Raw genomic sequence first — 72,089 nt, 5'->3', positions numbered from 1 at the left:
CAGCATTTTCTAGCATATTCATTTCTCTAGAAAAATTTAAACTGCACATACCTCATAGCAGAAAACCCTGCACGCCATTCCCCCAGCTGAAGTTACCTCTCTCTTCAGTTATATGTGAGAACAGCAATGGATCTTGGTTACAACCTGCTAAGATCATCAAAGACCACAGGCAGACTCTTCTTCAACTTTCTGCCTGAGGCTAAAATAGTACAACTCCGGTACCATTTGAAAATAACAGACTTTTGATTGAAGATAAACTAAATAAATTCACCACATCTCTCTAGCTACTTCCTTTCTTGTCGAGAGCTTCAAGAGAATGACTGGGAGAGGCAGTTAGAGGAGGAGCTATATAGACAGCTCTGCTGTGGGTGATCCTCTTGCAGCTTCCTGTTGGGAAGGAGAATATCCAACAAGTAATGGATGATCCGTTGACTGGATACACCTTACAAGAGAAAACATTTTCTTAAAAGTAGGAGGGGGAGCGAACGGAATACCTGGTCTATCCCACTCCTTAGTAACAATTTCCGAAATCATCTTAGGAACCGGAAAAACATCAGTGTAGGCAGTAACCTCTAGGAATCTGTCCATTTTACACAATTTCTCTGGAAATACATTAGGGTCACAATCATCCAGAGTCGCTAAATCCTCCCTGAGCAATAAGCGGAGGTGTTCTAGTTTAAATTTAAAACCGTCATATCTGAATCTGTCTGAGGGAACATTTTTCCTGAATCAGAAATCTCTCCCTCAGCCAGCAAATCCCTCACTTCAGAACATTGTGAGGGTACATCGGAAATGGCTAATAAAGCGTCAGAGGGCACATTTGTTCTCACACCAGGCCTACTGCGCTTCCCCTGCAACCCCGGCAGCTTAGATAAAACCTCTGTGAGGGTAGTATTCATAACTGCGGCCATATCTTGCAGGGTGAAAGAATTAGACGCACTAGAAGTACTTGGCGTCTCTTGTGCGGGCGTTAACGGTTGTGACACTTGGGGAGAATTAGATGGCCAAACCTGATCCTCTTCTGACTGAGAATCATCCTGCGACATACTTTTAGTAGCTAAAATATGTTCTTTACAATTTATTGACCTTTCAGTGCATGAGGGACACATTCTAAGTGGAGGTTCCACAATGGCTTCTAAACATGTTGAACACTGACTTTCCTCAATGTCAGACATGTTGAACAGGCTAGCAATGACTACAAACAAGCATGAAAACACTTTATTTAGTGAAAAAAATAACAATCTTAAAAAACGGCACTACGCCTTTAAGAGAAAAAAAGCTGTTCTGCAAAACAGCTTAAACATGCACCAAAGTTTTCAAAATTTTGTATGTAGACACAATATAGGTAGTTAAGATTACACCACAAATTTCTTTAACAATTAACCCCTTAATTTTCAAACCAGATCGAAAATAGGCCCAGATCTGGAAAAAAAAACACTCTCAGCACCTTGCCACAACCCTGCTGTGGCCCTACCTGCCCTCAGGGATCGAAAATGTGGGGTAAAAGCTTCGATTTGGCCCAAAACATACACCAGGGCCCTCAGGAGTTAGAGCTTGCTGATAAAACTAACTGCGCACCTGAGGCATAAAAATAGACCCCGCCCATCTCACTCGATGTCTCCTCAGCCTTAAGAACCGCACCAGAGCGGTTATAACTAGCCATGTGGGTTCTGAGACCCAAAAGTTAAGCCATGTGTGCCCTTAATAAAGTTTGCCCAAAACGTTATTGCCCACAAAAACGTTAAAGCACTCCCAAATCAAAAAACGTTTGCTCACAAACATTTGCAATTCAGTGTCAACCATATTTGTAATTGGCACCATATGCAAGCTAAGTAATGCCCTTCTTTTAGCTCTAGGATTACTGCTTACCCTCCTGGGTATAATGTCAGCCTTTCTGAAATACACAGTCTCTCCAGAAAAATATGACTGAACATACCTCATTGCTGCATAGCATGAAACCTTTCCTCACACTGAAGTTTCCTGTACTCATCAGCCTCTGTGGGAACAGCAATGGACCTTAGTTACAAATGCTAAGATCATCATCCTCCAGGCAGCAGTCTTCATACATCTGCTGCCTGAGAGTAAATAGTACACACCGGTACCATTTAAAATAACAAACTCTTGCTTGAAGAAATTAAAAACTAATATTTTATCAACTCTTTCACTTTACCCTTCCTAGTACTTAGATAGGCAAAGGGGGGTGGAGCTAAGGGAGGAGCTATATAGACAGCTCTGCTGTGGTGCTCTTTGACACTTCCTGTTAGCAGGAGGATAATATCCCACAAGTAAAGGATGAATCCGTGGACTCGTCTTACCTTTATAGAAGAAATGGCATCACAAATAAAATGATTAGCATGTTGCAGTAAGCGAACAATGCTAGATATGTCAGATACCAATTCTTGTTGCGCTAAATTCTCCAACCAAAAAGTTGATGCAGCCGCAACATCAGCCAAATAAATTGCAGCCCTGAGAAGATGACCTGAATATAAATAGGCTTTCCTTAGATAGGATTCAAGTTTCCTATCTAAAGGATCTTTAAAAGAAGTACTATCTTCCATAGGACTAGTGGTACGTTTAGCAAGAGTAGAAATAGCCCCAACTTTGGGGATCTTTTCCCAAAACTCTAGAAATTGCTGGTAAAGGATACCATTTTATAAACCTTGAAGAAGGAATAAAAGGAGTACCTGGCTTATTCCATTCCTTAGAAATCATATCAGAAATAGCATCAGGAATAGGAAAAACCTCTGGAGTAACCACAGGAGGTTTAAAAACAGCATTTAAACGTTTACTAGTCTTAACGTCAAGAGGACTAGCTTCCTCAATATCCAAAGTAATTAACACTTCTTTTAACAAATAACGAATATACTCTATTTTAAACAAAATAAGTAGATTTGTCAGTGTCAATATCTGAGGAGGGATCTTCTGAATCAGATAGATCCTCATCAGAGGAGGATAAATCATGATGTTGTCGGTCACTTGAAATTTCATCAACTTTATGAGAAGTTTTAAAAACATAATTTATGTAAGAACTTACCTGATAAATTCATTTCTTTCATATTGGCAAGAGTCCATGAGTTAGTAACATATGGGATATACAATCCTAACAGAAGGGGCAAAGTTTCCCAAACCTCAAAATGCCTATAAATACACCCCTCACCACACCCACAATTCAGTTTTAACAAATAGCCAAGGAGTAAAAAGCATCAACAAAGGAATTTGAAAATAATTGTGCTTTATACAAAAAAATTCATAACCACCATAAAAAGGGTGGGCCTCATGGATTCTTGCCAATGTGAAAGAAATGAATTTGTCAGGTAAGTTCTTACATAAATTATGTTTTCTTTCATGTAATTGGCAAGAGTCCATGAGCTAGTGACGTATGGGATATCAATACCCAAGATGTGGAACTCCACTAGAGTCACTAGAGAGGGAGCCTTGAATCACTTAGACATTTCCGAACGCCGAAGGAAACTTAAAAGCTTCAACCACACTCAAGAAGAGTAAGGTACCTTACTATACAAGCTTTCAATGACTTTTTATCCCACAGTATATTGACATTTATGCCATATGTGCTTTTTATCCAACAGCATTTTTATTCTGATCCTAAAGGCCACAAGAATACACCATCCTAAGGGAGACGTCCCATTATTTTACTATTAATTTGTGTTGATCCTATCACTGATTTTTTATAGAGATTAAACTATTTTATATATAACATTCATTCAACCAGGTTTTATTGTTGTCCTCTGTTATATTGTTATATTTTATTGATTACACATTCATTATCTATAAAGTGGTTTCATTAAGTTCACCTAACACTAACTGTATTGGGACACTCACTATTCAATTATTTTGACACTGGTTCACCCACTTTTTATTTCACAAAACATTAAGACAACACATCCTCACTCACGAAATATTATTGCACATTACACGAATTAATCTATTGAAAGATTTCAAGTAAAACACTGATCGCTATTGTCTTTCTTTATAGCGGTCTCAATAAGAATACATAGGGGGGTAGTTATCAAGCCGTCAACCTCAAATACGCTGGAATTCCGCAGCGTATTTGTGGCGAGGCTGATTTGCCTTAGTTATCAAAGGTTAGAGACCGGCAAAAGTAGAATTTTGTGACGTAAACTTCGATCCGCCGGACTCAGTCCGACACAGATCGATTCTTACATCACTCCAGATGTTCCGCACACAAGTTCGGCACAATCTGACTACTTTTGCTAGTTATCAAAAAACTAGCAGGTACGCTCTGCACTTTTCCGGTTTTCAAACCGCCGCACTGGAGGTGGCGGATCCCATAGGAATCAATGGGAGTCTAACCATAGCGAAAGTTCATGTTCGCTGCTGCCAGACATCCCATTGATTCCTATGGGAGATGTCTACACCTAACACCCTAACATGTACCCCGAGTCTAAACACCCCTAATCTGTCCCCCCTACCCCGCCGCAACTAAATAAATGTATTACCCCCTAAACTGCCGCTCCCTGACCCCGCCGCAACTATAATATATGTATTAACCCCTAAACCGCCGCTCCCAGACCTCGCCGCCACCTACATGACACCTATTAACCCCTATCCTGCCCCCCCTATACCATCGCCCTCTATAATAAAGTTATTAACCCCTATCCTGCCGATCCCGGACCTTGCCGCAACTAAATAAATAGTTTAAGCCCTAAACCACCGCTCCCGGACCCCGCCGCAACCTATATTAAACTTATTAACCCCTATCCTGCCCCCCTACACCGCCGCCACTGTAATAAAATTATTAACCCCTAAACCTAAGTCTAACCCTAACCCTAACACCCCCCAACTTAAATATTAATTAAATAAATCTAAATAATATTTATATTATTAACTAAATTAATCCTATTTAAAACTAAATACTTGCCTTTAAAATAAACCCTAATATAGCTACAATATAAATAATAATTATATTGTAGCTATCTTAGGATTTATATTTATTTTACAGGCAAATTTCAATTTATATTAACTAGGTACAATAGCTATTAAATAGTTATTAACTATTTAATAGCTTACCTAGCTAAAATAAAGAGAAATTTACCTGTAAAATAAATCCTAACCTAAGTTACAATTACACCTAACACTACACTATACTTTAATAAATTATTTCTATTTAAAACTAAATACTTACCTATAAAATAAACCCTAAGATAGCTACAATATAATTAATAATTACATTGTAGCTATTTTAGGATTTATATTTATTTTACAGGTCACTTTGTATTTATTTTAGCTAGTTAGAATAGTTATTAAATAGTTATTAACTATTTAATAACTACCTAGCTAAAAGAAATACAAAATTACCTGTAAAATAAATCCTAACCTAAGTTACAATTAAATCTAACACTACGCTATCATTAAATTAATTAAATAAATTACCTACAAATAACTACAATTAAATACAATTACATAAACTAAGTTACAAAAAATAAAAAAAATAAGTTACAAACATTTAAAAAATATTACAAAAATTTTAAGCTAATTACACCTAATCTAAGCCCCCTAATAAAATAACAAAGCCTCCCAAAATAAAAAAATGCCCTACCCTATTCTAAATTACAAAAGTTCAAAGCTCTTTTACCTTACCAGCCCTTAAAAGGGCCTTTTGCGGGGCATGCCCCAAAGAATTCAGCTCTTTTGCCTGTAAAAGAAAAATACAACCCCCCCCCAACATTAAAACCCACCACCCACATACCCCTAATCTAACCCAAACCCCCTTAAATAAACCTAACACTACCCCCCTGAAGATCATCCTACCTTGAGTTGTCTTCAGCCAGCCGACCCACCAATGGAACCGAAGAGGAGATCCGGAGCGGCAGAAGTGATCCTCCAAGGGGCGCTGAAGAAGTCTTCCATCCGATGAAGTCATCATCCAGGCGGCGCTGAAGAAGTCCTCCATCCGGGCGATTTCATCTTCCAAGCGGCGCTGAAGAAGTCTTCCATCCGGGCGATGTCATCTTCCAAGCGGGGTCTTCAATCTTCTTTCTTCAGGATCCATCTTCATCCCGCCGACGCGGAACATCCTTCTTCCCCGATGGACTAACGACGAATGAAGGCTCCTTCAAGGGACGTCATCCAAGATGGCGTCCCTTCAATTCCGATTGGCTGATAGGATTCTATCAGCCAATCGGAATTAAGGTAGGAGGAAAAATCTGATTGGCTGATTGAATCAGCCAATCAGATTGAAGTTCAATCCGATTGGCTGATCCAATCAGCCAATCAGATTGAGCTCGCATTCTATTGGCTGTTCCGATCGTCCAATAGAATGCGAGCTCAATCTGATTGGCTGATTCAATCAGCCAATCAGATTTTTCCTACTTTAATTCCGATTGGCTGATAGAATCCTATCAGCCAATCGGAATTGAAGGGACGCCATCTTGGATGACGTCCCTTAAAGGAGCCTTCATTCGTCGTTAGTCCATCGGGGAAGAAGGATGTTCCGCGTCGGCGGGATGAAGATGGATCCTGAAGAAAGAAGATTGAAGACCCCGCTTGGAAGATGACATCGCCCGGATGGAAGACTTCTTCAGCGCCGCTTGGAAGATGAAATCGCCCGGATGGAGGACTTCTTCAGCGCCGCCTGGATGATGACTTCATCGGATGGAAGACTTCTTCAGCGCCCCTTGGAGGATCACTTCTGCCGCTCCGGATCTCCTCTTCGGTTCCATCAGTGGGTCGGCTGGCTGAAGATGACTCAAGGTAGGATGATCTTAAGGGGGTAGTGTTAGGTTTATTTAAGGGGGTTGGGTTAGATTAGGGGTATGTGGGTGGTGGGTTTTAATGTTGGGGGGGTTGTATTTTTCTTTTACAGGCAAAAGAGCAGTTTTCTTTGGGGCATGCCCTGCAAAAGGCCCTTTTAAGGGCTGGTAAGGTAAAAGAGCTTTGAACTTTTGTAATTTAGAATAGGGTAGGGCATTTTTTTTATTTTGGGGGGCTTTGTTATTTTATTAGGGGGCTTAGATTAGGTGTAATTAGCTTAAAAGTGTTGTAATATTTTTTAAATGTTTGTAACTTATTTCTTTTATTTTTTGTAACTTAGCTTTTTTATTTTTTGTACTTTAGTTAGTTTATGTAATTGTATTTAATTGTAGTTATTTGTAGTTAATTTATTTAATTAATTTAATGATAGTGTAGTGTTAGGTTTAATTGTAACTTAGGTTAGGATTTATTTTACAGGTAATTTTGTATTTCTTTTAGCTAGGTAGTTATTAAATAGTTAATAACTATTTAATAACTATTCTAACTAGGTAAAATAAATACAAAGTTACCTGTAAAATAAATATAAATCCTAAAATAGCTACAATGTAATTAATTAATTACATTGTAGCTATCTTAGGGTTTATTTTACAGGTAAGTATTTAGTTTTAAATAGGAATAATTTATTTAATAATAGTGTAGTGTTAGGTGTAATTGTAACTTAGGTTAGGATTTATTTTACAGGTAAATTTCTCTTTAATATAACTAGGTAGGTATTAAGTAGTTAATAACTATTTAATAGCTATTGTACCTAGTTAAAATAAATTGAAATTTGCCTGTAAAATAAATATAAATCCTAAGATAGCTACAATATAATTATTATTTATATTGTAGCTATATTAGGGTTTATTTTCAAGGTAAGTATTTAGTTTTAAATAGGATTAATTTAGTTAATAAGAGAAATATTATTTAGATTTATTTAATTAATATTTAAGTTGGGGGGTGTTAGGGTTAGGGTTAGACTTAGGTTTAGGGGTTAATAATTTTATTACAGTGGCGGCGGTGTAGGGGGAAGGGCAGGATAGGGGTTAATAAATGTATTATAGATGTAGGGGGGGCAGATTACGGGTTAATAAGTTTAATATAGGTTGCGGCGGGGTCCGGGAGCAGCGGTTATGGGGTTAAACTATTTATTTAGTTGTGGCGAGGTCCGGGATCGGCAGGATAGGGGTTAATAACTTTATTATAGAGGGCGGCGGTATAGGGGGGGCAGGATAGGGGTTACTAGGTATAATGTAGGTGGCGGCGGTGTCCGGGAGCAGCAGTTTAGGGGTTAATACATTTATAAGAGTTGCGGCGGGGTCTAGGAGCGGCGGTTTAGGGGTTAATAACTTTATTTAGTTGCGGGGGGCTCTGGGGGCGCCGGTATAGGGGGTAGAACAGTGTAGTTTAGTGTGGGTGCTTAGTGACAGGCTAGCAAGAAAGCTGTCAAAAAGCCAAAGAGCAGCGAGATCGGATGAGTGATAACTCTCACAGTCCGCTGCTCATCGCCCCGTACTTGGTGCGCGGCTTTTTGACAGCTTTTTTGATAACTTAGGCGAAATTTTGCAGGTCCGCGGCGGCGATGGTAGGCGAGCTTAGGCGGGCGTATTGAACCGGCGAAGGCAGGTAAAGTAGACGCGTTGATAACTACCCCCCATAGAGTACTTAGAGAGATTTTTCATCAGCATCAATTGCTTTCCATAAGATAGGAACTAAAATATAATTTAGATAGATATACAAAGTAATATCATTTGGTATTATCACTATTATTGGTTTGCACATTAACGGACTCATGTATTACACTTATAGCAAATCCTCACTAGTATTCTATTTTTAAAAGACTACTAGCCGCCCCGGCTAAATTTAAATATTTTGAAGGTGTATACACATTTATATTTTGGTAGTTTAATCCTAGCTATTTACCAAATAGCGCCAGTTATCATCATCTAGTTTTTAAAAATAAACAACAGCCAAATGCTGGAAAAATAATCCACAACCCAAAATGTAAGTTATTTTCATAAAGAAAAGAAAAACTTAAAACATCAGCAGAAGAATCAAACTGAAACAGCTGCCTGAAGAACTTTTCTACCAAAAACTGCTTCAGAAGAAGCAAATACATCAAAACGGTAGAATTTAGTAAATGTATGCAAAGAGGAGCAAGTCGCTGCTTTGCAAATCTGATCAACTCAAGCTTCATTCTTAAAAGCCCACGAAGTGGAGACTGATCTAGTAGAATGAGCTGTAATTCTCTGAGGCGGGGCTTGACCCGACTCCAAATAAGCTTGATGAATCAAAAGCTTTAACCAAGAGGCCAAGGAAATAGCAGAGGCCTTCTGACCTTTCCTAGGACCAGAAAATATAACAAATAGACTAGAAGTCTTCCTGAAATCTTTAGTAGCTTCAACATAATATTTCAAAGCTCTCACCACATCCAAATAATGTAAGGATCTTTCCAAAGGATTCTTAGGATTAGGACACAAGGAAGGGACAACAATTTCTCTACTAATGTTGTTAGAATTCCCAACCTTAGGTAAAAATTCAGTCCGCAAAACTGCCTTATCCTGATGAAAAATCAGAAAAGGAGATTCACAAGAAAGAGCAGATAGCTCAGAAACTCTTCTAGCAGAAGAGATAGCCAAAAGGAACAACACTTTCAAAGAAAGTAGTTTAATATCCAAAGAATGCATAGTCTCAAAAGAAGGAGCTTGTAACGCCTTCAAAACCAAATTAAGACTTCAAGGAGGAGAAATTGATTTAATGACAGGCTTAATATGAACTAAAGCCTGTACAAAACAGTGAATATCAGGAAGATTAGCAATCTTTCTTTGAAATAAAACAGAAAAAGCAGAGATTTGTCCCTTCAAGGAACTTGCAGACAAACCCCTATCCAAACCATCCTGGAGAAACTGTAAAATTCTAGGAATTCTAAAAGAATGCCAAGAGAATTTATGAGAACAACACTATGAAATGTAAGTCTTCCAAACTCGATAATAAATCCTCCTAGAGACATATTTAAGAGCTTGTAACATAGTATTAATTACTGAGTCAGAGAAACCTCTATAGTACTAAGCATTCAATTCCCATACCTTCAAATTTAATGATTTGAGATCCTGATGGAAAAACGAACCTTGAGACAGTAGGTCCAGCCTTAACGGAAGTGGCCAAGGTTGGCAACTGGACATCCGAACAAGATCCGCATACCAAAACCTGTGGGGCCATGCTGGAGCCACCAGCAACACAAATGATTGTTCCATGATGACATTGGAGATCACTCTTGGAAGAAGAACTAGAGGCGGGAAGACATAAGCAGGTTGATAACACCAAGCAAGTGTAAGTGCATCTACTGCTTCCGCCTGAGAATTCCTGGACCTGGACAGGTATCTGGGAAGTTTCTTGTTTAGATGAGAAGCCATCAGATCTATTTCTGGAAGACCCCACATCTGAACAATCTGAGAAAACATATCCGGATGGAGAGACCACTCCCCTGGATGTAAAGTCTGACGGCTGAGATAATCCACCTCCCAATTGTCTACACCTGGGATAGGAACCGCAGAAATTAGACAGGAGCTGGATTCCGCCCAAACAAGTATCCGAGTTACTTCTTTCATAGCTTGGGGACTGTGAGTCCCCCCCTGATGATTGACATATGCCACCATTGTGATATTGTCTGTCTGAAAACAAATGAACGGTTCTCTCTTCAACAGAGGGCAAAACTGAAGAGCTCTGAGAATTGCACGGAGTTCTAAAATATTGATTGGTAATCTCGCCTCTTGAGATTTCCACACCCCTTGTGCTGTTAGAGATCCCCAGACAGCTCCCCAACCTGAAAGACTTGCATCTGTTGTGATCACAGTCCAGGTTGGCCGAATAAAAGAGGCCCCTTGAACTAAACGCTGGTGATTTAACCACCACATCAAAGAGTGTCAAACATTGGGATTTAAGGATATTAATTGTGATATCTTTGTATAATCCTGGCACCATTGATTCAGCATGCAAAGCTGGAGAGGTCTCATGTGAAAACGAGCAAAAGGAATCGTGTCCGATGCTGCAGTCATGAGGCCTAAAACTTCCATGAACATAGCCACTGAAGGGAATGACTGAGACTGAAGGTGCCGACATGCTGCAACCAAATTCAAACATCTCTTGTCTGTTAGAGACAGAGTCATGGACACTGAATCTATCTGGAAACCTAAAAAGGTGACCCTTGTTTGAGGAATCAAAAAACTTTTTGGTAAATTGATCCTCCAACCATGTTTTCAAAGAAACAACACTAGTTGATTTGTGCGAGATTCTGCAGAATGTAAAGACTGAGCAAGTATCAAGATATCGTCCAAATAAGGAAACACTGCAATACCCTGTTCTCTGATTCTGGGCACCTCGATTCTGTGGGTGGTGGTGCATGGCCGTTCTTAGTTGGTGGAGCGATTTGTCTGGTTAATTCCGATATCGAACGAGACTCCTCCGTGCTAACTAGTTACGCGACCCCCGGCGGTCGGCGTCCAACTTCTTAGAGGGACAAGTGGCGTTCAGCCACGCGAGATCGAGCAATAACAGGTCTGTGATGCCCTTAGATGTCCGGGGCCGCACGCGCGCTACACTGAACGGATCAGCGTGTGTCTACCCTTCGCCGGCAGGCACGGGTAACCTAGAACCTTTGAAAAGATTCTTGGAGCTGTTGCTAGGCCAAATGGAAGAGCAACAAATGGGTAATGCTTGTCTAGAAAAAGAATCTCAGGAACTAATACTGTTCTGGATGAATCGAAATATGAAGGCATGCATCCTGCAAGTCTATTGTAGACATATAATGTCCTTGCTGAACAAAAGGCAGAATAGTCCTTATAGTCCCCATCTTGAAAGTTGGTACTCTTACTTAACGATTCAAAATTTTCAGATCCAGAAATGGTCTGAATGAATTTTCTTCTTTGGGACAGTGAATAGATTTGAATAAAACTCCAGACCTTGTTCCTGAAAAGGAACCGGCATGATTACCCCTGAAACCTCCAGGTCTGAAACACACTTCAGGAAAGCCTGGGCTTTTACTGGATTCACTGGGATGCGTGAGAGAAAAAAACATAATTTATGTAAGAACTTACCTGATAAATTCATTTCTTTCATATTAGCAAGAGTCCATGAGCTAGTGACGTATGGGATATACATTCCTACCAGGAGGGGCAAAGTTTCCCAAACCTCAAAATGCCTATAAATACACCCCTCACCACACCCACAATTCAGTTTAACTTATAGCTAAGAAGTGGGGTGATAAGAAAAAAGTGCGAAAGCATAAAAAATAAGGAATTGGAATAATTGTGCTTTATACAAAAAAATCATAACCACCACAAAAAAGGATGGGCCTCATGGACTCTTGCTAATATGAAAGAAATGAATTTATCAGGTAAGTTCTTACATAAATTATGTTTTCTTTCATGTAATTAGCAAGAGTCCATGAGCTAGTGACGTATGGGATAATGACTACCCAAGATGTGGATCTTTCCACGCAAGAGTCACTAGAGAGGGAGGGATAAAATAAAGACAGCCAATTCCTGCTGAAAATAATCCACACCCAAAATAAAGTTTAAATGAAAACATAAGCAGAAGATTCAAACTGAAACGGCTGCCTGAAGTACTTTTCTACCAAAAACTGCTTCAGAAGAAGAAAACACATCAAAATGGTAGAATTTAGTAAAAGTATGCAAAGAAGACCAAGTTGCTGCTTTGCAAATCTGATCAACCGAAGCTTCATTCCTAAACGCCCACGAAGTAGAAACTGACCTAGTAGAATGAGCTGTAATCCTCTGAGGCGGAGTTTTACCCAACTCAACATAGGCATGATGAATTAAAGATTTCAACCAAGATGCCAAAGAAATGGCAGAAGCTTTCTGGCCTTTTCTAGAACCGGAAAAGATGACAAATAGACTAGAAGTCTTTCGGAAAGTCTTAGTAGCTTCAACATAATATTTCAAAGCTCTAACAACATCCAAAGAATGCAATGATTTCTCCTTAGAATTCTTAGGATTAGGGCATAATGAAGGAACTACAATTTCTCTACTAATGTTGTTGGAATTCACAACCTTAGGTAAAAATTCAAAAGAAGTTCGCAACACCGCCTTATCCTGATGAAAAATCAGAAAAGGAGACTCACAAGAAAGAGCAGACAATTCAGAGACTCTTCTGGCAGAAGAGATGGCCAAAAGGAACAAAACTTTCCAAGAAAGTAATTTAATGTCCAATGAATGCATAGGTTCAAACGGAGGAGCTTGAAGAGCCCCCAGAACCAAATTCAAACTCCAAGGAGGAGAAATTGACTTAATGACAGGTTTTATATGAACCAAGGCTTGTACAAAACAATGAATATCAGGAAGATTAGCAATCTTTCTGTGAAAAAGAACAGAAAGAGCAGAGATTTGACCTTTCAAGGAACTTGCGGACAAACCTTTATCTAAACCATCCTGAAGAAACTGTAAAATTCTCGGAATTCTAAAAGAATGCCAGGAAAAATGATGAGAAAGACACCAAGAAATATAAGTCTTCCAGACTCTATAATATATCTCTCTAGATACAGATTTACGAGCCTGTAACATAGTATTAATCACAGAGTCAGAGAAACCTCTTTGACCAAGAATCAAGCGTTCAATCTCCATGCCTTTAAATTTAAGGATTTGAGATCCTGATGTAAAAAAGGACCTTGCGACAGAAGGTCTGGTCTTAACGGAAGAGTCCACGGTTGGCAAGAGGCCATCCGGACAAGATCCGCATACCAAAACCTGTGAGGCTATGCTGGAGCTACCAGCAGAACAAACGAGCATTCCTTCAGAATCTTGGAGATTACTCTTGGAAGAAGAACTAGAGGCGGAAAGATATAGGCAGGATGATACTTCCAAGGAAGTGATAATGCATCCGCTGCCTCCGCCTGAGGATCCCGGGATCTGGACAGATACCTGGGAAGTTTCTTGTTTAGATGAGAAGCCATCAGATCTATTTCTGGAAGTTCCCACATTTGAACAATCTGAAGAAATACCTCTGGGTGAAGAGACCATTCGCCCGGATGCAACGTTTGGCGACTGAGATAATCCGCTTCCCAATTGTCTATTCCTGGAATATGAAGCGCAGAGATAAGACAGGAGCTGGATTCCGCCCAAACCAGAATTCGAGATACTTCTTTCATAGCCAGAGGACTCTGAGTCCCTCCTTGATGATTGATGTATGCCACAGTTGTGACATTGTCTGTCTGAAAACAAATGAACGATTCTCTCTTCAGAAGAGGCCAAGACTGAAGAGCTCTGAAAATTGCACGGAGTTCCAAAATATTGATCGGTAATCTCACCTCCTGAGATTCCCAAACCCCTTGTGCTGTCAGAGACCCCCACACAGCTCCCCAACCTGTAAGACTTGCATCTGTTGAAATTACAGTCCAGGTCGGAAGAACAAAAGAAGCCCCCTGAACTAAACGATGGTTTTAAAGATATTAATTGAGATATCTTTGTGTAATCCCTGCACCATTGGTTCAGCATACAGAGCTGAAGAGATCGCATGTGAAAACGAGCAAAGGGGATCGCGTCCGATGCAGCAGTCATAAGACCTAGAATTTCCATGCATAAGGCTACCGAAGGGAATGATTGTGACTGAAGGTTTCGACAAGCTGAAATCAATTTTAGACGTCTCTTGTCTGTCAAAGACAGAGTCATGGACACTGAATCTATCTGGAAACCCAAAAAGGTTACCCTTGTCTGAGGAATCAATGAACTTTTTAGTGAATTGATCCTCCAACCATGATTTTGAAGAAACAACAAAAGTCGATTCATATGAAATTCTGCTAAATGTGAAGACTGAGCAAGTACCAAGATATCGTCCAAATAAGGAAATACCACAATACCCTGTTCTCTGAATACAGATAGAAGGGCATCGAGAACCTTTGTAAAAATTCTTGGAGCTGTTGCTAGGCCAAACGGCAGAGCCACAAACTGGTAATGCTTGTCTAGGAAAGAGAATCTCAGAAACTGATAGTGAGCTGGATGAATCGGAATATGCAGATATGCATCCTGTAAATCTATTGTAGACATATAATGCCCTTGCTGAACAAAAGGCAGGATAGTCCTTACAGTTACCATTTTGAATGTTGGTATCCTTACATAACGATTCAATATTTTTAGATCCAGAACTGGTCTGAAGGAATTCTCCTTCTTTGGTAGAATGAAGAGATTCGAATAAAACCCCAGCCCCTGTTCCAGAACTGGAACTGGCATAATTACTCCACCCAACTCTAGATCTGAAACACATTTCAGAAATGCTTGAGCTTTCGCTGGGTTTACTGGGACACGGGAAAGAAAAAATCTCTTTGCAGGAGGTCTTATCTTGAAACCAATTCTGTACCCTTCTGAAATAATGTTCTGAATCCAAAGATTGTGAACAGAATTGATCCAAATTTCTTTGAAAAAACGTAATCTGCCCCCTAACAGCTGAGCTGGAATGAGGGCCGCACCTTCATGTGGACTTAGAAGCTGGCTTTGCTTTTCTAGAAGGCTTGGATTTATTCCAGACTGGAGATGGTTTCCAAACTGAAACTACTCCTGAGGATGAAGGATCAGGCTTTTGTTCTTTGTTGAAACGAAAGGAACGAAAACGATTATTAGCCCTGTTTTTACGCTTAGATTTTTTATCCTGTGGTAAAAAAGTTTCTTTCCCACCAGTAACAGTTGAGATAATAGAATCCAACTGAGAACCAAATAATTTATTACCCTGGAAAGAAAGGGAAAGTAGAGTCGATTTAGAAGACATATCAGCATTCCAAGTTTTAAGCCATAAAGCTCTTTTAGCTAAAATAGCTAGAGACATAAACCTGACATCAACTCTGATAATATCAAAAATGGCATCACAGATAAAATTATTAGCATGTTGAAGAAGAATAATAATGTTATGAGAATCATGATCTGTTACTTGTTGCGCTAAAGTTTCCAACCAAAAAGTTGAAGCTGCAGCAACATCCGCCAAAGATATAGCAGGTCTAAGAAGATTACCTGAACACAAATAAGCTTTTCTTAGAAAGGATTCAATTTTCCTATCTAAAGGATCCTTAAAGGAAGTACCATCTGCCGTAGGAATAGTAGTATGTTTAGCAAGGGTAGAGATAGCCCCATCAACTTTAGGGATTTTGTCCCAAAACTCTAATCTGTCAGACGGCACAGGATATAATTGCTTAAAACGTTTAGAAGGAGTAAAAGAATTACCCAAATTATTCCATTCCCTGGAAATTACTTCAGAAATAGCACCAGGAACAGGAAAAACTTCTGGAATAACTACAGGAGATTTAAAGACCTTGTCTAAATGTTTAGATTTAGTATCAAGAGGACCAGAATCCTCAATTTCTAATGCAATTAGGACTTCTTTAAGTAAAGAACGAATAAATTCCATTTTAAATAAATATGAAGATTTATCAGCATCAACCTCTGAAACAGAATCCTCTGAACCAGAAGAATCATTAGAATCAGAATGATGATGTTCATTTAAAAATTCATCTGGATAAAGAGAAGTTTTAAAAGACTTTTTATGTTTACTTGAAGGAGGAATAACAGACATAGCCTTCTTAATAGATTCAGAAACAAAATCTCTTATGTTATCATGAACACTCTGAACATTAGATGTTGATAGAACTGCAACAGGTAATGGTATTTTACTAAAGGAAATATTTTCTGCATTAACAAGTTTGTCATGACATTTAATACAAACAACAGCTGGAGGAACAGCTACCAAAAGTTTACAGCAGATACACTTAGCTTTGGTAGTTCCAGCACCAGGCAGCGATTTTCCTGAAGTATCTTCTGACTCAGATGCAACATGAGACATCTTGCAATATGTAAGAGAAAAAACAACATATAAAGCAAAATTGATCAAATTCCTTAAATGACAGTTTCAGGAATGGGAAAAAATGCCAAAGAACAAGCTTCTAGCAACCAGAAGCAATGAAAAATGAGACTTAAATAATGTGGAGATAAAAGCGACGCCCATATTTTTTTTAGCACCAAATAAGACGCCCACATTATTTGGCGCCTAAATGCTTGTGGCACCAAAAATGACGCCACATCCGGAACGCCGACATTTTTGGCGCAAAAGAACGTCAAAAAATGACGCAACTTCCGGCAACACGTATGACGCCGGAAACAGAAAAGATTTTTTGCGCCAAAAAAGTCTGCGCCAAGAATGACGCAATAAAATGAAGAATTTTCAGCCCCCACGAGCCTAACAGCCCACAGGGAAAAAGTCAAATTTTTTAAGGTAAGAAAAAATGATTGATTCAAATGCATTATCCCAAATATGAAACTGACTGTCTGAAAATAAGGAATGTTGAACATCCTGAGTCAAGGCAAATAAATGTTTGAATACATATATTTAGAACTTTATAAAAAAAGCGCCCAACCATAGCTTAGAGTGTCACAGAAAATAACACTTACTTACCCCAGGACACTCGTCTACATGTTGTAGAAAGCCAAACCAGTACTGAAACGAAAATCAGCAGAGGTAATGGTATATATATATATATAAGAGTATATCGTCGATCTGAAAAGGGAGGTAAGAGATGAATCTCTACGACCGATAACAGAGAACCTATGAAATAGACCCCGTAGAATGAGATCATTGCATTCAAATAGGCAATACTCTCCTCACATCCCTCTGACATTCACTGCACGCTGAGAGGAAAACCGGGCTCCAACCTGTTGTGGAGCGCATATCAACGTAGAATCTAGCACAAACTTACTTCACCACCTCCATAGGAGGCAAAGTTTGTAAAACTGATTTGTGGGTGTGGTGAGGGGTGTATTTATAGGCATTTTGAGGTTTGGGAAACTTTGCCCCTCCTGGTAGGAATGTATATCCCATACGTCACTAGCTCATGGACTCTTGCTAATTACATGAAAGAAATCTTCTCACAGGAGGTCTTACTCTGAATCCTATTCGGTACCCCTGAGAGACAATGCTCTGAATCCATTGAATTTGGACAGAATTTGCCCAAACATCCTTGAAAAATATTAATCTGCCCCCTATCAGCTGAGCTGGAATGAGGGCCGCACCTTCATACGGACTTAGGGGCTGACTTTGGTTTCTTAAAAGGCTTGGATTTATTCCAATTTGAGGAAGGCTTCCAATTGGAAACAGATTCCTTGGGGGAAGGATTAGGTTTTTGTTCCTTATTTTGACAAAAGGAACGAAAACGATTAGAAGTCTTAGATTTACCCTTAGGTTTTTTATCCTGAGGCAAAAAAACTCCCTTCCCCCCCAGTAACAGTTGAAATAATAGAATCCAACTGAGAACCAAATAAATTATTACCTTGGAAAGAAAGAGATAGTAATCTAGACTTAGATGTCATATCAGCATTCCAAGATTTAAGCCACAAAGCTCTTCTAGCTAAAATAGCTAAAGACATGGATCTAACATAAATTTTGATAATATCAAAAATAGCATCACAAATAAAATGATTAGCATGTTGCAGTAAACGAACAATGCTATATAAGTCAGAATCCAATTCTTGTTACGCTAAATTCTCCAACCAAAATGTTGAAGAGGCTGCAACATCAGCCAAATAAATTGCAGGCCTAAGAAGATGACCTGAATTGCTGTAAGGATGCTGTACCTTTAAGTCTCTCTCCACCCCTTTCTCTCCTAAGCTACTTAACCTCACTTCCTTTAAACAGACATTGCTTGAGTATTTTGTTAATAGTCTAGCTGTATCTTACTCTGGATTTAACAACCTCAAATCAGGCTACCTTTTCATAAGAATTTTGGAACATTTATTCAGTTTCCTTTTTGTTTCAAACAGTGATTTATTTGCTGTTTTCCTCAATTCATTCCTGAGTGATTTCCTGTGCCTATCAGCCTCATTCTGGTTTCTGACCTCCTGTCAGCTTGCTAGGAATCCTGCTTACAAGGAACTTTGTGAATCTACACACATCTCTGAAGCAGCTGGGATATTTGGATAACAAACCTCCATTTAACAGACTGCAATCCTCTTCATTTCAGCTCTCTGTTGTGCATCTATTTGCAAGCCTGAAATCGCAAGTATAACTTTTGTATAAGGAATTACCTGACATTGTTTGTTTGCTTGCTTGAACTTTTACTACTATATTTCTGTGCTTTGCTTGAAACAAACATCTTGTTCTCACATTCAGATACATTTGTATACATGTTCCTGAACTCTAAAATATTATTCAAAGTGTCTATTGCTAGCTGGGCATATATTTATATTACTTGCTTGTCTCTGCACAGTTTGTTTTCATGTTAAATGAGAACCCTTGCAACACTTAATTAAATCTGCTGATTTTGTTCATTGCTAAGGTTAATAACATTTTTCCTTAGAAGCAAATCTCAGCAACAACAGCAAAACAACATATAAAGCAAAATTGATCAAATTCCTTAAATGACAGTTTCAGGAATGGGAAAAAATGCCAAAGAACAAGCTTCTAGCAACCAGAAGCAATAAAAAATGAGACTTAAATAATGTGGAGACAAAAGTGACGCCCATATTTTTTCGCGCCAAATAAGACGCCCACATTATTTGGCGCCTAAATGCTTTTTGGCGCCAAAAATGACGCCACATCCGGAACGCCGACATTTTTGGCGCAAAATAACGTCAAAGAATGACGCAACTTCCGGCGACACGTATGACGCCGGAAACGGAAATAGAATTTTTGCGCCAAAAAAGTCCGCGCCAAGAATGACGCAATAAAATGAAGCATTTTCAGCCCCCGCGAGCCTAACAGCCCACAGGGAAAAAGTCAAATTTTAAGGTAAAAAATGTTAAATTAAAATGCATTATCCCAAATATGAAACTGACTGTCTGAAAAATAAGGAAAGTTGAACATTCTGAGTCAAGGCAAATAAATGTTTGAATACATATATTTAGAACTTTATAAACAAAGTGCCCAACCATAGCTAGGAGTGTCACAGAAAATAAGACTTACTTACCCCAGGACACTCATCTACATATAGCAGATAGCCAAACCAGTACTGAAACGAGAATCAGCAGAGGTAATGGTATATATAAGAGTATATCGTCGATCTGAAAAGGGAGGTAAGAGATGAATCTCTACGACCGATAACAGAGAACCTATGAAATAGACCCCTTAGAAGGAGATCACTGCATTCAAATAGGCAATACTCTCCTCACATCCCTCTGACATTCACTGCACGCTGAGAGGAAAACCGGGCTCCAACTTGCTGCGGAGCGCATATCAACGTAGAATCTAGCACAAACTTACTTCACCACCTCCATCGGAGGCAAAGTTTGTAAAACTGAATTGTGGGTGTGGTGAGGGGTGTATTTATAGGCATTTTAAGGTTTGGGAAACTTTGCCCCTCCTGGTAGGAATGTATATCCCATACGTCACTAGCTCATGGACTCTTGCTAATTACATGAAAGAAACTACAATTTATAAACACAAGATTTTAACACACATACTGTTAAAACCTTACAATTGCTGGTAAAGGATACAATTTTTTAAACCTTGCAAAAGGATTAAAAGGAGTACCCGGCTTATTCCAATCCTTAGAAATTATATCAGAAATAGCATCAGGAATAGGAAAAACCTCTGGAGTAACCACAGGGGGATTAAAAACAGAATTTAAACATTTACTGGTTTTAATATCAAGAGGACTAGCTTCCTCAATATCCAAAGTAATTAACACTTCTTTTAACAAAGAATGCATATACTCCATTTTAAATAAATAAGTAGATTTGTCAGTGTCAATCTCTGAGGAAGGATCTTCTGAATCAGGTAGATCCTCATCAGAGGTGGATAATTCATTATGTTGTCGGTCATTTGAAATTTCATCAACTTTATGAGAAGTTTTAAAATACCTCTTACCCTTATTAGAAGGTGGAAATGCAGACTAAACCTTCTGAATAGAATCAGTAACAAATTCTTTAAAATTCATAGGTATATCATGTACATTAGAAGTTGAAGGAACTGCAACCTGCAATGTACTATTACTGATGGACACACTATCTGCATGTAAAAGTTTATCATGACAACTAATACAAATGACATTAGGAGATATAATCTCCACAATTTTACAACAAATGCACTTAGCTTTGGTAGAACTGATGTCAGACAGCAAAGTTCCAACAGATACTTCTGAGGCAGGATCAGATTGAGACATCTTGGAAAATGTAAAAGAAAAAACAACATATAAAGCAAAATTATCAATTTCCTTACATGACAGTTTCAGGAATGGGAAAAAATGCAAATAGCATAGCCCTCTGACATAGAAAAAGGCAAGAGGCAAAAGCAATGGGGCAATAAATAATGAAAAAAGTCTGGCGCCAAGTATGACGCACAACGTAACTGAAATTTTTTTTGCCGCCAACCATGTCCGGAAATGACACACTCGCGCCACTGACGCAACCCTGTGCAGAACCCCTGCGTCAATTACGACGCCGGAAATGACAAACTTGCATCAACGGACGTGCCTTTCGCGGCAAAAAATTCTTGCGTCAAGAATGATGCAATAAAGTGTAGCATTTGGCGCACACGCAAGCATAAGTCAGCCCGCAATTTGAAACAAAGTAGTCAATTGGAAAAAAAACTAAACCCCAGGTAAGAAAAATATTTCTTAATATTAACTTTCCCCAAATATGAAACTGACAATCTGCAAAAGGAAATACATGAACCTGACTCATGGCAAATATAAGTACAATACATATATTTAGAACTTTATATAAATGCATAAAGTGCCAAACCATAGCTGAGGTGTCTTAAGAAATAAAAACATACTTACCAAAAGACACCCATCCACATATAGCAGATAGCCAAACCAGTACTGAAGCAGTTATCAGTAGAGGTAATGGTATATGAGAGTATATCATCGATCTGAAAAGGGAGGTAGGAGATGAATCTCTACAACCGATAACAGAGAACCTATGAAAAAGACCACCGTTAGGAAAATCATTGCATCCAATAGGTGATACTCTCCACGTCCCTCTGACATTTGCTGTACTCTGAGAGGAATCGGGCTTCAAAATGCTGAGAAGTGCATGTCAACGTAGAAATCTTAGCACAAACTTACTTCACCACCACCATAGGAGGTAAAGTTTGTAAAACTGAATTGTGGGTGTGGTCAGGGCCGGCCCTAGCCATTGCGGGGCCCAAGGCAGGATGACAAAATGGGGCCCCCTTTCTCCCCGCCCTCAACCCTGCCCAATCTCCACCCCAACTCTGCCCAATGTCTGCCCCCAACCCGCCCAATCTCTGACCCAACCCCACCCCCCACAACTTTTAAAATGAAAAAATGGGGGATTCATTTAAGGTAATGCACAACATTTTATATATATAAAAAAAACATATAAATCCACTAATGTGGAGCACTATAACATTGTATATATTGCAATATACCATTTGTACTATTGGAACAACTGTTTATGTATATAACGAAGAATTATGCTAACAATTAGGAACAGTTGAGTTGAACTGGGCCTTATCTTTATGTGTTTTCTTATGATAACAAGAACATTACAGAGACACCAGGGCCGGCCTTAGCAAGGGCAGGTCCCTAGGCAGAATGACAGCGCTGCACGGGGTCTCTACCCAGAACAAAAAATGCTTAAAAGAAATGGGGCAATGCACTGCACCACACAAACACACAGCTATAATACACACACTAAGATACTTAAATACACATACATTCACACACTCAGAAGACTCATACACAGGTGCACAGATATATACATACACAGGTGTACACACACAGCCATCCAGCTCACACACACACTGACAGCCAGCCAGCCCACATACACACACACACACACACACAGCCAACCCACACACACACACACAGCCAGCCAACCCACCCACAAACCCACCCACCCACACACACACACAGCCAGCCAACCCACATACACACACACACACACACACACACACACAGCCAACCCACATACACACACACACAGCCAGCAAACCCACATACACACACACACAGCCAGCAAACCCACATACACACACACACACACAGCCAGCCAACCAACCCACATACACACACACAGCCAGCCAACCCACATACACACACACAGCCAGCCAGCCAACCCACATACACACACACACAGCCAGCCAACCCACACACACACACACAGCCAGCAAACCCACATACACACACACACAGCCAGCAAACCCACATACACACACACAGCCAGCCCCTCCACACCAACACAGCCCACACACACACACACACACACACAGCCAGTACACACACACACACATAGCCCACACATACACACACCCCACACACACAGCTGCAAAGGCGCTGAGCTGTCTGTTTAATTTATAACTTTAGCAATTCAAACTGATTGATTTAGAATCTAGACATCATGTATATTGTGATTCTAATGGAGTCAGACAGGCCCATTTATCAAGCTCCGTATGGAGCTTGAAGGGCCGTGTTTCTGGCGAGTCTTCAGACTCGCCAGAAACACAAGTTATGAAGCAGCGGTCTAAAGTCCGCTGCTTTATAACCCTGTCCGCCTGCTCTGAGCAGGCGGACAGGAATCGCCGGAAATCAACCCGATCGAATACGATCGGGTTGATTGACACCTCCCTGCTGGCGGCCGATTGGCCGCGAGTCAGCAGGGGGCGGCGTTGCACCAGCAGCTCTTGTGAGGATCAGGTCTGCAAGCCCTTTGATAAATGGGCCCCAGAGAGTGGGCTTGGTAGTTTAGTAATTTTGCATTCATATGTACAGAGGAAATATGTTTAGTTAGAAGCTATGTATGGGGATAGCTAGTGTTTTTTTAAATAATTGGTGAAGCTTTGTGACAACAGGGTAGATAGTAGCCAATCCCTTTAACCCTTTGGGGTTAACAGTTGCTTTTTAACTTGGCAATTAGGGATCTTTCATTCAATTAAGTTCCCACATGTATTCCAATAGGGATAGTCACCCTGTTTGTACTTGCTTCACATGCTATATAAACAGTGCATGTTTCCAGTTCCAGTACACCACACACCTGAGTAATTATTTGCATGGGCTGCCGCTTTCTAATGCCAAAGCTCTTTATTATCTTCCATAACACAATATTCTCAAATGTAAATACCAAGCAATATGGGTATGAAATAAAACATTTAATTTTACAATTAAAAATGTATGGAATAAAACATAAGTAACATGTGTGACTCCTGATAAGTGAAAAGCAATAGTGTTTATATAGCATGTGAAGCAAGTACAAATAGGGTGACTATCCCTATTGGAATACATGTGGAAACTTAATTGAATGAAAGATCCCTAATTGCCAAGTTAAAAAGCAACTGTTAACCCCAAAGGGTTAAAGGGATTGGCTACTATCTAACCTGTTGTCACAAAGCTTCACCAATTATTTAAAAAAAACACTGGATATAGCTTCTAAGCAACCACAAAAAAAACATAATTTATGTAAGAACTTACCTGATAAATTCATTTCTTTCATATTAGCAAGAGTCCATGAGCTAGTGACGTATGGGATATACATTCCTACCAGGAGGGGCAAAGTTTCCCAAACCTTAAAATGCCTATAAATACACCCCTCACCACACCCACAATTCAGTTTAACGAATAGCCAAGAAGTGGGGTGATAAGAAAAAAGTGCGAAAGCATATAAAATAAGGAATTGGAATAATTGTGCTTTATACAAAAAAATCATAACCACCACAAAAAAGGGCGGGCCTCATGGACTCTTGCTAATATGAAAGAAATGAATTTATCAGGTAAGTTCTTACATTAATTATGTTTTCTTTCATGTAATTAGCAAGAGTCCATGAGCTAGTGACGTATGGGATAATGACTACCCAAGATGTGGATCTTTCCACGCAAGAGTCACTAGAGAGGGAGGGATAAAATAAAGACAGCCAATTCCTGCTGAAAATAATCCACACCCAAAATAAAGTTTAATGAAAAACATAAACAGAAGATTCAAACTGAAACCACTGCCTGAAGTACTTTTCTACCAAAAACTGCTTCAGAAGAAGAAAATACATCAAAATGGTAGAATTTAGTAAAAGTATGCAAAGAGGACCAAGTTGCTGCTCTGCAAATCTGATCAACCGAAGCTTCATTCCTAAACGCCCAGGAAGTAGAAACTGACCTAGTAGAATGAGCTGTAATCCTTTGAGGCGGAGTTTTACCCGACTCGACATAGGCATGATGAATTAAAGATTTCAACCAAGATGCCAAAGAAATGGCAGAAGCTTTCTGGCCTTTTCTAGAACCGGAAAAGATAACAAATAGACTAGAAGTCTTTCGGAAAGACTTAGTAGCTTCAACATAATATTTCAAAGCTCTAACAACATCCAAAGAATGCAACGATTTCTCCTTAGAATTCTTAGGATTAGGACATAATGAAGGAACCACAATTTCTCTACTAATGTTGTTGGAATTCACAACTTTAGGTAAAAATTCAAAAGAAGTTCGCAACACCGCCTTATCCTGATGAAAAATCAGAAAAGGAGACTCACAAGAAAGAGCAGATAATTCAGAGACTCTTCTGGCAGAAGAGATCGCCAAAAGGAACAAAACTTTCCAAGAAAGCAATTTAATGTCCAATGAATGCATAGGTTCAAACGGAGGAGCTTGAAGAGCCCCCAGAACCAAATTCAAACTCCAAGGAGGAGAAATTGACTTAATGACAGGTTTTATACGAACCAAAGCTTGTACAAAACAATGAATATCAGGAAGATTAGCAATCTTTCTGTGAAAAAGAACAGAAAGAGCAGAGATTTGTCCTTTCAAAGAACTTGCGGATAAACCTTTATCTAAACCATCCTGAAGAAACTGTAAAATTCTCGGAATTCTAAAAGAATGCCAAGAAAAATGATGAGAAAGACACCAAGAAATATAAGTCTTCCAGACTCTATAATATATCTCTCTGGATACAGATTTACGAGCCTGTAACATAGTAGTAATCACAGAGTCAGAGAAACCTCTTTGACCAAGAATCAAGCGTTCAATCTCCATACCTTTAAATTTAAGGATTTGAGATCCTGATGGAAAAAAGGACCTTGCGACAGAAGGTCTGGTCTTAGCGGAAGAGTCCACGGATGACAAGAGGCCATCCGGACAAGATCCGCATACCAAAACCTGTGAGGCCATGCCGGAGCTATCAGCAGAACAAACGAGCATTCCTTCAGAATCTTGGAGATTACTCTTGGAAGAAGAACTAGAGGCGGAAAGATATAGGCAGGATGATACTTCCAAGGAAGTGATAATGCATCCACTGCTTCCGCCTGAGGATCCCAGGATCTGGACAGATACCTGGGAAGTTTTTTGTTTAGATGAGACGCCATCAGATCTATTTCTGGAAGCTCCCACATTTGAACAATCTGAAGAAATACCTCTGGGTGAAGAGACCATTCGCCCGGATGCAACGTGTGGCGACTGAGATAATCCGCTTCCCAATTGTCTATACCTGGGATATGAACCGCAGAGATTAGACAGGAGCTGGATTCCGCCCAAACCAGAATTCGAGATACTTCTTTCATAGCCAGAGGACTGTGAGTCCCTCCTTGATGATTGATGTATGCCACAGTTGTGACATTGTCTGTCTGAAAACAAATGAACGATTCTCTCTTCAGAAGAGGCCAAGACTGAAGAGCTCTGAAAATTGCACGGAGTTCCAAAATATTGATCGGTAATCTCACCTCCTGAGATTCCCAAACTCCTTGTGCCGTCAGAGATCCCCACACAGCTCCCCAACCTGTGAGACTTGCATCTGTTGAAATTACAGTCCAGGTCGGAAGCACAAAAGAAGCCCCCTGAATTAAACGATGGTGATCTGTCCACCACGTTAGAGAGTGTCGTACAATCGGTTTTAAAGATATTAATTGAGATATCTTTGTGTAATCCCTGCACCATTGATTCAGCATACAGAGCTGAAGAGGTCTCATGTGAAAACGAGCAAAGGGGATCGCGTCCGATGCAGCAGTCATAAGACCTAGAATTTCCATGCATAAGGCTACCGAAGGGAATGATTGTGACTGAAGGTTTCGACAAGCTGAAATCAATTTTAGACGTCTCTTGTCTGTTAAAGACAGAGTCATGGACACTGAATCTATCTGGAAACCCAGAAAGGTTACCCTTGACTGAGGAATTAATGAACTTTTTGGTAAATTGATCCTCCAACCATGATCTTGAAGAAACAACACAAGTCGATTCGTATGAGATTCTGCTAAATGTAAAGACTGAGCAAGTACCAAGATATCGTCCAAATAAGGAAATACCACAATACCCTGTTCTCTGATTACAGACAGAAGGGCACCGAGAACCTTTGTAAAAATTCTTGGAGCTGTAGCTAGGCCAAACGGTAGAGCCACAAACTGGTAATGCTTGTCCAGAAAAGAGAATCTCAGGAACTGATAATGATCTGGATGAATCGGAATATGCAGATATGCATCCTGTAAATCTATTGTGGACATATAATTCCCTTGCTGGACAAAAGGCAAGATAGTCCTTACAGTTACCATCTTGAACGTTGGTATCCTGACATAACGATTCAATATTTTTAGATCCAGAACTGGTCTGAAGGAATTCTCCTTCTTTGGTACAATGAAGAGATTTGAATAGAACCCCATCCCCTGTTCCGGAACTGGAACTGGCATAATTACTCCAGCCAACTCTAGATCTGAAACACAATTCAGAAATGCTTGAGCTTTCACTGGATTTACTGGGACACGGGAAAGAAAAAATCTCTTTGCAGGAGGTCTCATCTTGAAACCAATTCTGTACCCTTCTGAAACAATGTTCTGAATCCAAAGATTGTGAACAGAATTGATCCAAATTTCTTTGAAAAAACGTAACCTGCCCCCTACCAGCTGAGCTGGAATGAGGGCCGCACTTTCATGTGGACTTAGAAGCAGGCTTTGCCTTTCTAGCAGGCTTGGATTTATTCCAGACTGGAGATGGTTTCCAAACTGAAACTGCTCCTGAGGATGAAGGATCAGGCTTTTGTTCTTTGTTGAAACGAAAGGAACGAAAACGATTATTAGCCCTGTTTTTACCTTTAGATTTTTTATCCTGTGGTAAAAAAGTTCCTTTCCCACCAGTAACAGTTGAGATAATAGAATCCAACTGAGAACCAAATAATTTGTTACCCTGGAAAGAAATGGAAAGTAGAGTTGATTTAGAAGCCATATCAGCATTCCAAGTCTTAAGCCATAAAGCTCTTCTAGCTAAAATAGCTAGAGACATAAACCTGACATCAACTCTGATAATATCAAAAATGGCATCACAGATAAAATTATTAGCATGCTGAAGAAGAATAATAATATCATGAGAATCATGATGTGTTACTTGTTGCGCTAAAGTTTCCAACCAAAAAGTTGAAGCTGCAGCAACATCAGCCAAAGATATAGCAGGTCTAAGAAGATTACCTGAACACAGATAAGCTTTTCTTAGAAAGGATTCAATTTTCCTATCTAAAGGATCCTTAAACGAAGTACCATCTGACGTAGGAATAGTAGTACGTTTAGCAAGGGTAGAAATAGCCCCATCAACTTTAGGGATTTTGTCCCAAAATTCTAATCTGTCAGACGGCACAGGATATAATTGCTTAAAACGTTTAGAAGGAGTAAATGAATTACCCAATTTATCCCATTCTTTGGAAATTACTGCAGAAATAGCATTAGGAACAGGAAAAACTTCTGGAATAACCACAGGAGCTTTAAATACCTTATCCAAACGTTTAGAATTAGTATCAAGAGGACCAGAATCCTCTATTTCTAAAGCAATTAGTACTTCTTTAAGTAAAGAACGAATAAATTACATTTTAAATAAATATGAAGATTTATCTTATCAGCATCAACCTCTGAGACAGAATCCTCTGAACCAGAAGAGTCATCAGAATCAGAATGATGATGTTCATTTAAAAATTCATCTGTAGGGAGAGAAGTTTTAAAAGATTTTTTACGTTTACTAGAAGGAGAAATAACAGACATAGCCTTCTTTATGGATTCAGAAACAAAATCTCTTATGTTATCAGGAACATTCTGCAGCTTAGATGTTGAAGGAACTGCAACAGGCAATGGTACTTTACTAAAGGAAATATTATCTGCATTAACAAGTTTGTCATGACAATCAATACAAACAACAGCCGGAGGAATAGCTACCAAAAATTTACAGCAGATACACTTAGCTTTGGTAGATCCAGCACTAGACAGCGATTTTCCTGTAGTATCTTCTGACTCAGATGCAACGTGAGACATCTTGCAATATGTAAGAGAAAAAACAACATATAAAGCAAAATTGATCGAATTCCTTAAATGACAGTTTCAGGAATGGGAAAGAATGCCAAGAACAAGCTTCTAGCAACCAGAAGCAATAAAAAATGAGACTTAAATAATGTGGAGATAAAAGCGACGCCCATATTTTTAGCGCCAAATCAGACGCCCACATTATTTGGCGCCTAAATGCTTTTGGCGCCAAAATGACGCCACATCCGGAACGCCGACATCTTTGGCGCAAAATAACGTCAAAAAAAAAATGACGCAACTTCCGGCGACACGTATGACGCCGGAAACGGAAAAGAATTTTTGCGCCAAAAAGTCTGCGCCAAGAATGACGCAATAAAATGAAGCATTTTCAGCCCCCGCGAGCCTAACAGCCCACAGGGAAAAAAGTGTCAAATTTTTGAAGGTAAGAAAAAAATGATTAATTCAAATGCATTATCCCAAATATGAAACTGACTGTCTGAAAAATAAGGAAAGTTGAACATTCTGAGTCAAGGCAAATAAATGTTTGAATACATATATTTAGAACTTTATAAACAAAGTGCCCAACCATAGCTTAGAGTGTCACAGAAAATAAGATTTACTTACCCCAGGACACTCATCTACATGTTTGTAGAAAGCCAAACCAGTACTGAAACGAGAATCAGCAGAGGTAATGGTATATATAAGAGTATATCGTCGATCTGAAAAGGGAGGTAAGAGATGAATCTCTACGACTGATAACAGAGAACCTATGAAATAGACCCCGTAGAAGGAGATCACTGCATTCAAATAGGCAATACTCTCTTCACATCCCTCTGACATTCACTGCATGCTGAGAGGAAAACCGGGCTCCAACTTGCTGCGGAGCGCATATCAACGTAGAATCTAGCACAAACTTACTTCACCACCTCCATCGGAGGCAAAGTTTGTAAAACTGAATTGTGGGTGTGGTGAGGGGTGTATTTATAGGCATTTTAAGGTTTGGGAAACTTTGCCCCTCCTGGTAGGAATGTATATCCCATACGTCACTAGCTCATGGACTCTTGCTAATTACATGAAAGAAATATTATTTTAAAATCTAAATGCATATAGCAAACACGCTATTTAATTCACTATAACCTCAGGGGAGAGTGAGACAGCAATGCTGCCAGTACCTGTCACCTACCTGTCGTCCGGACCGGTCACCGCTGGGAGTCTGGGACCAAAAGCAGCAGCTCTCTCCTCTGACTGATGTCTGATGACAGTGACTGCAGGCAGCTGCCAGTGCCAGCAAGCAACGCGCCCTCAAACTCACACACACTGAATGAGAGCCGAGTTGCTTACAGGCGCGGGAAAAGGAAACTATACTTCCTCCCGCGCTGTTATTAGTAACTGCCTCCTCCTCCTGTCAGTGTGTCTGCCGCCACCGCCCATTGCCAAAACAAAACTTCTGGCCCGGGCAAAAAAAAAAATTGCGACAAAAAATGAATTTAAAAAAAAATGTCAGCGCAACAATTTTTTTTTTAAACTTCATTAAAAAAAACAACAGTTTGCACCAGTGTGGCGGGGCTTCCCTAACCGCGGGGCCCAAGGCGGTCGCCTGATCTGCCTTGCCCAAAGGCTGGCCCTGGGTGTGGTGAGGGGTGTATTTATAGGCATTTTGAGGTTTGAGAAACTTTGCCCCTCCTGGTAGGATTGTATATCCCATACGTCACTAGCTCATGGACTCTTGCCAATTACATGAAAGAAATAGCTAAAGACGTAGATCTAACATCAGTCTTGATGATATAAAAAAAATGGCATCAGAACTGATTAGTATGTTGCAGTAAGCGAACAATGCTAGATAAAGCAGAATCCAATTCTTGTTGCGCTAATTCTCCAACAAAAATGTTGATGCAGCTGCAACGTCAACTAAAGAAACTGCAGGCCTGAGACGACCTGGATATAAATAAGCTTTCCTTAGAAAAGCTTCAAGTTTCCTATCTTAAAGGAACTTAAGTACTATCTTCCATAGGAATAGAGGTACGTTCAGCAAGAGTAGAAATAGCCCCATCAACTTGAGGATCTTTTCCCAAACTCTATATTGCTGGTAAAGGATACAATTTTAAAAACCTTGAAGAAGGAAAAAAAGAAGTACCCGGCTTATTCCATTCCTTATAAGTCATTTCAGAAATAGCATCAGGAGTCAGGAATAGGAAAAAAACCTCTGAAGTAACCACAGGAGGTTTAAAAACGGAATTTACTAGTTCTAATATCAAGGACTAGTTTCCACAGTATCCAAAAATAATTAACACTTCTAAAAAAGAACAAAAATACTTCATTTAAAATAAATAAGTAGGTTTGTTAGTGTCAATATCTGAGGAAGGATCTTCTGAATCAGATAAATCCTCATCAGAGGAGGATAATTCATTATGTTGTCGATCATTTGAAATTTCATCAACCTTATGAGAAGTTTGAAAAGACCTTATAAGCTTTCCTTATAGAAGGCAGAATAGCAGACAAAGCCTTCTGAACAGAATCAGTAACAATTCTTTAAATTTCATAGATATAACATGTAAATTAAAAGTTGAAGGAACAACAACAGGCAATGTTCTATTTACTGATGGACACAATATCTGCATGTAAAAGTTAATCATGATAACCAATGTAAATGACATTCGGAAATATAATGCACTTAGCTTTAGTAGACATCAGGCAGCAAAGTTCCAACAGATACTTCTGAAGCAGGATCAGATTGAGACATCTTGCAAAATGTAAAATAAAAAACAACATATAAAGCAACATTTTCAATTTCCTTATATGACAGGAATGGGAAAAAAATGCAATAGCATAGCCCTCTGACATAGAAAAAGGCAAGAGGCAAATAGCAATGTTTATTAAAATAATGAAAAAAATCTGGCACCAAGTATGACGCACAACATAACTGAAAAATTTTTGGCGCCAACAACATCCGGAAATTACACACTCGCGTCACTAACGACGCAACCCTGTGTAAGGAGCTCGGCGTCAACTATGACGCCGGAAATGACAAACCTGCATCAACAGACGTACCTTCGCGCCAAAAAGTTCTCACGCCAAGAATCACGCAATAAAGTCTAGCATTTGGCGCACCCGCAGGCCTAATCCTGCCCGCAATTTGCAAGAAAAATTTAGTCAATTTAAAAAAAAAGACTAAACCTTAGGTAAGAAAAAATATTTCTTAATATGTTAATCTTCCCCAAATATGAAACGGACAGTCTGCAAAAGGAAATACATGAACCTGACTCATGGCAAATATAAGTACAATACATATATTTATAACTTTATATTAATGCATAAGGTGCCAAACCATAGCTGAGGTGTCTTAAAGGGACATGAAAACCAATTTTTTTTTCTTTCATGATTTAGAAAGAGCATACAATTATAAACAACTTTCTAATTTACTTCTATTATCTAATTTGCTTCATTCTCTTGATATTCTTTGCTGAAAAGCATATCTAGATATGCTTAGTAGCTGCTGATTGGTAGCTGCACATAGATGCCTCCTGTGATTGGTTCACCGTGTGCATTGCTATTTCTTCATTAATGTATATCTAAAGAATGAAGCAAATTAGGTAATAGAAGTAAATTGGAATGTTGTTTAAAATTGAATTCTCTACCTTAATTATGAAAGAAAATGTTTGGGTATAGTGTCCCTTTAAGTAATTAAAAACATACTTACTGAAAGACACCCATCCACATATAGCAGATAGCCAAACCAGTACTGAAACAGTTATCAGTAGAGGTAATGGTATATGAGAGTATATCGTCAATCTGAAAATGGAGGTAGGAGATGAATCTCTATGACCGATAACAGAGACCTATGAAATAGACCCCCGTTAGGAAAATCATTGCATTCAATAGGTGATACTCTCTTCACGTCCCTCTGACATTCGCTGTACTGTGCTGAGAAGCACATGTCAACATAGAAATCTTAGCACAAACTTACTTCACCACCTCCATAGGAGGCAAAGTGTGTAAAAACTGAATTGTGGGTGTGGTGAGCCATTTTGAGGTTTGTATATCCCATACGTCACTAGCTCATGGACTCTTGCCAATTACATGAAAGAAAGGGGCGTTGAGGATTCCTGCTTCACACTATATAATCTTGTCCACAGTGGGACATGCGATTACCTTATGAAAAAGCCGTTCCACGGCAAAACATGTTAGGGTATTGGTGAGGAGTCTGGGAGCTCCTTTGTTTGTCAGGGAACCCTGCAAGATAATTGAATATTAATATGGCTATTTAACACTACTCATTTGTAATTTAATTCACTTTTGGTACGAGTTGAACCCAGTTAGCTATCACTACCATATTGAGAAGAGTATAGTGCATATTTTCCACCAATTGTGCAAGTTCTTCCACTTAAGAAGATGAGAGAGGCCTGTAATTTTCATCATAGGTATACCTCAACTATGAGAGATAAAATGCGGAAACAAATCCAGACAATCACATTGTCTAATTTGGAGAGAATTTATTTGCATATTATGGTGGAAAATAAGTATTTGGTCACTTACAAACAAGCAAGATTTCTGGCTCTCACAGACCTGTATCTTCTTCTTTAAGAGGCTCCTGTGTCCTCCACTCATTACCTGTATTAATGGCACCTGTTTGAACTTGTTATCAGTATAAAAGACACCTGTCCACAACCTCAAACAGTCACACTCCAAACTCCACTATGGTGAAGAACAAAGAGCTGTCGAAAGGACACCAGAAACAAAATTGTAGACCTGCACCTGGCTGGGAAGACTGAATCTGCAATAGGCAAGCAGCTTGGTGTGAAGAAATCAACTGTGGGAGCAATAATTAGAAAATGGAAGACATACAAGACCACTGATAATCTCCCTCCATCTGGGGCTCCACGCAAGATCTCACCCCGTGGGGTCAAAATGATCACAAGAACGGTGAGCAAACATCCCAGAACCACACGGGGGGACCTAGTGAATGACCTGCAGAGAGCTGGGACCAACGTAACAAAGGCTACCATCAGTAACACACTACGCCGCCAGGGACTCAGATCCTGCAGTGCCAGACGTGTCCCCCTGCTTAAGCCAGTACATGTCTGGGCCCGTCTGAAGTATGCTAGAGAGCATTTGGATGATCCAGAAGCAGACTGGGAGAATGTCATATGGTCAGATGAAACCAAAGTAGAACTGTTTGGTAGAAACACAACTCGTCGTGTTTGGAGGAGAGAGAATGCTGAGTTGCAACCAAAGAACACCATACCTACTGTGAAGCATGGGGGTGGCAACATCATGCTTTGGGGCTGTTTCTCTGCAAAGGGAACAGGACGACTGATCCGTGTACATGAAAGAATGAATGGGGCCATGTATCGTGAGATTTTGAGTGCAAACCTCCTTCAATCAGCAAGGGCATTGAAGATGAAACGTGGCTGGGTCTTTTAGCATGACAATGATCCCAAACACACCGCCAGGGCAACGAAGGAGTGGCTTCGTAAGAAGCATTTCAAGATCCTGGAGTGGCCTAGCCAGTCTCCAGATCTCAACCCCATAGAAAGCCTTTGGAGGGAGTTGAAAGTCTGTGTTGCCCAGCGACAGCCCCAAAACATCACTGCTCTAGAGGAGATCTGCTTGCAGGAATGGGCCAACATACCAGCAACAGTGTGTGACAACCTTGTGAAGACTTACAGAAAACGTTTTACCTGTGTCATTGCCAACAAAGGATATATAACAAAGTATCGAGATGAACTTTTGATATTGACCAAATACTTATTTTCCAACATAATTTGCAAATACATTCTTTCCAAATCAGACAATGTGATTGTCTGGATTTGTTTCCACATTTTGTCTCTCATAATTGAGGTATACCTATGATGAAAATTACAGGCCTCTCTCATCTTCTTAAGTGGGAGAACTTGCACAATTGGTGGCTGACTAAATACTTTTTTGCCCCACTGTATTTACATACTGAGAAGGATATAATGTAAATCTTCATGTTTTGTTACTTTATATACACCTCTGATACAATTTGGGCAATGCCGGTAATTTATATATTATAGACACTAACCTAATCTTTCATTAGGGCAATAACCCTCATTGATATTAATTGCACAGTGTAACCGTTTACATTATTTAGAGATATATTTGTGACTTTACTTATATTCAACAGTAACAGTACTTCACATGTATGCTAAGGATATCATATCTGAACTTACTATCAGGACCGTAACCAATAATATTACCCATTTGATTCAGCCTTAGCTATGGGAATAGGGAATCTAGTGGATTAACTTGAATGCCAATATATGCTGGTATTGACTCTTGACTGTGGTATACTCATAACCTTATGATTGCAGTATAAACCAACAACATTGTGTACACTTATAATGTTTTGTACTGTTGCACGTTAATATCTTTATTTCTCTGACCAGAGAATTGTTTTCTCCAGTATATATCTTATCCACAGCAATAAGACCTCAGAATTCTATAATAAAGCCATTCACAGCTGTGGATTATTTACCAGTATCCATATGGTAACTAGTCTGATGTTGCACCAATCACACTGATAAACCCCTCTATTTATCCAAGCATTTTGCTATACTTGCCCACCCTTACATAGGTCTACTCTCCCATGAGTGCTATCTTCTATCTCTCCAGTTGTTTGTTTTAATTGCACATCCGAGATTTTAGCCTTTTTTCATTTTTTAGCGTTCTTTTATTAAAAGTTATGTTTTATCAAATGTGATAACGACTCATCTCCTTGTCCCAGTAGTATCATCATGAACATTATTATTCAATTCTGTGACTGCAGTGAGTGCTATTAGTATATTCTTAAATGGTCTCTTCCATTTTTTCTTCCCATAATGAAAGCCTGGGCTGTTGGGGGTACTCGAGGACCGTGGTGGAGAAACAACGTCCTAGAGGAATAGTAGTATATTTAGCTAGAGTGGAAATGGCCCCATTAATTTTGGGAACAGTTTCCCATACTTCTAGATTAGCAGCAGGTAAAGGATTTAGCATTTTAAACCTTGTAGAACAATTAAAAGACATCTGGTTTAGTTCATTCCTTAGCAATTATATCAGAACCAGCATCAGGTATAGAGAAAATCTCAGGGAGATTTAAAACAGTCTTATATACTGAATTTAGATGATTACGGGGTTTATCATCAGAAGGTTTAAGATTCCTCAACCCCTAAAGTGACTAAGTCTTTCTTCAAAAGGGAACGAATGTGTTCAATTATAAATAAAGTGGAATTATCAGGTTTTAAGTCAGATGAGGGAGCCTCAGTGATAGAGGAATCCTCATCATTCGAAGATACTTCAGTATTTTGTAGGTCAGGACATACAGTATATCACTCATAGAAGGTAAAATTTTAACTGACGTTTTTCACTTATTTTAAGGCAGTATTGCAGTCACAGCCCTCGTGATAGAGACAGTAATAATTTTTTTTATTGCTGGAGGTATTCTATCTGCATCTATCTGTAAGGAAGAGACAGTAGGTGCATAAGTACACATCGAAACATCATTAGATCGGTATCCGATAACAAAATCTAAACACGAATCACATAAATGAGCTGAAGAAGCTACTATACTCATTTTAAAATAAGCACACTTATGCCTATGTTAAATGTAGGAACAGATTGGTGCTGCTCCATTATGACAAAAATTGAGTGAAATTGATGCAATAATTACTATTATAACACCCTTAAGGCAAGCTGTTTGAGAAAAGGAAAACATATGCCCCATTTATATAGCATTGCATGGATGTTAAAGTGCTAAGTAATTCAGCCTAGGTAAACATTAACTGTCAGCATGCGTGTTTTTCAGTTACCATTTTATAAAATAAAATAAAAATAAAATAAAAAAGGCAGCACTAGTGTGTGCGCATCCATTGAGGCATGCTTATTCTAACGTGTGTGTACTATTAACCACGGTTGTAAGTGTCTGTTATTGAAGGTTTGCGTAAATTTTCTTCTGATAGTTAACCCTATGTGGGTGTACTATGGTGCGCTAACCCGACAAGCATTTTAAGTGTCGGTTATCGAAGGTTTCATGTAAACTTTGATGAGAACTTCCGATGGCAACGTGCGTGTTCTATAGCACGCTAACATTTTTTTTTTTTTTTTTTAAAGGGACAGTCAAGTCCAAAAAAAAAATCATGTTTCAAATAGGGCATGTAATTTTAAACAACTTTCCAATTTACTTTTATCACCAATTTTACTTTGTTCTCTTGGTATTCTTAGTTAAAAGCTAAACCTAGGATGTTCATATGCTAATTTTTTAGACCTTGAAGGCCGCCTCTAATGTAAATGCATTTTGATAGTTTTTCACCACTAGAGGGCATTAGTTCACATGTTTTATATAGATAACATTGAGCTCATACACGTGAATTTACCATGGAGACAGCTCTGATTGGCTAAAATGCAAGTCTGTCAAAATAACTGAAATAAGGGGGCAGTCTGCTGAGGCTTAGATACAAGGTAATTACAGAGGTAAAATGTGTATAATTATAACTGTATTGGTTATGCAAAACTGGGGAATTGGTAATTAAGGGATAATCTATCTTTTAAAACAACAAGAATTCTGGTGTTGACTGTCCCTTAATTTTTATTGAGGTTAAAATAAGTGACAATACAACAGGAATTTGTACGTGGTCTCTCACACCAAGACTAAATACATAGGTAATCAACATAAACCGAAAGTAAAAATGACCGATTCATCAACATTTCAGAACGAGCATATATAAATGAAATGAAAGCTCGTTTTTTGTATTGTATAAACCTCCCATAAGATCTATAGGCCACTCTTGGACCTATGTAGAGTAGCTTATATTACTGGAGGTAGACTAAAATGATATAACGCCACTCTTGGGCATGGTAAATGAACATATATATAGCTAGACTGATATTCTAAGAAATGGTATTAAAAGTGGATTAACAACTAATCTCATAACTGGATTATACAAATCATGATAATAAAAAGGATTCTATATTAATATAAAACCGGAGTAATGTGTATTCCTTGGGGAAGGTAGATATTTGGCGCTATTGAAAGATCTTTAGAATTAGTATATAGCTAAAATCTGAACATGAGCAGCTGAGCCACCCTTGCTGAAAGGAAAGATCTATAGCCCACTCCAAAAATAAGTAGAAATACATCTGTACGTATATATGCTGAGTGAGATACACATTCCCATGCTCTCAGACCCCTTAGTTAGCATAGATGAGTTGCTCCCATATAAACACCTAATATGATGAGTTGCTCCCATATAAACACCTAATATTCCAAACACACAATATAATAGTCAGTAGGTCAAAATTAGAAGATCATTAATACAACTGTCCCGGCCACAGACCGCACCATTTGCCAAGCACTACAAATGAACACAGACCAACTTCATATTTTTATGCACTATAGTGAGAGATTGTCATAATTGGTGTACCAATGTAGTAGTCCCTGGTAGTAAGCTGTATGAGTGGTAAACTTATCTGAATCCTAACTTGTAAAAAAATGTATATATATATATATATATATATATATATCTGATGGGGCCAACTTCTTGGGCTAGACTGTATATGACAATGGGAGTGAGTTCTTATAGGTGACTAAATTTAAATAATTATAGTGAGACAGGAGTTATGGAGTCAACATTACAACTATTCTACTAGCTTTCTCATATATGAAGAGACTCCTAAACATATGCGTTACCAGTGTCAACTTAGTGATAGCACTAGTGTTTTTTGTGCACCTGTTGTGTGACTAAATTCTCCCTTTCAGGTCTCTCTGGTAATACAGGTGAATTGTTCCTATATGGGTCTATATATATATATATATATATATATATATATATATATATATATATATATATATATATATATTTATTTATATATATATATATATATATATATATATATATATATATATACAAATAGAATATGGCCAAACATATAAAGTTATAGGCTAATTGGTTTTCCCAGGTGTAGAACGACCTCTATGCATAAAATGGGTTAACAATGTCAACTTTAATATTAATAGCACTAGCAATTGTCCTGTAACTACTGAATGAGATATAAAATGCTCTCAACCCTCAAAGGGGGAAAGTGTGAATCTGTCCCAGGGCCATAAATACACACATACACTTTTAGACATTTAAAAGTGCCCATAAACATAGTGTATGCTTACCAGATAAATTCCTTTCTTTCCTGGCAGGGAGAGTCCACGACTTCATTCCTTACTGTTGGGAAATACAACACCCCAGTCAAAGTAAAATTAAAGTAAATTTAAATATCCCTCCCAATTCCACCATCCCCCCAGTCATTCGGCCGAGGGAACGAGGAAAAATAGGAGAAACATTAAGGTATAAAGGTGCCAGAAGAAAAACAAAAAGGGAGCCACCCAAACAAAGAATAACTTACAGGGCGGGGTCATGGACTCTCCCTGCCAGGAAAGAAAGGAATTTATCAGGTAAGCATAGATTGTTTTCTTTCCATAAGGCAGGGAGAGTACACAACTTCATTCCTTACTGTTGGGAAAACAATACCCAAGCTCCAGAAGACACTGAAGGATTAACGGGAGGGAACAAAAAAACATAATTTATGTAAGAACTTACCTGATAAATTCATTTCTTTCATATTAGCAAGAGTCCATGAGCTAGTGACGTATGGGATATACATTCCTACCAGGAGGGGCAAAGTTTCCCAAACCTCAAAATGCCTATAAATACACCCCTCACCACACCCACAAATCAGTTTAACGAATAGCCAAGAAGTGGGGTGATAAGAAAAAAGTGCGAAGCATAAATATAAGGAATTGGAAAAATTGTGCTTTATACAAAAAAATCATAACCACCACAAAAAAGGGTGGGCCTCATGGACTCTTGCTAATATGAAAGAAATGAATTTATCAGGTAAGTTCTTACATAAATTATGTTTTCATTCATGTAATTAGCAAGAGTCCATGAGCTAGTGACGTATGGGATAATGACTACCCAAGATGTGGATCTTCCACGCAAGAGTCACTAGAGAGGGAGGGATAAAATAAAGACAGCCAATTCCGCTGAAAATAATCCACACCCAAACAAAGTTTAAACCTTATAATGAAAAAAACTGAAATTATAAGCAGAAGAATCAAACTGAAACAGCTGCCTGAAGTACTTTTCTACCAAAAACTGCTTCAGAAGAAGAAAACACATCAAAATGGTAGAATTTAGTAAAAGTATGCAAAGAAGACCAAGTTGCTGCTTTGCAAATCTGATCAACCGAAGCTTCATTCCTAAACGCCCAGGAAGAAGAAACTGACCTAGTAGAATGAGCTGTAATCCTTTGAGGCGGAGTTTTACCCGACTCGACATAAGCATGATGAATTAAAGATTTCAACCAAGATGCCAAAGAAATGGCAGAAGCCTTCTGACCTTTCCTAGAACCGGAAAAGATAACAAATAGACTAGAAGTCTTTCGGAAATTCTTAGTAGCTTCAACATAATATTTCAAAGCTCTAACTACATCCAAAGAAAGCAATGATTTCTCCTTAGAATTCTTAGGATTAGGACATAATGAAGGAACCACAATTTCTCTACTAATGTTGTTAGAATTCACAACCTTAGGTAAAAATTTAAAAGTTCGCAACACCGCCTTATCCTGATGAAAAAACAGAAAAGGAGACTCACAAGAAAGAGCAGATAATTCAGAAACTCTTCTGGCAGAAGAGATGGCCAAAAGGTACAAAACTTTTCAAGAAAGTAATTTAATGTCCAAAGAATGCATAGGTTCAAACTCCAAGGAGGAGAAATTGACTTAATGACAGGTTTTATACGAACCAAAGCTTGTACAAAACAATGAATATCAGGAAGATTAACAATCTTTCTGTGAAAAAGAACAAAAAGAGCAGAGATTTGTCTTTTCAAGGAACTTGTAGACAAACCTTTCTCCAAACCATCCTGAAGAAACTGTAAAATTCTCGGAATTCTAAAAGAATGCCAGGAAAAATGATGAGAAAGACACCAAGAAATATAAGTCTTCCAGACTCTATAATATATTTCCCTAGATACGGATTTACGAGCCTGTAACATAGTATTAATCACAGAGTCAGAGAAACCTCTTTGACTAAAAATCAAGCGTTCGATCTCCATAACTTTAAATTTAAGGATTTGAGATCCTGATGGAAAAAAAGGACCTTGTGACAGAAGGTCTGGTCTTAACGGAAGAGTCCACGGTTGGCAAGAGTCCATCCGGACAGGATCCGCATACCAAAAACCTGAGAGGCCATGCTGGAGCCACCAGCAGAACAAATGAGCATTCCTTCAGAATCTTGGAGATTACTCTTGGAAGAAGAACTAGAGGCGGAAAGATATAGGCAGGATGATACTTCCAAGGAAGTGAAAACGCATCCACTGCTTCCGCTTGAGGATCCCTGGATCTGGACAGATACCTGGGAAGTTTCTTGTTTAGATGAGAAGCCATCAGATCTATTTCTGGAAGACCCCATATTTGAACAATCTGAAGAAATACCTCTGGGAGAAGAGACCATTCGCCCGGATGAAACGTGTGGCGACTGAGATAATCCGCTTCCCAATTGTCTATACCTGGGATATGAACCGCAGAAACTAGACAGGAGCTGGATTCCGCCCATTCCAGAATTCGAGATACTTCTTTCATAGCCAGAGGACTGTGAGTCCCTCCTTGATGATTGATGTATGCCACACAGTTGTGACATTGTCTGTCTGAAAACAAATGAACGATTCTCTCTTTAGAAGAGGCCAAGACTGAAGAGCTCTGAAAATTGCACGGAGTTCCAAAATATTGATCGGTAATCTCACCTCCTGAGATTCCCAAACCCCTTGTGCTGTCAGAGACCCCCACACAGCTCCCCAACCTGTAGGACTTGCATCTGTTGAAATTACAGTCCAGGTCGGAAGAACAAAAGAAGCCCCCTGAACTAAACGATGGTGATCTGTCCACCACGTCAGAGAGTGTCGTAGAATCGGTTTTAAAGATATTAATTGAGATATCTTTGTGTAATCCCTGCACCACTGGTTCAGCATACAGAGCTGAAGAGGCCGCATGTGAAAACGAGCAAAGGGGATCGTGTCCGATGCCGCAGTCATAAGACCTAGAATTTCCATGCATAAGGCTACCGAAGGGAAAGATTGTGACTGAAGGTTTCGACAAGCTGATATCAACTTTAGACGTCTCATGTCTATCAAAGATAGAGTCATGGATACTGAATCTATCTGAAAACCTAAAAAGGTTACCTAAGTCTGAGGAATCAATTAACTTTTTGGTAAATTGATCCTCCAACCATGATGTTGAAGAAACAACACAAGTCGATTCGAATGAGATTCTGCTAAATGTGAAGACTGAGCAAGTACCAAGATATCATCCACATAAGGAATACCACAATACCCTGTTCTCTGATTACAGGCAGAAGGGCACTGAGAACCTTCGTAAAAATTCTTGGAGCTGTAGCTAGGCCAAACGGCAGAGCCACAAACTGGTAATGCTTGTCTAGGAAAGAGAATCTCAGAAACTGATAGTGATCTGGATGAATCGGAATATGCAGATATGCATTCTGTAAATCTATAGTAGACATATAATGCCCTTGTTGAACAAAAGGCAGGATAGTCCTTACAGTTACCATTTTGAATGTTGGTATCCTTACATAACGATTCAATATTTTTAGATCCAGAACTGGTCTGAAGGAATTTTCCTTCTTTGGTACAATGAAGAGATTTGAATAAAACCCCAGTCCCTGTTCCAGAACTGGAACTGGCAAAATTACTCCAGTCAACTCTAGATCTGAAACACATTTCAGAAATGCTTGAGCCTTCGCTGGGTTTACTGGGACACGGGAAAGAAAAAATCTCTTTGCAGGAGGCCTTATCTTGAAGCCAATTCTGTACCCTTCTGAAACAATGTTCTGAATCCAAAGATTGTGAACGGAATTGATCCAAATTTCTTAGAAAAAACGTAATCTGCCCCCTACCAGCTGAGCTGGAATGAGGGCCGCACCTTCATGTGGACTTAGGAGCTGGCTTTGACTTTCTAAAAGGCTTGGATTTATTCCAGACTGGAGATGGTTTCCAAACTGATACCGCTCCTGAGGATGAAGGATCAGGTTTTTGTTCCTTGTTGTGACAAAAGGAACGAAAACGATTATTACCCTGGAAAGAAAGGGAAAGCAGAGTAGACTTAGAAGACATAACAGCATTCCAAGTCTTAAGCCATAAAGCTCTTCTAGCTAAAATAGCTAGAGACATATACCTGACATCAACTCTAATGATATCAAAGATGGCATTACAAATAAAATTATTAGCATGTTGAAGAATAAAAATGCTATGAGAATTATGATCTGTTACTTGTTGCGCTAAAGCTTCTAACCAAAAGATGAAGCTGCAGCAACATCCGCTAAAGATATAGCAGGTCTAAGAAGATTACCTGAACACAAGTAAGCTTTTCTTAGAAAGGATTCAATTTTCCTATCTAAAGGATCCTTAAGGAAGTACCCTCTGCCGTAGGAATAGTAGTACGCTTAACAAGAGTAGAGACAGCCCCATCAACTTTAGGGATTTTGTCCCAAAACTCTAATCTGTCAGATGGCACAGGATATAATTGCTTAAAACGTTTAGAAGGAGTAAATGAATTACCCAAATTATTCCATTCCCTGGAAATTACTTCAGAAATAGCACTAGGGACAGGAAAAACTTCTGGAATAACTACAGGAGATTTAAAAACCTTATTTAAACGTTTAGATTTAGTATCAAGAGGACCAGAATCCTCAATTTCTAATGCAATTAGGACTTCTTTAAGTAAAGAACGAATACATTTCATTTTAAATAAATATGAAGATTTATCAGCATCAACCTCTGAGACAGAATCCTCTGAACCAGAAGAACCATTATCAGAATCAGAATGATGATGTTCATTTAAAAATTCATCTGAAAAATGAGAAGTTTTAAAAGACTTTTTACGTTTACTAGAAGGAGGAATAACAGACATAGCCTTCTTAATGGATTTAGAAACAAAATCTCTTATGTTATCAGGAACACTCTGAGTATATTAGATGTTGACAGAACAGCAACAGGTAATGTAACAGTACTAAAGGAAATATCTGCATTAACAGTTTGTCATGACAAACAGTACGAACAACAGCTGGAGGAACAGATACCATAAGTTTACAGTAGATACACTTAGCTTTGGTAGCTCCAGCCCCAGGCAGCGATTTTCCAGAAGTATCTTCTGACTCAGTTTCAACGTGGGACATCTTGCAATATGTAATAGAAAAAACAACATATAAAGCAAAATTGATCAAATTCCTTAAATGACAGTTTCAGGAATGGGAAAAAAATGCCAGTGAACAAGCTTCTAGCAACCAGAAGCAATAAAAAATGAGACTTAAATAATGTGGAGACAATAGTGACGCCCATATTTTTTTTAGCGCCAAAAATGACGCCCACATTATTTGGCGCCTAAATGCTTTTGGTGCAAAAAATGACGCCACATCCGGAACGCCGACACTTTTGGCGCAAAAGAACGTCAAAAATGACGCAACTTCCGGCGACACGTATGACGCCGGAAACAGAAAAAAAAAAAAAATGAAGCATTTTCAGCCCCCGCGAGCCTAACAGCCCACAGGGAAAAAGTCAAATTTTTAAGGTAAGAAAAAAATTGATTTATTCATATGCATTATCCCAAATATGAAACTGACTGTCTGAAATAAGGAATGTTGAACATCCTGAGTCAAGGCAAATAAATGTTTGAATACATATATTTAGAACTATGCCCAACCATAGCTTAGAGTGTCACAGAAAATAAGATTTACTTACCCCAGGACACTCATCTACATGTTGTAGAAAGCCAAACCAGTACTGAAACGAAAATCAGCAGAGGTAATGGTATATAAATAAGAGTATATCGTCGATCTGAAAAGGGAGGTAAGAGATGAATCTCTACGACCGATAACAGAGAACCTATGAAATAGACCCCGTAGAAGGAGATGATTGCATTCAAATAGGCAATACTCTCCTCACATCCCTCTGACATTCACTGCACGCTGAGAGGAAAACCGGGCTCCAACCTGCTGCAGAGCGCATATCAACGTAGAATCTAGCACAAACTTACTTCACCACCTCCATAGGAGGCAAAGTTTGTAAAACTGATTTGTGGGTGTGGTGAGGGGTGTATTTATAGGCATTTTGAGGTTTGGGAAACTTTGCCCCTCCTGGTAGGAATGTATATCCCATACATCACTAGCTCATGGACTCTTGCTAATTACATGAAAAAAAGAGGCGGACCCTAATCTGAGGGCACCACAGCCTGCAAAACCTCTCCCCTGAAAGCTGCTTCAGCTGAAGCAAACACATCGAACTTGTAAAATTTAGAAAAAGTATGTAAGGAGGACCAGGGTAGCTGCCTTACAAATCTGATTCATTGAGGCTTCGTTCTTAAAAGCCCAGGAAGAAGATACTTCTCTAGTGGAATGAGCCATAATCCTCTCTGGAGGCTGTTGTCCCGCCATCTCATAAGCTAGGCAGATGACACTTCTCAACCAGAAAGACAGGGAAGACATAGTGGCCTTCTGACCCCTATGCTTACCTGCATAGATGACAAAGAGGAAGATTGTCTGAACTCCTTAGTAGCCTGAAGGTAGACCTTCAAGGCACGAACCACATCTAGCTTGTCGATGACACTCTGAGAAAACTCTCCTGGCTAAGACTGAGAGTTCAATCTCCACGCAGTCAGCCTCAGAGAATCTAGATTTTGATGAAGGAAGGGACCCTGTATCAGCAGGTCCCTGCAACAAGGTAACCTCCATGGAGGAGATGAGGACATCCCCACCAGATCCGCGAACCAAGTCCTTCGCAACCAGGATGGAGCAATTAGAATCACTGATGCTTGCTCCTGTTTGATGCAATCCACCACTCGAGGTAGAAGAGGTAATGGAGGAAAAAGATATACGAGTCTGAACCTCCATGGAACCGCTAGGGCATCTATTAGAACAACTTGCAGATCTCTCAATCTCGACCCGTACTTGGGTAGTTTGGCATTGAGACAGGAGGCCATAAGGTCTATCTCCGGGATCCCCCCTGCTGCATATCTCTGCAAAGACCTCGGGGTGGAGAGACCATTCCCCCGGGTGAAAGGATTGATTGCTTAGGAAGTTGTCCACACCAAGGAATATGGATCGCTGACAGCGTAACAGCTGCGGGCCTCCGCCTATTCTAGGGTTTGAGATACTTCTCTCATCGCTAAGGAACTTCTTGTTCCTCCCTGATGGTTGATGTAGGCTACCGAAGTTCTATTGTCTCATTGGAATCTGATAAATTGGGACAAACCCAGGAGGGGCCAAGCCTTCAGAGCATTGAAGATTTCCCGGAATTCCAAGATATTGATCGGAAGAGTGGACTCCTCCTGAGTCCACAGCCCGTGCCTTCCTGGCACCCCTAATGGCTCCCCAGCCAGATAGACTGGTGTCCGTAGTCACAATCTCCCAGGGCAGTCTCAAGAAGCACGTGCCTTGGGACAGGTGATCTAGAACTATGAGTCTCTCGACAGGCTGTCCAGAACTATCTGTTGTGACAGATCTGAATGTTCATCGTTCCATTGTCTCAGCATGCATAGCTGTATAGGTATGAGATGGAATCTGGCAAAGGGAATGATGTCCATACAAGACACCATGAGTCCAATCACCTCCATACACTGGGCCACCAAAGGTCTCAAGGAGGCCTGGAGGGCAAGACATGCTGCTGTTAGCTTGCAACGTCTCTGATCTGTTAGAAAGATCTTCATGGACAGCGAGTCTATAACTGTGCCCAGGAAATTCACTCTGGTATTTGGAGTAGGCAAACCCCTTTCCAAGTTTATCTTCCATCCATATGATTGAAGAAGACTTAGAAGAAATTCTGAGTGATCCCTTGCTAGACTAAAAGATGGCACCTGTACCAAGATAGGTAAGGAGCTACTGCTAAACCTCACGTTCTGGCAACAGCTAGAAGAGCCCCCAGAACCTTTGGAAATATCCTTGGAGCAGTAGCTAAGCCAAACGGAAGTGCTATGAACTGGAAGTGTTGATCCAGAAGGGCAAATCTCTGGAGCTGAAAATGTTCCCTGTGGATGTTCCTTCAGATCTATGGTAGTCATAAACTGTCCTTCCTGAATCAGGGGAAGGATTGATCGTATAGTCTCCATCTTGAAGGAGGGACTTCAAGTCCAAAAATTGAACAAAAAGTTCTCTCATTTTTGGGAACTACGAAGAGGTTTGAATAGAACCCCAGACCTCTTTCTGATGCAGGTACCGGGACTAATACTCCTAAGGAGAATAGCTCCCTTACACTATCTAAAAAGGCTGTCCTGTTCTTGTAGACAGTCTGGAGAGTAGGAATCTGCCCCTGGGCGGATGAGATTTTAATCCTATCCGGTATCCCTGAGATACTACCTCCAGAACCCAAGGATCCTGAACATCCTGAAAGCAAGTGTTGGAGAAAAGTGACAATCTGCCCCCTACTCGATCTGATCCCGGATCGGGGGCCGCCCCCTCATGCTGATTTGTTATCGGCTGGTTTCCTTGTCTGCTTGGACTTGTTCAAGTACTGACTAGGCTTCCAAGTGCTCTTGGGCTGCTCGGTTCTGACAAGGAGTCACACCAGTAGGTGGCTGCCCTGGTCACTGCTGCCGCCGGCTGAAATAAAAATTCTGCGTGTTGGAACATTTTACTTAGGAAAGTTTCTAACTTCTTAATCCATAGGTTCTTTAAAGGAAGAGCTATCCTCACGAGGGACAGTAGTACGCTTAGCTAGTGTTGAAATGGCGCCGTCCACATTAGGGATGGAGCCCCACAGCTTTAATTCAGAGTCAGGGACCGGGAACTATTTCTTAAAAGAAACAGAGGGAGAAAAGGATGTTTCAATTCTTTCCCATTCATTACTAATAATGTTCACCATACGAACTAGGACCGGAAAAGTTTGTGGGACCTTCCTATCTTCATAAACCCTATGTAACTTAAGGATCTTAGGTTCCTCAGGTAGCTTAGCCTCTGGAACTTCTAGTGTAGACAGGACCTCCTTCAGTAAAAAAACACAGATGTTCAATTTTAAATCTAAAGGAAGACTCCTCCGCCAGAGGAGATTTAGTAATAGAAGTCTCTGACTCAGAAAGTTCCCCCTCTGACGCCACAAAGAAATAGCTGTGCCATGGGGAACTGCATGTGAAGCGGTTAGGGTAGAAAGGGTAGTAATCTCTCGGTTCACAGAATCCTGAGAGGTTGATGGCTCAGTGGGACTAACAGAGCTAGGGTTAATAGCAGATTTAGCTCCCAGTATATAAACTCCCCAAACTGTTCCCAATTAACTCCCACTAAGGCAATATTAACCCTCGATCCTACTGAGGTATAGAGGTGTCACACTGTGACCCTATATAAAGCGCCCCTGCTATATGAAAATAACAGACTTACCCTCCAGGATCCGCGCTGTGGCACAGATACAGCCTCTCAAGTGTGACAGCCTTGTAGCGATGCTCTGACAGGGTGGAACGGCAAGCAGTGAAATTAGTCAACACTGATTGCTTATTAGTTGTTAGATAAACAGTCTGGATTGCTTTGCAGAAAAAACAAAAAACAAAACTTCCCCTGCATCTCCAGACTCTAACTTTCATCAATACTCTCACTGAGAGGTTTATATGATTTCTTAAAACTCCAGTCCTCTCTTGAAGGGAACATACCCATTTAGGACTATACGAATCTTCTGACACTTCTCTGCCATCCTCCTCTATTGACGAAAGTCAAAGAATGACTGGGGAAATAGGGAAAGTGGGAGGAATATTTAAGCCTTTGGCTGGGGTGTCTTTGCCTCCTTCTGGTGGCCAGGTGTTGTATTTTCCCAACAGTAAGGAATAACGTCGTGGAATCTCCCTGCCTTATGGAAAGAAATATAAAACATACTCACCCATAGATACTAGTCCACTTAGTAACACAGCCAAACCAGTACTTTAACATATCAGCAGAGGTAATGTAATAGGAGTTTAATGTCGATCTGTAAAGGGAGGCAGAAGACTAATCCCTGCGCCCAAATTTACAGACAGTATATGAAGTATTTCCCATGAGGCGAAAACATTGTATCATAAGGCAGTACTCCAATCACATCCCTCTGACAAGCACTGTACTCTGAGGGTAACTGGGCTTTAATATGCTCTGAAGTGCCATTCACTAAAGAAGAAATCAAGCACATTGTTATGCTTCAACCACTTCCAACGGAAGCAAAGTAAAAACTATTGTATGAGTGAGGTGGGAGGGGTATTATAGGCTTTTTGGGGTTTGGGAAACTTTGCCGCCACCTGGTAGTAATGTATATCCCATATGTAACAAGTTGTGGACTCTCGTCACCTATATGAAAGAAAAGGCTTCCAAGATATATTGAATAACTCCAAAGCAGGAATCAATTCGATAAAGGTTCTTTAATAGAGTCACAGCTCACTACAATAAAATCTCTACATGCTTCAACAGTATAAACTGTCTTTTTCAAGAGATTAAAAAATTCTCAGACATATGTGCGCCCCTGTCCGCCGCAGCTTGATAAATCAACCCCTAAGTGTGGTGATCTAGAATAAATCTGGGTCTGAAAAGAGCTGAACACACATATCTAACCAAGGGGCAAAAACAAAATTTATGCTTACCTGATGAATTTCCTTCCGCATATGGAGATTTCATGACGTCATTCAATTACTAGTGGGAATATCACTCCTGGCCAGCAGGAGGTGGCAAAGAGCACCATAGTAAAGCTGTCAAGTATCACTCCCCTACCCATAATCCCCAGTCATTCTACTAAAGGGAAAAAGTTATAACACAAAGGGTGTAGAGGTGCCTGAGGTTTAGTTAAAAAAAAAAAAAAAAAATTGTCTAAATAAAGGGTGGGGTCGTGGACTCCCCATATCCGGAAAGAGAAATTTAACAGGTAAGCATAAATCTTGTTTACTTTCCTAAGATATGGAGAGTCCACAATGTCATTCAATAACTAGTGGTAACCGATATTCAAGCTAGAGGACATGGAATGAATAGGGAGGGAAAAGACAGGCACCACCGCTTAAAGAACCTTTCTCCCAAAAGAGGCCTCAGCCGGGGCAATAGTATCAAATTGATAAAATTTGGAAAATAAGTGTGCAGAGAGGACCAAGTTGCAGCCTTGCAAATCTGTTCCACAGAAGCTTCATTTTTAAAAGCCCAAGACGACGAGACAGCCCTCGTGTATTGAACCGTAATTCTCTCAGGAGGCTGCTGTCCAGCAGTCTCATAAGCAAAACGAATCGTACTTCTTAACCACAAAGAAAGAGAAGTAGCAGTAGCCTGACCTTTACGCTTTCCAGAAAAACAAAAAGGGCAGAAGACTGGCAAAAAAAAACATAATTTATGTAAGAACTTACCTGATAAATTAATTTCTTTCATATTGGCAAGAGTCGATGAGCTAGTGACGTATGGGATATACAATCCTACCAGGAGGAAATAATTGTGCTTTATACAAAAAAAATCATAATCACCATAAAAAAGGGTAAATTCTTACATAAAAGTAAATTTATGCTTACCAGATAAATTGATTTCTTCTATGATAACGACGAGTTCACGGATTCATCCTTTACTTGTGGGATATTATCCTCCTGATAACAGGAAATGGCAAAGAGCACCACAGCAGAGCTGTCTATATAGCTCCTCCCTTGACTCCACCCCCCAGTCATTCGACCGAAGGTATAGGAAGAAAAAGGAGAAACTAAAAGGTGCAGAGGTGACTGAAGTTTTAAATCAAAAAATATAATCTGTCTTAAATTGACAGGGCGGGCCGTGGACTCATCGTATCATAGAAGAAATCAATTTATCAGGTAAGCATAAATTTACTTTTCTTCTATAATATACGACGAGTCCACGGATTCATCCTTTACTTGTGGGATACAATACCAAAGCTACAGGACACGGATGAACGGGAGGCACAAGACAGATACCTAAACAGAAGGCACCACTGCTTGAAGAACTGTTCTCCCAAAAATAGCCTCCGAAGAAGCAAAAGTATCAAATTTGGAAAATTTGGAAAAGGTATGAAGGGAAGACCAAGTTGCAGCCTTACAAATCTGTTCAATAGAAGCATCATTTTTAAAAGCCCATGTGGAAGCCACCGCTCTAGTAGAATGAGCTGTAATCCTTTCAGGAGGCTGCTGTCTAGCAGTCTCGTATGCCAAATGGATGATGCTTTTCCGCCAAAAAGAGAGAGAGGTAGCCGTAGCTTTTTGACCTCTACATTTTCCAGAATAGACAACAAACAGAGAAGATGTTTGACGGAAATCCTTGGTCGCTTGCAAGTAAAACTTCAAGGCACGAACCACGTCCAAGTTATGTAACAGACGCTCCTTCTTAGAAGAAGGGTTAGGACACAGAGAAGGAACAACAATTTCCTGATTAATATTCTTATTAGAAACAACCTTAGGAAGGAATCCAGGTTTGGTACGCAAAACCACCTTATCAGAATGGAATATAAGATAAGGCGAGTAACGCAGATAGCTCAGAAACTCTTCGAGCAGAAGAGATAGCAACTAAAAACAGAACTTTCCAAGATAGAAGTTTAATATCTATGGACTTTAAGAACTAAATTCAAACTCCATGGCGGAGCAACAGGTTTAAACACAGGCTTAATTCTAACCAAAGCCTGACAAAAAGACTGAATGTCTGGGACATCTGCCAGACGCTTGTGCAGAAATCTGTCACTTTAAGGAACTAGCTGATAACCCCTTCTCCAATCCTTCTTGGAGAAAGGACAAAATCCTAGAAATCCTGATCTTACTCCATGAGTAGCCTTTGGATTTGCACCAATAAAGATATTTACGCCATATCTTATGATAAATTTTCCTAGTGACAGGCTTTCGAGTCTGAATCAAGGTATCTATGACCGACTCAGAGAATCCCCGCTTAGATAAAATCAAGCGTTCAATCTACAGGCAGTCAGCTGCAGAGAAACTAGATTTGGATGCTGGAACGGACCTTGAATGAGAAGGTCCTGTCTCAGTGGCAGTTTCCACGGTGGCAGAGATGACATTTCCACCAGGTCTGCATACCAAGTCCTGCGTGGCCACGAAGGTGCTATCAAAATTACCAAAGCCCTCTCCTGTTTGATTCTGGCAATCAGACGAGGAAGGAGAGGAAAAGGAGGAAACACATAAGCCAGGTTGAACGATCAAGGTACTGCTACAGCATCTATCAGTACTGCTTGGGGATCCCTTGATCTGGACCCGTAACAAGAAAGTTTGGCATTCTGACGAGATGCCATCAGATCCAATTCTGGTGTGCCCCATTGATGAATCAATTGTGCAAACACCTCCGGATGGAGCTCCCACGCCCCCGGATGAAAAGTCTGACGACTTAGAAAATCCGCTTCCCAGTTCTCCACTCCTGGGATATAGATTGCTGATAGATGGCAAGAGTGAGTCTCTGCCCATCAAATTATTTTGGAAACCTCTATCATCGCTAGAGAACTCTTTGTTCCCCCTTGATGATTGATCAATATACAGTCGTGATATTGTCCGACTGAAATCTTATGAATTTGGCAGAAGCCAGCTGAGGCCACGCCTGAAGCGCGCTGAATATCGCTCTCAGTTCAAGAATATTTATTTGAAGGAGAGCCTCCTCCTGAGTCCACACACCCTGTGCCTTCAGGGAATTCCAGACTGCACCCCAGCCCAATAGGCTGGCGTCCACCGTCACCATGACCCATGCTGGCCTGCGGAAACACATTCCCTGGGACAGATGATCCTGTGACAACCACCAAAGGAGAGAGTCTCTGGTCTCTTGATCCAGATTTATCTGAGGAGATAAATTTGCATAGTCCCCATTCCACTGTCTGAGCATGCACGGAACTATGGCCATTGCTGCTACCATTAGTCCAATTACCTCCATACACTGAGCCACTGACAGCCGAGGAATGTAATGAAGTGCTCGGCAGGTGGTTAAGATCTTTGATTTTCTGACCTCCGTCAGAAAATTTTTTCATGTCTACCGAGTCTATCAGAGTTCCCAGGAATGCAACTCTTGTGAGGGGGACAAGTGAACTCTTCTTCACCTTCCACCCGTGAGATCCAAAAAGCCAACACGAGGTCCGTGTGAGATTTGGCTAGCTGGTAAGTTGACGCCTGAATCAAGATATCATCCAGATAGGGTGCCACTGCTATGTCCTGCTGCCTTAGAACTGCCAGAAGGGACCCTAGCACCTTTGTAAAAATTCTGGGAGCTGTGGCCAACCCGAAAGGAAGGGCCACAAACTGGTAATGCTTGTCCAGGAAGGCGAACCTGAGGAACTGGTGATGATCTTTGTGGATAGGAATGTGAAGATACGCATCCTTCAAATCCACGGTGGTCATATATTGACCCTCCTGGATCATTGGTAAAATTGTCCGAATTGTCTCCATCTTGAAGGATGGGACTCTGAGAAATTTATTTAGAATTTTGAGATCTAAAATCGGTCTGAAGGTTCCCTCTTTTTTGGGAACCACGAACAGATTGGAGTAGAACCCCTGCCCCTGTTCTGCTTTTGGAACTGGGCAGATTACACCCATGGTATATAGGTCTTCTACACAGCGTAAGAACGCCTCTCTTTTTGTCTGGTTTACATACTAACGTGAAAGATGAAATCTCCCCCTTGGAGGAGAATCTTTGAATTTTAGATGATACCCCCCTGGGTCACGATTTCTAAAGCCTAGGAATCCTGAACATCTCTTGCCCAAGCCTGAGCGAAGAGAGAAAGTCTGCCCCCTACTAAATCCGGTCCCGGATCGGGGGCTGCCCCTTCATGCTGTCTTGGTAGCAGCAGCGGGCTTCTTGGCCTGTTTACCTTTATTCCAGGCCTGGTTAGGTCTCCAGACTGACTTGGATTGAGCAAAATCCCCCTCCTGCTTTGTGGCAGGAGAGGAGGAAGAGGGACCACCTTTGAAGTTTCAAAAGGAACGAATATTATTTTGTTTAGCCCTCATTCTATTTGTCTTATCCTGAGGAAGGGCATGGCCTTTTCCTCCAGTGATGTCAGAAATGATCTCCTTCAGTTCAGGCCCGAATAGGGTCTTACCTTTGAAAGGAATAGCTAATAGCTTAGATTTTGATGACACATCAGCAGACCAGGACTTAAGCCATAACGCTCTACGCGCTAAAATGGCAAAACCTGAATACTTTGCCGCTAATTTAGCCAGTTGAAAAGCGGCATCATTAATAAAAGAATTAGCTAGCTTGAGAGCCTTAATTCTATCTAAAATAGCATCTAATGGGATCTCAACCTTAAGAGACTCCTCTAGAGCCTCAAACCAAAAAGCAGCTGCAGTAGTTACAGGAACAATGCACGCTATAGGTTGTAGAAGAAAACCCTGATGAATAAACAATTTCTTTAGGAGACCCTCTAATTTTTTATCCATAGGATCTTTGAAAGCACAACTGTCCTCAATAGGTATAGTTGTACGCTTAGCCAGTGTAGAAATAGCTCCCTCCACCTTAGGGCCCGTCTGCCAGGAATCCCGAATGGTGTCAGATATGGGAAACATTTTCTTAAAAGTAGGAGGGGGAGAGAACGGAATGCCTGGTCTATCCCATTCCTTAGTAACAATGTCAGAAATCCTCTTAGGGACCGGAAAAACATTAGTGTAAGTAGGGACCTCTAGATATCTATCCATTTTACACAATTTCTCTGGAGGAATTACAATAGGGTCACAATCATCCAGAGTCGCTAAAACCTCCCTGAGCAACAAGCGGAGGTGTTCAAGCTTAAACTTAAAGGCCTTCATATCTGAATCTGTTTGAGGGAACATCTTTCCTGAATCAGAAAGCTCTCCCTCAGACAGCAATTCCCCCACCCCCAAATCAGAACATTGTGAGGGTACATCGGAGATGGCCAATAAAGCGTCAGAGGGCTCAGCATTTACTCTAATACCAGACCTACTGCGCTTCCCCTGCAAACCAGGCAGTTTAGATAATACCTCTGTAAGGGTAGTAGACATAACTGCGGCCATATCTTGCATGGTGAAAGAATTAGACGCAATAGAAGTAATTGGCGTCGCTTGGGCGGGCGTTAAAGGTTGTGACACTTGGGGAGAAGTAGATGGCATAACCTGATTCTCTTCTGACTGAGAATTATCCTGAGACATACTTTTATCAGCTAATCTTTGCAATGTAAGGCCCTTTCAGCACATGAGGGACACTTTTTTTTTTTTTTATTGAGGTTTCTTCAAAAACATACATCAGTGTGAAAATGAAACATATATCACATGAAATAATGTTGGGTAAACACTAAATAAAAACAACAAGATGATAACATGGGGAACACAGGTAAGAAAATACCACTATCATGTGAGTAATATAGACAAAGTATGTCGTCTAGGGACCACCTGAGTGAAGCAAAAGGCCACTTTTGGGCCTCTAAAGATAACTAGAGGAGTTCACGCTATAGGTGGTCATTTATGACTGAGGAGACCACTCTTGGGTCTCTACTAACAGACCTCTTTTTTTTTTCCTTTTTTTTTGGGGGGGGGGGGGGGTAAGGATAGAAGCATCTAATTTAACATCTCTTACATGTGCCAAAGGATAATATTGTAAGTAAATAAATAGAGATTATGGTGTCAAGGGACCCCTTAAATTGATACAGGACTTTGAGGTAGACCTCTCAGGTCTGGGACTATATAACTTTTAAGGGGGTATCAAAAGGTAGGTTTAAAAGGGAACTACTAACTCCTGAAGCATATGGTCTTAAACATTATATACACATATGTATATGTTAAGCTTATCCATCTGAGTTACAGAATACCAGCTTAAATGGAAGGACATGTGAGCTTAAAAGATATATTAACATAGTCCAAAAAATGAACTGGCCAGTGACTTTCTATCATAGACACAGAAAACAGCCATTTTCCAATATGCTATATATAAAACAAATAACTAGGCAATGCTGTGTTATACAATAAGCAATGGTGGTGACTGTTACACAGGCTCCTAAGGAAGAGATTCAGAGTAATAACAAAATGCAGATCAAAAACCAAAATGTTCCATGCGGTCCATGAGCCAGCTATTAGATAGGAGAAATATATTTAATTATACTGGTTCACTACTCTCAGACAGGAGTCTGCTATAGCTAGGAATATGGTACTAACCCATATCTAGTAGCATGAAAGGGGATTTAAAAATAGCTGTATATCTAGAAGTGCTTAAATCTGCTGTATTACACATATACTGTATAAATATACTTGAAGCCTAAACATAAATAACCTGAACTTTATAACCTGGCAAATTGAATTGACCTAGGGCCCTTAGGCTGATAGCAAACTGAAGGTGTCATGACTTATGGTACAAGGATGGCAATATTTATATATAAAGTACCCGTTTCCATTATAAAAAAAAACTTGGGAGTAGCTTGAAATGCCCCAGCATTCTAAAACAAAAGCCACGTCTTGGAGCTGTCCAAATTATGGAGGTCTTCTAGGACACACATACCTCCCGGCAAGCACATATCAGGCTACCCCTTCATGCTGTCTTGGTAGCAGCAGCGGGCTTCTTGGCCTGTTTACCTTTATTCCAGGCCTGGTTAGGTCTCCAGACTGACTTGGATTGAGCAAAATCCCCCTCCTGCTTTGTGGCAGGAGAGGAGGAAGAGGGACCACCTTTGAAGTTTCAAAAGGAACGAAAATTATTTTGTTTAGCCCTCATTCTATTTGTCTTATCCTGAGGAAGGGCATGGCCTTTTCCTCCAGTGATGTCAGAAATGATCTCCTTCAGTTCAGGCCCGAAGAGGGTCTTACCTTTGAAAGGAATAGCTAATAGCCTAGATTTTGATGACACATCAGCAGACCAGGACTTAAGCCATAACGCTCTACGCGCTAAAATGGCAAAACCTGAATACTTTGCCGCTAATTTAGCCAGTTGAAAAGCGGCATCATTAATAAAAGAATTAGCTAGCTTGAGAGCCTTAATTCTATCTAAAATAGCATCTAATGGGATCTCAACCTTAAGAGACTCCTCTAGAGCCTCGAACCAAAAAGCAGCTGCAGTAGTTACAGGAACAATGCACGCTATAGGTTGTAGAAGAAAACCCTGATGAATAAACAATTTCTTTAGGAGACCCTTTAATTTTTTATCCATAGGATCTTTGAAAGCACAACTGTCCTCAATAGGTATAGTTGTACGCTAAGCCAGTATAGAAATAGCTCCCTCCACCTTAGGGCCCGTCTGCCAGGAATCCCGAATGGTGTCAGATATGGGAAACATTTTCTTAAAAGTAGGAGGGGGAGAGAACGGAATGCCTGGTCTATCCCATTCCTTAGTAACAATGTCAGAAATCCTCTTAGGGACCGGAAAAACATTAGTGTAAGTAGGGACCTCTAGATATCTATCCATTTTACACAATTTCTCTGGAGGAATTACAATAGGGTCACAATCATCCAGAGTCGCTAAAACCTCCCTGAGCAACAAGCGGAGGTGTTCAAGCTTAAACTTAAAGGCCTTCATATCTGAATCTGTTTGAGGGAACATCTTTCCTGAATCAGAAAGCTCTCCCTCAGACAGCAATTCCCCCACCCCCAAATCAGAACATTGTGAGGGTACATCGGAGATGGCCAATAAAGCGTCAGAGGGCTCAGCATTTACTCTAATACCAGACCTACTGCGCTTCCCCTGCAAACCAGGCAGTTTAGATAATACCTCTGTAAGGGTAGTAGACATAACTGCGGCCATATCTTGCATGGTGAAAGAATTAGACGCACTAGAAGTAATTGGCGTCGCTTGGGCGGGCGTTAAAGGTTGTGACACTTGGGGAGAAGTAGATGGCATAACCTGATTCTCTTCTGACTGAGAATTATCCTGAGACATACTTTTATCAGCTAATCTTTGCAATGTAAGGCCCTTTCAGCACATGAGGGACACTTTTTTTTTATTTTTTATTGAGGTTTCTTCAAAAACATACATCAGTGTGAAAATGAAACATATATCACATGAAATAATGTTGGGTAAACACTAAATAAAAACAACAAGATGATAACATGGGGAACACAGGTAAGAAAATACCACTATCATGTGAGTAATATAGACAAAGTATGTCGTCTAGGGACCACCTGAGTGAAGCAAAAGGCCACTTTTGGGCCTCTAAAGATAACTGGAGGAGTTCGCGCTATAGGTGGTCATTTATGACTGAGGAGACCACTCTTGGGTCTCTACTAACAGACCTCTTTTTTTTTTTCTTTTTTTTTTTGGGGGGGGGGGGGATAAGGATAGAAGCATCTAATTTAACATCTCTTACATGTGCCAAAGGATAATATTGTAAGTAAATAAATAGAGATTATGGTGTCAAGGGACCCCTTAAATTGATACAGGACTTTGAAGTAGACCTCTCAGGTCTGGGACTATATAACTTTTAAGGGGGTATCAAAAGGTAGGTATAAAAGGGAACTACTAACTCCTGAAGCATATGGTCTTAAACATTATATACACATATGTATATGTTAAGCTTATCCATCTGAGTTACAGAATACCAGCTTAAATGGAAGGACATGTGAGCTTAAAAGATATATTAACATAGTCCAAAAAATGAACTGGCCGGTGACTTTCTATCATAGACACAGAAAACAGCCATTTTCCAATATGCTATATATAAAACAAATAACTAGGCAATGCTGTGTTATACAATAAGCAATGGCGGTGACTGTTACACAGGCTCCTAAGGAAGAGATTCAGAGTAATAACAAAATGCAGATCAAAAACCAAAATGTTCCATGCGGTCCATGAGCCAGCTGTTAGATAGGAGAAATATATTTAATTATACTGGTTCACTACTCTCAGACAGGAGTCTGCTATAGCTAGGAATATGGTACTAACCCATATCTAGTAGCATGAAAGGGGATTTAAAAATAGCTGTATATCTAGAAGTGCTTAAATCTGCTGTATTACACATATACTGTATAAATATACTTGAAGCCTAAACATAAATAACCTGAACTTTATAACCTGGCAAATTGAATTGACCTAGGGCCCTTAGGCTGATAGCAAACTGAAGGTGTCATGACCTATGGTACAAGGATGGCAATATTTATATATAAAGTACCCGTTTCCATTATAAAAAAAAACTTGGGAGTAGCTTGAAATGCCCCAGCATTCTAAAACAAAAGCCACGTCTTGGAGCTGTCCAAATTATGGAGGTCTTCTAGGACACACTTATACCTCCCGGCAAGCACATATCAGGCACGTAGTTATATATTATGTGGGGGTCACAGCAAGGGATATGAAAGTAACTATACATGAGCATTATAACGGCCAGTCAGATTAGCGGTCATCATCTATAGCGTATCAAACCAATATTGTTCATTAGACGAGACCTCTAACCCCGGCTCAGACTTGATGTCTCTAACTTATACCGGACTTGTTTTTGGACCTCCGGTGTCTATAGTACCTGCCATCAGTCCCTGTTGGTGCCGCAACTTTCAATGAGTCCGTTCTCCAATTTGTAGAGGTTCGCAATAAAGAAAAAAGATGGAGCCCTTGGCGTTCTGCGATTAAGCCATACCCTGGTGCCTCCTCAGGCAGGCACAGCTCTGTGTTTGTTCTGGCAGACTCCGTGCTTGTTTGCTCCCTGAGATGGCTCCCCATCAGCACACATAGGATGTCCTCCTGAACGCGTCTTGAGTCAATCTGACTGGGCCAACCCTCCGTTCCTTTCCGCTGCCGGGAAGGTTGATTAGCCTCAAAGGTCTGCCTATGTGAGGGATGCTGCAGTGAGGCCACCTCTTCAAGCGCTTCTTGTGTATGACTCACAGCAGCGATCTGGGCATTGGGCTGCTTTGTCGTGGCATCTGGATCAGAGGTAGGATTGCCGCCATTATTGCAATCATTAGGGAACACATTCTTCTTTGATTCTGTAGCGGCCTCCTTAATTGGGCGAAGTAGGTTCACTGCCTGCGGTTGCATTGCAATTTCCTTACAGCTGCGGGAGATGGAGAGAAAGGCCTGCTCGATGGTATTACAGAGCTGAAGCCTATGTTCCTCCAATATTAGGGCCAATTCAGCCAGGCATATCTGCATATTCAAGGTGAAACACATAAGAGAACACAGGAGCACCTGGGGATGGCCGTTGCACAATAGTTTAATAGAGAAACATGAACAGGGTACAAAAACATATAGCAGAAAAAATATTCAGGGAAACGTCCCTCTTAAAATGATAATAAACCCAATACAGAGATGAAAGTGCATGAAAAAGAATGAGCTAAATGACAGAACAGCGGCTAACGCGTTTCGGCGTGAGCCTTACTCATAGCCTCTTAAAACACAAGTGATCAAACAAAAGTTTAAAATACTTAGCTTCTAGACTGATTGGAGTTGGAGTTACACACCCTCCGGCCAATTAACCAATCAGTAACATATTCAGACACACGCACACCCACCTCCCCCTACCCAATCCAGTTCACTAGCTGTCGGCAAATGTAATAATAAACAATGTATTTACAGACAAAGCATGGAACATGGATAATAGTAACAATCCTGAGCACAATTCTAATTATCCCAGTACTTATCATCACTGAGCGCTCCTAATGCTACTTTAGCAAATGTAACCAAATTAGTTCGCGAATTAGCAGCGCCCCGCTACAGATGGGGATAAGAGGATCAGATGTGCAAAGCACAAATCGACCACGCGACCCCATCTCGTCACCGGAACCGTACTGCTACATAGTTGAACGGGGTCCGGCGTCACTGTTCCGTGACAGGACAGCTCTGATTGGCTAGTCAGCAAAGCGTAAACAAACGCCTATCCCTTACATAGGTTACACCCCTGAGATCCACGTCATCATCACAGGGAAACAGGTAAATAAATAAACAAGTAGACACGCGCCACCCCACTGTGTAACATTAGACGATATGAAGCAAACCACTTGGACCTAAATACCAAATTACCAAAGGATTGGAGCAACACATTACAGGCTGGTGGAAAACACACAGCATACCTCTGATGTAAGCAAATAAACACTGAAACAGGCTACCTTATTTATCCAAATATTATACATAAATTAATGATCTAGTCACATCCTTTATGTTCAAGTAAGTTTATCTGTATATATACATACAATCATGGAGGTCAATAAAGGAATTTGTTAGTCTTAAACCCCGAACTGAACCCATTCGCCAAACAAAGATCGTAAGATTTTAAATATTAAACAGTTGTAAATACATACACAGACATGTCTATGACTAGGTGTCGCGCTGGGGGCCAAAAGACAGATATAAAGTACCCCCAACACAGGCACATAATCCAATAAATCCATGTCGAGGTAACACTGCTAATATCCCCAAACCCAAAAACAAGTGGTTCATGGCACACTAATCACACCTAGTATAAGCACATAAACTGATTTAATGATGTCAATAAAATTTGAAAATCAATATAAAAATTGGGATTTAGAGGATCACAATCCCAACCTTATACTATACTCTAAGCCGATGTCAATCTCAATCAAATAAATTAAATATATACAGGAACAAACCCATAAACAAAACCAGTTGATCCCATACATCAAATAAACAGAAAAAATATATATATATAAAAAAAAAAAAAAAATAGACATAGATCTTTTAAATTAAGGAATCAAACCAGCTGGATCAATTCCAAGATAACAAAAAGCCTCAACACAAGGTTCAAAAGAGATCAAAAGATACATGAGTAGCTAAATAGGTAGATGACCTCAATAGTGTAAATTGTAAATGTATACACATATACACACCTAAGCCCGTGACCAGAAGTTGATCAAATCAAATTCTGAGTTGAGGCCCCCTGGAATCCTCGTCTTCAACTTGAAGATCCAGAAGGCCTCTCTTTCACCAAGCTTGTTCACTCTATTTCCCTGGCCACGTTTCGGGGGAACTTTGTCAATGATGCTCCATACAAAGGACCTCGCTGACTTGTTGTGTGTCTCGACAAAGTGTCTCACCAGGGGGGTAGTCTTAGACCCCATCCTGATATCTGACAAATGCTCCTTTATACGGGTTCGGGCCTCCCTCGTCGAGAGCCCAACATATTGCAGAGAACACACACTACATGTGATCAAGTACACTATATAAGTTTGTCTGCAGTTTAGACAATATCTAATCCTGTAGCTCTCACCCGTCACTGAGGATTTAAATGCATCCCCTACCACAACCTTTTCACAGGCAACACACGTGTGATGGTGGCATCTAAAAACCCCCACAGATGTCAGCCAGGATGAGGCACTATGCCCAACAGGCTCTGACCAAATCTTAGTGGGGGCAACCATGTTGCCAATTGTCCTGTTCTTTTTATACGCAAATCTGATCCCACTCTCCACTACATCTGCTAGTCCATCATCTGCTTGCAAGAGATTAAAATGCTTGCCCACTATTTCACAAACTTCTTCATATTGTTTGGAATACTCAGTGATGAAAGACACTCTAGTGGTGAAATCCTGGTCGCCCCCCTCTCTCTCTCTCCTTTTGGTTCCAGATAATAATGTTTCTCTGGGAATTCTCTCTACATCTTTCCTAGCCTTCATAATTAGACAGGGATCATATCCCCTCTCCTTTAGTCTAAGGGTCAAGTCATCCGCCTGTCTTTCATACACAGACTGAAAAGTACAGTTCCTTTTCAGGCGGATAAATTGACCCTTAGCCACACCCCTGAATACTCTCCTTGGGTGACAGCTAGAGGCGTGCAACAGAGAAATCCCCGCTATGGGTTTGCGGAAAACCTCCGTACAAATCCCTTTACCTTCTACACCCTCCAGTGAAATGTCTAGAAAATTGACACACCTGTCTTGAACCTCAGACGTGAACCTCAAGTCACAGTCATTATTATCCAGATTTCTCACAAACTCACCCAGTTGGGACTCAGTTCCTCCCCAGATGAATAGTAGATCATCAATAAAGCGACCATACCAGATGATCTCTGTTCTGAAGGGATTCTGATCCCCAAAGACGTGGGACAACTCCCACCACCCCATGAAGATGTTGGCATAGGATGGGGCAAACTTTGCTCCCATGGCTGTCCCCCGCCTCTGGAGATAGAACTGTCCCATAAACGCCCGCCAGACCAAAGTGTAAGACCCAAGGAAACAACCCCAATTCTCAAGGCACCAACCCAACAATTCTATTCCCAGAAAAAATACAGGGAGGAACCGACCACGAGTACAGGTCAGAGGGGTGAGACCAGAAATCCAGACCAGACCCAGATCGATCAGGTTTTTTCCATCCCCCAAAAAAGACCAGAAGGGGGGGGAGAAGGAGACCCACACAGGACCCAGGATACAAACCATCAATACAAGGAGCAACGGAGGTACCCTCAGAGACGAGGAAGAGGGAACTACAGGTTCTGAATATTATCAATCTTTCGAACTATACTCCAGATACTAGCGAAGTAGAAGCCTTGAGCCTAGGCTTAACGTTTGTGCCCACGGCTGACTTTGACCTATTCAGGACACTACTTAATGTCAACAAACTCATACGTGATTTGACTTTAAAAAAGTACTTCAAGATGAATCCCATGAGAGATCTTAATGAGAGCCACGATACCATGAATTGGAAGGACAGATTGAGGCCAATGGGGTCACAGAGGGATAGTACCCTAAGTTTCCAGGAGTTTTGTGACATTGGGACCTTGGAATCTCTCTCAGAAGGTGGGGGGAGCAACCTAACTGTATCCAACAGGTTACCCAATTTTAAGGAGAAATCCACCTTTTACCCCATTCAATGTCGAGGTAACCTTCTGGAGAAATTCCAAAGCAGGGTTGAAGAGGATCTCACCCGCCTGTATTACAAATCTGTGAGAGGGGAAAAGAGCAATATCACCAGGAAACAAAAAATTGCAATAGATAAGCTTGGTAAGAATGATGGGATTATCATCAGGGCGGCGGACAAAGGTGGCACCATTGTCCTGCAAAATAGAGAGGATTTTATCTCAGAGGCCATGAGACAACTTACCAATGTGGATGACTATCTGTTGCTACCAGGGGACCCCACTCGAGCCTACCAGTCACAGTTGGCCTCCCTTGTTGATGATGGGGTGGAGGGTGGGTTCATTGACCAGGCTACAAAAGAGTATCTGCTTGTTGTGAACCCTACTATAGCAACTTTCAACCATCTCCCGAAGGTACATAAATCTTTGGTGAACGTGCAGGGGAGGCCAATTGTGAGTGGGATTGGCTCATTACTTGAGCACCTTTCGGAGTGGTTGGATGGCATCTTGCAGCCAATAGTGAGCACTCTGTGGAGCCATTTGGCTGACACGAAACATGTTCTAAACCTGCTGAATCAGGTTAAGTGGAACAACCAATACAGATGGCTCACTGTGGATGTTAAGTCCCTCTACACCTGCATTCCTCATGATAAAGGGGTAGAGGCAGTACGTTTTTTCCTCAACAGGCATTATGGTGAGCAACCAGTGTTCATCAACTATGTGGTTGAGGTGACTCGGTTCCTCCTCACCCACAATTATTTTGAGTTTATGGGACAGTTCTATCTCCAGAGGCGTGGGACAGCCATGGGAGCAAAGTTTGCCCCATCCTATGCCAACATCTTCATGGGGTGGTGGGAGTTGTCCCACGTCTTTGGGGATCAGAATCCCTTCAGAACAGAGATCATCTGGTATGGTCGCTTTATTGATGATCTACTATTCATCTGGGGAGGAACTGAGTCCCAACTGGGTGAGTTTGTGAGAAATCTGGATAATAATGACTGTGACTTGAGGTTCACGTCTGAGGTTCAAGACAGGTGTGTCAATTTTCTAGACATTTCACTGGAGGGTGTAGAAGGTAAAGGGATTTGTACGGAGGTTTTCCGCAAACCCATAGCGTGGAATTCTCTGTTGCACGCCTCTAGCTGTCACCCAAGGAGAGTATTCAGGGGTGTGGCTAAGGGTCAATTTATCCGCCTGAAAAGGAACTGTACTTTTCAGTCTGTGTATGAAAGACAGGCGGATGACTTGACCCTTAGACTAAAGGAGAGGGGATATGATCCCCGTCTAATTATGAAGGCTAGGAAAGATGTAGAGAGAATTCCCAGAGAAACATTATTATCTGGAACCAAAAGGAGAGAGAGAGAGGGGGCGACCAGGATTTCACCACTAGAGTGTCTTTCATCACTGAGTACTCCAAACAATATGAAGAAGTTTGTGAAATAGTGGGCAAGCATTTTAATCTCTTGCAAGCAGATGATGGACTAGCAGATGTAGTGGAGAGGGGGATCAGATTTGCGTATAAAAAGAACAGGACAATTGGCAACATGGTTGCCCCCACTAAGATTTGGTCAGAGCCTGTTGGGCATAGTGCCTCATCCTGGCTGACATCTGTGGGGGTTTTTAGATGCCACCATCACACGTGTGTTGCCTGTGAAAAGGTTGTGGTAGGGGATGTATTTAAATCCTCAGTGACGGGTGAGAGCTACAGGATTAGATATTGTCTAAACTGCAGACAAACTTATATAGTGTACTTGATCACATGTAGTGTGTGTTCTCTGCAATATGTTGGGCTCTCGACGAGGGAGGCCCGAACCCGTATAAAGGAGCATTTGTCAGATATCAGGATGGGGTCTAAGACTACCCCCCTGGTGAGACACTTTGTCGAGACACACAACAAGTCAGCGAGGTCCTTTGTATGGAGCATCATTGACAAAGTTCCCCCGAAACGTGGCCAGGGAAATAGAGTGAACAAGCTTGGTGAAAGAGAGGCCTTCTGGATCTTCAAGTTGAAGACGAGGATTCCAGGGGGCCTCAACTCAGAATTTGATTTGATCAACTTCTGGTCACGGGCTTAGGTGTGTATATGTGTATACATTTACAATTTACACTATTGAGGTCATCTACCTATTTAGCTACTCATGTATCTTTTGATCTCTTTTGAACCTTGTGTTGAGGCTTTTTGTTATCTTGGAATTGATCCAGCTGGTTTGATTCCTTAATTTAAAAGATCTATGTCTATTTTTTTTTTTTTTTTTTTATATATATATATTTTTTCTGTTTATTTGATGTATGGGATCAACTGGTTTTGTTTATGGGTTTGTTCCTGTATATATTTAATTTATTTGATTGAAATTGACATCGGCTTAGAGTATAGTATAAGGTTGGGATTGTGATCCTCTAAATCCCAATTTTTATATTGATTTTCAAATTTTATTGACATCATTAAATCAGTTTATGTGCTTATACTAGGTGTGATTAGTGTGCCATGAACCACTTGTTTTTGGGTTTGGGGATATTAGCAGTGTTACCTCGACATGGATTTATTGGATTATGTGCCTGTGTTGGGGGTACTTTATATCTGTCTTTTGGCCCCCAGCGCGACACCTAGTCATAGACATGTCTGTGTATGTATTTACAACTGTTTAATATTTAAAATCTTACGATCTTTGTTTGGCGAATGGGTTCAGTTCGGGGTTTAAGACTAACAAATTCCTTTATTGACCTCCATGATTGTATGTATATATACAGATAAACTTACTTGAACATAAAGGATGTGACTAGATCATTAATTTATGTATAATATTTGGATAAATAAGGTAGCCTGTTTCAGTGTTTATTTGCTTGTATGCATCTTTACATCAGAGGTATGCTGTGTGTTTTCCACTAGCCTGTAATGTGTTGCTCCAATCCTTTGGTAATTTGGTATTTAGGTCCAAGTGGTTTGCTTCATATCGTCTAATGTTACACAGTGGGGTGGCGCGTGTCTACTTGTTTATTTATTTACCTGTTTCCCTGTGATGATGACGTGGATCTCAGGGGTGTAACCTATGTAAGGGATAGGCGTTTGTTTACGCTTTGCTGACTAGCCAATCAGAGCTGTCCTGTCACGGAACAGTGACGCCGGACCCCGTTCAACTATGTAGCAGTACGGTTCCGGTGACGAGATGGGGTCGCGTGGTCGATTTGTGCTTTGCACATCTGATCCTCTTATCCCCATCTGTAGCGGGGCGCTGCTCATTCGCGAACTAATTTGGTTACATTTGCTAAAGTAGCATTAGGAGCGCTCAGTGATGATAAGTATTGGGATAATTAGAATTGTGCTCAGGATTGTTACTATTATCCATGTTCCATGCTTTGTCTGTAAATACATTGTTTATTATTACATTTGCCGACAGCTAGTGAACTGGATTGGGTAGGGGGAGGTGGGTGTGCGTGTGTCTGAATATGTTACTGATTGGTTAATTGGCCGGAGGGTGTGTAACTCCAACTCCAATCAGTCTAGAAGCTAAGTATTTTAAACTTTTGTTTGATCACTTGTGTTTTAAGAGGCTATGAGTAAGGCTCACGCCGAAACGCGTTAGCCGCTGTTCTGTCATTTAGCTCATTCTTTTTCATGCACTTTCATCTCTGTATTGGGTTTATTATCATTTTAAGAGGGACGTTTCCCTGAATATTTTTTCTGCTATATGTTTTTGTACCCTGTTCATGTTTCTCTATTAAACTATTGTGCAACGGCCATCCCCAGGTGCTCCTGTGTTCTCTTATGTGTTTCACTTTGTACCAAAGGCCGGAGTGAGCACTGGTGTTTGGCCGCTAACTGCTGATTCATTTGACCACCGAGGGACAGCTCGTGGGACCAGGGGTCGATAACAGCCTCCCCTATTATAACCTAGGCAATCAACTCTGCAGGACGGTGAGATATGGAGAGAGCCGCCGGAGCAGTTTTTGATAAGGTATTCACCTAGTGTTTTTTGAAGGGGTATCTGTTTGTCACCAATTCAACAATAGTGTGACTTTAGACCCAATTCCCTGTCTATATTCACCTGAACCCAGGGAGGGAGGAACCCTGTTGTGCAGGATTAAGTCTGAACTGTCTATTGCAAGAGCATCAAGGGGTGGATATTAAGTGCTCTTTTTTGCCTATACACACCATCACATTTGACAGATTATTACTTGTGTCATAAGTTCGTGTAAACACTCATCGTTCTTTTTCCTCCTACTTTGTTCAATATCTGCATATTCACCATTGCTGGAAGTATCGGTTTAGGTCGTCTGTTTAGATGTAACTACTTAGTAGAGTTATTTGGTCCTTGGTGGGTATGAGGAAGGACTGCGCACTCGGGCACAGCTTAGAGTGGGGACGGTGATGAGGCTTCTGTTAGTGAGGAAGGCCTCAAGTAGAGTAGCCCGGTACTGAGGGCAAATATGCCACGTCCAGATTCAAAACCCCAGATTTCAAATAAGGCCGTCCGCAGTCCAGTTTCTCCAACTGTTTGAATAATGTATAACAAGTTTTAGCTTCACAATATAAGTGAATTTGGAGAAAACTTAGGGAGCTGAAGCTCAGTGCGACCAGTAAGATGGCCGCCGCCCGGAAGTCCCCCGAGGGACACATTTTAAGTGGGGGTTCCACAATGGCTTCTAAACACATGGAACATTGGCTTTCCTCAATGTCAGACATGTTAAACAGGCTAGTAATGACCACAAACAGGCTTGAAAACACTTTATTTAGTGAAAAAAATAATCTGAAAAAAACAGTACTGCGCCTTTAAGAGAAAAAAACATACAATTTTTCCAAAACTGCTTTAAAACGATAAAATTATCCCAATTTTATGATAAAAGCATCCCAACATGTAAGCTAAGTTTGCCCCACAAGGAAAGGAATACTTAACCCTTACCAAAAAAACATTCAATAAAACGTTAACTTCAACTAAAAACACCCCCTGCACTTCGCCACAGCCCTGCTGTGGTGCCTACCTGCCCTCAGGGTTCTGGAAAATCGGATTAAACCTTCGATTAGGCCCAATACTGTTCTGAAAGGCCCACCGTATTTGGAGCTTGCTGCTTGTCTGGGAAAAACAACTGCGCAACTGAGGGGCGAAAATAGGCCCCGCCCATCTCACTCGATGTCTCACAGCCTAAAATAACCGCACCAGAGCGGTCTAAAACCTAGCCATGTGGGTTCATATACCCATAAATGAAGCCATGTGTACCCTCTTATACTCAATAAAGCATAAAAAACGTCTCATAAAAAACGTTATCTGTACTCCCAGTCATGAAAACGTTTGCCCACAAACATCATAACATCAGTGTCAATCATTTTTTTATAGCCCAATATGCAAGTTCAGTAATACCCCTCTTTATACTTTAGGATTACTGCTTACCCTTTCCCTCATGGGGATACTGTCAGCCAATTCTGAAATAACACAGTCTCTCCAGAAAAAAATGACTGAACATACCTCATTGCTTATAGCATGAAAAACGTTCCTCACACTGAAGTTTCTTAAGTACTCCTCAGCCATTCTGTGGGAACTACTCTGAATCTTAGTAACAACTGCTAAGATCATCAGCCTCCAGGCAGAAGTCTTCATCCATCTGCTGCCTGGGAGAAAATAGTACACACCGGTACCATTTAAAATAAAAAAACTATCATTTTATCACCTCTTTCACTTTATCCTTCCTATTACTTAGAGTAGGCAAAGAGAATGACTGGGGGTGGAGTCAAGGGAGGAGCTATATAGACAGCTCTGCTGTGGTGCTCTTTGCCACTTCCTGTTAGCAGGAGGATAATATCCCACAATTAAAGGATGAATCCATGGACTCGTCGTATCTTATAGAAGAAATTATGTTTTCTTTCATGCAATTGTCAAGAGTCCATGAGCTAGTGACGTATGGGATAGCAATACCGAAGATGTGGAACTCCACGCAGGAGTCACTAGAGAGGGAGGGATAAAAATAAAAACAGCCATTTCCGCTGAAAAAAATTAATCCACATCCCAAAATATAAGTTTATTTTCATAAATGAAAGGAAAAACTTAAATCAGAAGCAGAAGAATCAAACTGAAAAAGCTGCCTGAAGAACTTTTCTACCAAAAACTACTTCTGAAGAAGCAAATACATCAAAATGGTAGAATTTAGTAAATGTATGCAAAGAAGACCAAGTTGCAGCTTTGCAAATTTGATCAACTGAAGCTTCATTCTTAAAAGCTCAGGAAGTGGAGACTGATCTAGTAGAATGAGCTTTAATTCTCTGAGGCGGGGCTTGACCCAACTCCAAATAAGCTTGATGAATCAATACTTTAACCACGAAGTAAAGGAAACGGCAGAAGCCTTCTGACCTTTCCAGGAACCAGAAAAGATAAACAGACTAACAGTCTTCCTGAAATCTTTAGTAGCTTCAACATAGTATTTCAGAGCTCTCACCACATCTAAAGAATGTAAAGATCTCTCCAAAGAATTCTTAGGATTAGGAGACAAGGAAGGGAAAACAATTTCTCTATTAATGTTGTTAGAATTCACAACCTTAGGTAAGAATTTAAATGAAGTCCGCAAAACTGCCTTATCCTGATGAAAAATCAGAAAAGGAGATTCACAAGAGAGCAGATAATTCAGAAACTCTTCTAGCAGAAGAGATGGCCAAAAGAAACAACACTTTCCAAGAAAGTATTTTAATGTCCAAAGAATACATAGGCTCAAATGGAGGAGCCTGTAAAGCCTTCAAAACCAAATTAAGACTCCAAGGAGGAGAGATTGATTTAATAACATGCTTGATACGAACCAAAGCCTGCACAAAACAATGAATATCAGGAAGTTTAGCAATCTTTCTGTGAAATAAGACAGAAAGAGCAGAGATTTGTCCTTTCAAAGAACTTGCAAACAAACCTTTATCCAAACCATACTGAAGAAACTGTAAAATTCTAGGAATTTTAAAAGAATGCCAAGAGAATTTATGAGTGGAACACCATGAAATGTAAGTCTTCCAAACTCGATAATATATCTTTCTAGAAACAGATTTACGAGCCTGCAACATAGTATTAATTACCGGGTCAGAAAAACCTTTATGACTAAGCACTAAGCGTTCAATTTCCATACCTTCAAATTTAATGATTTGAGATCCTGATGGAAAAACGGACCTTGAGATAGAAGGTCCGGCCTTAATAGAAGTGGCCAAGGTTGGGAACTAGACATCCGAACAAGATCCACATACCAAAACCTGTGAGGCCATGCTGGAGCCACCAGCAGCACAAACTATTGCTCCATGATGATCTTGGAAATCACTCTTGGAAGAACTAGAGGCGAGAAAATATAAGCAGGTTGATAACACCAAGGAAGTGTCAATGCATCCACTGCTTCCGCCTGAGGATCCCTGGACCTGGACAGGTACCTGGGAAGTTTCTTGTTTAGATGAGATGCCATCAGATCTATTTCTGGAAGACCCCACATCTGAACAAGTTGAGAAAACATCTGGGTGGAGAGACCACTCTCCCAGATGTAAAGTCCGATGACTGAGATAATCCACTTCCAATTGTCTATTCCTGGGATATGAACTGGAGAAAGTGGACAGGAACTGGATTCCACAAAACAAGTATCCGAGATACTTCTTTCATAGCATGAAGACTGAGTCCCACCCTGATGATTGACATATGCCACAGTTGTGATAGATATTGTCTGTCTGAAAAAAAATTAACTGTTCGCTCTTCAACAGAGGCCAAAACTGAAGAACCCTGAGAATCGCACAGAGTTCCAAAATATTTATTGGTAATCTCGCCTCTTGAGATTTCAAAACCCCTTGTGCTGTCAGAGATCCCCAAACAGCTCCCCAACCTGAAAGACTCACATGTGTTGTGATCAGTCCAGGCTGGACGAACGAAAGAGGCTCCTAGAACAATACGATGGTGATCTAACCAACAAGTCAGAGATAGTCGAACATTGGGATTTAGGCGTAAATGACAAATTTGCGTCAACAAATGTAACTTTGCGCCAAAAAAATCTCACGCCAAGAATGACGCAATATACTTTGGCATTTTGCGCCCTCGAGAGCCTATTTCTGCCCACAAATTTAAAAAAACAGTCAATTTGAAAAAGAGACTATACCCCAGGTAAGAAATACATTTTTCCTAAAAAAGCATTTCCCAGATATGAAACCGACAGTCTGTAAAAGGAAATATACTGAAAACCTGAATCATAGCAAATATAAGTATAATACATATATTTAGAACTTTATAAAATACATAAAGTGCCAAACCATAGCTGAGAGTGTCTTAAGTAATGAAAACATACTTACCAAAAGACACCCATCCACATATAGCAGATAGCCAAACCAGTACTGAAACGGTTATCAGTAGAGGTAATGGAATATGAGAGTATATTGTCGATCTGAAAAAGGGAGGTAGGAGTTGAATCTCTACGACCGATAACAGAGAACCCATGAAATAGATC

Source organism: Bombina bombina, chromosome 3 (genome assembly GCF_027579735.1).
Source record: "Bombina bombina isolate aBomBom1 chromosome 3, aBomBom1.pri, whole genome shotgun sequence".
NCBI lineage: Eukaryota > Metazoa > Chordata > Amphibia > Anura > Bombinatoridae > Bombina > Bombina bombina.
This window is presented reverse-complemented; position numbering follows the sequence as displayed.